The 72,089-nt window shown below is 41.9% G+C and overlaps 1 long non-coding RNA gene across 2 annotated transcripts; it reads right to left on the bottom strand.

Moving 5' to 3' along the window:
- Positions 1-21,268: 21,268 nt before the first annotated feature.
- LOC140197317 (uncharacterized) lies at positions 21,269-67,001 on the bottom strand. 2 transcript variants are annotated; one of them, XR_011885909.1, is made up of 5 exons: positions 66,464-67,001; positions 65,643-65,773; positions 25,779-25,884; positions 24,660-24,940; positions 21,269-21,926 (listed from the first exon to the last, which is right to left on the bottom strand). It is a non-coding gene; the product is annotated as an uncharacterized lncRNA (long non-coding RNA). The 2 variants fall into 2 exon arrangements; XR_011885908.1 differs by having other exon boundaries at positions 65,643-67,001.
- Positions 67,002-72,089: the final 5,088 nt, after the last annotated feature.

Genomic DNA, 72,089 nt, shown 5'->3' with positions numbered 1-72,089 from the left:
ATTAATATATATTGTAAACAACTGGGGTCCCAGCACTGAGCCTTGCGGTACCCCACTAGTCACTGCCCGCCATTCTGAAAAGGTCCCGTTTATTCCCACTCTTTGCTTCCTGTCTGCTAAACAATTCTCCATCCACATCAATACCTTACCCCCAATACCATGTGCTTTAAGTTTGCACACTAATCTCCTGTGTGGAACCTTGTCAAAAGCCTTTTGAAAATCCAAATATACCACATCCACTGGTTCTCCCCTATCCACTCTACTAGTTACATCCTCAAAAAATTCAATGAGATTCGTCAGACATGATTTTCCCTTCACAAATCCATGCTGACTTTGTCCGATGATTTCGCCGCTTTCCAAATGTGCTGTTATCACATCTTTGATAACTGACTCCAGCAGTTTCCCCACCACCAACGTTGGGCTAACCGGTCTATAATTCCCCGGTTTCTCTCTCCCTCCTTTTTTAGAAAGTGGGGTTACATCAGCCATCCTCCAATCCTCAGGAACTAGTCCAGAATCTAACGAGTTTTGAAAAATTATCACTAATGCATCCACTATTTCTTGGGCTACTTCCTTAAGCACTCTGGGATGCAGACCATCTGGCCCTGGGGATTTATCTGCCTTCAATCCCTTCAATTTACCTAACACCACTTCCCTACTAACAAGTATTTCGCTCAGTTCCTCCATCTCACTGGACTCTCTGTCCCCTACTATTTCTGGAAGATTATTTATGTCCTCCTTAGTGAAGACAGAACCAAAGTAATTATTCAATTGGTCTGCCATGTCCTTGCTCCCCATAATCAATTCACCTGTTTCTGTCTGTAGGGGACCTACATTTGTCTTTACCAGTCTTTTCCTTTTTACATACCTATAAAAGCTTTTACAGTCAGTTTTTATGTTCCCTGCCAGTTTTCTCTCATAATCTTTTCTCCCCTTCCTAATTAAGCCCTTTGTCCTCCTCTGCTGAACTCTGAATTTCTCCCAGTCCTCAGGTGAGCCACTTTCTCTGGCTAATTTGTATGCTGCTTCTTTGGAATTGATACTATCCCTAATTTCTCTTGTCAGCCACGGGTGCACTACCTTCCTTGATTTATTCTTTTGCCAAACTGGGATGAACAATTGTTGTAGTTCATCCATGCAACCTTTAAATGCTTGCCATTGCATATCCACCGTCAATCCTTTAAGTGTCATTTGCCAGTCTATCTTAGCTAATTCACGTCTCATACCTTCAAAGTTACCCCTCTTACCCCTCATCTACTAGGGGAAGGGAAAGAAGAAGAAACAAAGAATGTGGGCCAACATGTTCATCCCTTCTTATACCCCAGATAAACATGTATTCCATTTAAATCTGAATGTAAGAGTTAACCAATCAGATAGCCCCTATTCAAATGATGCAATACCAACAAGATTTCAGAAAGAGACAGAACTGCAATCACTAGGGGACACACTGAACAATTGCATATACATACTGTGACCACTAGGAATCATACTAAACAGTTATATGTACATAGGTAGTTACTTAAAATACTAGCAGGTATAAATTATTGACTTGCAAAGAAAATAACAAGTTATATAGTCTAATCCAACAGAGAAGAGACTAGGTTTATTTTCTTTTTTCTAGTTTTACTTGAAGCAGAGTAGTCTAATGGGTGGTCCTGACAGAGATTTTTTAAAAATATATATAATATGAAATGTTCTGGTCTGTTCACTAAGTATGGTCTCATATGACATGGCCCATTATTGTGTTTCCATGACCATGATTGTTCTTGGCAAATTTTTCTACAGAAGTGGTTTGCCATTGCTGCCTTCTGGGCAGTGTCTTTACAAGACGGGTGACCCCAGCCATTATCATTACTCTTCAGGGATTGTATGCCTGGTGTCAGTAGTCACAAAAACCAGGACTTATGATCTGCACTGGCTGCTCAGACGACCATCCACCACCTGCTCCCATGGCTTCACATGACCCTGATCAGGGGGCTAAGCAGGTGATACATCTTGCCCAAGGGTGACCTGCAGGCTAGCAGAGAGAAGTAGTGCTTTTCAGCTCCTTTGGTAGAGACAAATTTCCACCCTACCACCCAATGTTATTGTACACATATTTAATTTAATATTGAAGAGGTTAATAAGTTATATACATTCTGCATTTGCAACATCACTTTAAATTTTAGATTAAAATACATTTGAAATAGTTAATAAAAATGTTTCGTCTCTCTACAGTTTGCTTATTAACCTTTATTCCACTACCCCCCTCTCCGATTCAGTTTTTAACCTGCACCCCTTGAATTATATTTATCTGGATGTCTGAATCAAGAAGGATAGAATGGTCTTATTCAAATTATGGGCAGAAGATTCTCTAATATCCTTCAGTACTTCTCTATAGCATGCAATTTATTATATATTCCAAAATCTGACTATCATATCAAAACCCAGTAATCTTACAAAAGTACTTCAGTTCTGACCTGTTTGAGGTCAGTTTTAAATAGCTTTCAGTTGCTCTTGACTCTAAATCACTGCGAGTGTGATTACAGGGCAATATCTGGAAATCATTCAGTCAAGGTCATGAGACTTCACTGCTGATCTAATGTAGAAAGCATCAGACAACACACTTCTGCTTAACTCCATGGATAGATCTCATTGTCAGGATTCTACTGCTTGATTCTCAATGACAAATGCATATTCCACCATTAAAGCAGATTTACAAACCTCCAGCTTATTCTTATTATCAAGAATGTCACAGTCCTGGAATTTTTATGTCAACCTTTTAGCCTATTTGAGTCAAAGATTTTTAGAAGTTCATTTCAGATCACTCAAAGTGGTATATTTGATTTTTAAATTGTATAAGAATTGAGGAGCAAAATTGCCGTACAGATACTACTATTTAGCCAAGTCTTCCAACATTACTGTAATCCCAGTTTTATTTTATTTACCTATTTAATTTATCTGGATGAGATCATAATGTTCATGTTCTAAGAGCAATGATTCCAATTAATTCCATTCAAGGCGAATATTGTGGTAAAATTAATTGGAAGAAAAGGATTTTATTTGAATTATAGAAATATACTTGTTTCATAAGTGTTTGTGTTTTCTTATCCGTACATTTTTTTTTAAATCTGTATCTTTCCCTTTTATTGCTAAAGCTGGCAGCTTATTTTGTTCTGATAGGATCTGTTTCTATTAAGTTATTTTCTTTGCGTAAGCAAACCATAAACAAAGCAAGTTCATCATTTATTCAGGGGTGGAGCGGCCGCAGGGAAGAGACAACTTCAAAGATTATACCATTCCTCTTGGCTGATATAGAACCATTTATGTCCACAAATTGGAAGAAGAGTGAATCATAACCAGAAGTTATCAGGTAAATTATTACTTTTCACTACAATAATATAAAGGCAAATAAAGGACAGTCAAGATAATGCTTAATTAACTCATTTTTAAAAAGAAAATTGTCTGATAATATGATTCAACCATTTGCAATTGAAACCAGCATTCATTATTCTCTTTTCACCATTTCCTTGCAAGAGGCAATAAGATTAAATATACAGTATTTTTCATAACAGTTGGCATATGAAATATCTCATATGTACTTCAACCTAAAAAATGAGTGAATGCAAAATGCAAATAACTTATTCAGTTCTTTACTTCAATATTAAATTAAATGTGAATATGCTATAGTATTATGCTAACCAATATGAAGATGGAATGTCATTTACTAGAAAAATATTAGTAATCAGGAGCTAATCATTAAAGCTAGGCTAATAACAATTTTAAACTCATAAAGCAATTTTAAAAAGCTCATTTTCATCTGTTTGGTAGCTAACAGCTTTTAAAAAACAATAGATCACCTGCACAATTGCTTCTGTCAAGTCAAGAAGTTGCAAGGAAGAAAAGCTTCTTCTAAAAGATTTGCAAGCAAGTCTGGTAAATCACTATAGATTTAATGAAGTGCTCTTCTACAGACGTGGCAAACCTTTTGGAGGGTGTGTGCCCAAATTGGAGATAATCTTCTAAAAAGTTCTCTCAAATGCCATGGTAATTTTGAGAGGAGATTCACATTGATTAATGAATTAGTAACAATAATTATGGCCTTTTATTTTGAGGAGTAGGGATGCATCCTATTTATGTGTATTCATTATTTTACTATTAATGAAAACATATCTGAGACAGATAGAAATAAATTAATCCTTTTAGAGAACCTGTTCAAGACTTATTAACATTTATCTTTTTAAAGGACAATTGAAAAATAACATATTTTCTCGATAGTATTGTAATTGTACCTCCTACAGTACATAACTTAAGAAATATGAATATGAAATTATCAGTTTTTGTACGTATTCATATAAGATCAAGGAAAGAAAATAAGCACACTTTAGTTTCAGTGAGATTTTTGTTGCTGCATGAACAATGACAAATATTTAATATCTGGCTTGTATTTGGTTGTTTTGAGAGTTATGCAAAATACATTAGTTTCACCTGGTCCAGTTTAACCTCACCTGGTCCCTCAACACCAGCTCCAGAGCCAAAAAATCCCAGCAGTGTCTCTACTGGCTGCGAAAGCTGAGAAAAGTCCATCTCCCGTCCCCGCCCCCCCCCCCCCCCCATCCTCACCACGTTCTACAGAGGATGTATTGAGAGCATCCTGAGCAGCTGCATCACTGCCTGGTTCGGAAATTGCACAATCTCAGATCGCAAGACCCTGCAGCGGATAGTGAGGTCAGCTGAGAAGATCATCGGGGTCTCTCTTCCCGCTATTGTAGACATTTACACCACACACTGCACCTGCAAAGCTAACAGTATTGTGAAGGACCCCATGCACCCCTCATACAAACTCTTCTCCCTCCTGCCATCTGGCAAAAGGTACCGAAGCATTCGGGTTGTCATGACCAGACTGTACAACAGTTTCTTCCCCCAAGCCATCAGACTCCTCAATACTCAGGGTCTAGACTGGCATCTACATCATTTATTATTATATTGTAATTTGTCCTCTACTGTGCCTATTGTCGTGTTTATTAATTATCGTACTTCCCTGCACTGTTTTGTGCACTTTATATAGTCCTGTGCAATCTGTAGTCTAGTGCAGTTTTTATGTTGTTTTACATAGTCTAGCATAGCCTTGTGTTGTTTCAACATAGTCTAGTGTAGTTTTGTGATGTTTCATGTAGCACCATGGTCCTGGAGGAAGGTTGTTTCGTTTTTACTCTGTACTGTGCCAGCAGTTTATGGTCGAAATGACAATAAACTTGACTTGACTTGACTTGATCAGTAAATCTGTTCTTATAATTAAAGTTGACCAAATTCATCACTGAAAACACTGACTCACACGAATATTCATAGAGATGATAAACTGCGGTATTTACTGTTATTGTCACTGAATGTCCAGCGTTCAGTCATAAATGACAAAAGGAAAAATATGAGCAGATCAAAGCCAATGCCAATTGGCCAAAGTTTTTACTATCCAAATACTGGTGTATACACCGAGTCTGAGAGGATTTCAAGATGTATCATCCAACAGCACGGGTTCCCATGACCATCTAGCTGGTACGAAGCTTGGGTAAGGGTTGTTTCCTGTGAAAATATCTCACTGCTTGCAAGTTTTACAGAAATCATTCCTTGCTTCACTTAGCAATAAAGATCATCATTATGCATTGTTTTTGTATGGGTGGGGTTTTCACTAATTTTTTAGGTTGAAGTACATTGAGATATTTCATATGCCAACTGTTATGAAAAATATTGTATATTTAATCTTATTACCTTTTATTACAAAATGGCACATGCGCCATAGATTTACCATCCCTGATGTATCCATTAATACCAGGTCTTCCTTCCCCTTTTTTTCTAAACTAAAATTATACGTGTACTAATTGCTTATTTCAAATGTTACCTCAAAATGTTTAAGATTTCATGTTTCAGTTTGTTTTGAGAACACTTGGTCTGTCAGTTCACATGCTTGAAAGATCACTAGTTAGCACTTGCAACTAGGGGGTATAAAAAGATTTTGTAACATTGTAGGCGAATTCACACACCTTTAATTTATCACCAGCAATGAAATAAAAACTGATGGGGGAAAAAACCATACATATAATTAAGTCCAACATCCAATAAACAGCATTTTGAGTGCCTTACAAAAATAAAATTTACTAAACTCCACAGGCAGAAGTCAATTCAGTGAATTCCACTTAATATAATTAAGAACTGATGAAACATAGCCTACTAAATCTCAGTGACAGTCAACACCAGATTCCAGCTACGAAACTTTCCTGAAATATGTTCAGGGAAGTTTCTGTAATCAATATATAGAGGGCCCAACCTAGAGAGAATGAGATACCAGATCTCCTATTATGTAATGAGACAGGGCAGATGACAGAAATCTGAGTCGGGGAACACTTTGCATCTAGTGATCATAATGCCATTAGTTTCAAGGTAGTTATGGAAAAGGATAGGTCTGGTCCTCGAGTTGAGATTCAAATTGGAGAAAGGCCAACTTTGATGGTATCAGAAAGGATTTGGCAAGTATGGATTAGGGCAGGTTGTTTTCTGACAAAGGTGTACTTGGTAAGTGGAAAGCCTTCAAAAATGAAATTTTGAGATCTAGTGTTTGTATGTTCCTGTCAGAATAAAGTGTGCAGATAACAGGTTTAGAGAACCTTTGTTTTCAAAAAATATTGAAGCCTGTTTAAGAAAAAAGAGGTGCTTGGCTGGTGCAGGCAGGCAGGAACAAATAAAGTGCTTGAGGAGTATAAGAAATGCAAGAGAACACTTAACAAGGAAATCAAGAGGGCTAAAAGAAGACACAAGTTTGCTCTAGCAGACAAGGTGAAGGGGAATCCTCAGGGCTTCTATAGATATATGAAAAGCAAAAGGACAACAAGGGACAAAATTGGTCATATGGAGGTTCATCTGGTGATCTATGTGAGCAGCCAAAAGAGATGGGGAAGATCTGAAATGGATTTTTTGCATCTGCATTTACTCAGAAGAGAATCTATAAAAATGAGGCAGAGCAGCACTGGGGTGATGGATCCCATACCAATTACAGATGAGGAGGAGATTGCTGCCTTCAGGCAAATTAGGGTGGATAAATCCCCAGGGCCTGACAAGGTATTCTCTTGGACTCTGTGGGAGGCTAGCGCAGAAATTGCAAAGGCCCTGTAAGAGATATGTAAAACATCCTTAGCTATGAGTGACATCCTGGAGGATTGGAAGATAGCTAATGTTGTCCATTGTTTAAGAAAGGCTCTAAGAATAAGCGATGAAATTATAGGCTGGTAAGCCTGAAATCAGTAGTGGGTAAGTTACTGGAAGGTATTCTAAAGGACTGGATATATATAGGCATTGGGATAGACAGGAATTGGTTAGTGATAGTCAACATGGCTTTGTGCATGGTAAATTGTGTCCAACCAACCTTATGGAGTTTTTCAAGGAAGTTACCAGGAAAGTGGATGAAGGCAAGACAGTGGATGTTGCCTACATGGACTTTAGCAAGGCCTATGACAAGGTCTCAGATGGAGGTTAGTCAAGACTCTCGGCACTCAAGATGAGGTAGTAAATTGGATTAAGCATTTGTGGAAGAAGCCAGGGAGTGGTAGTAGATGGTTGCCTCTCTGACTGGAGGTCTGTGACTAGTGGTGTGCTGCGGAGATTGGTGAAGGGTGCTTTGTTATTTGTCATCTATATCAACAATCTGGATGATAACGTGGTTGAATGGGTCAGCAAATTTGTGAAAGACACCAAGATTGGGGGTGTGTTGTATAGTGAGGAAGGCGATCAAAGCCAGCAGTTGGATCTGGAGCAGCTGGAAAAATGGGCTGACAATGGCAGGTGGAATTCAATGCAGACAGGTGGGAGGTTCCACACTTTGGGAGGATGAACCTGGGAAGATCTTACGTGGTGATGGGTAGGGGAGTGCAGTAGAACAGAGGGGTCTGGGTATACAGATTCATAATTCCTTCATGGGTAGATAGGGTCATAAAGAAATCTCTAACACATTGGCCTTCAATGTACTGAATACAGAAGTTGGGATGTTATGTTCAAACTGTATAAGGCATTGATGAGGTCTAATCTTGAGTATTGTGTGCAGTTTTGGTCACTTTCCTACAGGAAAGAGAGATAAGTAGATAGATAACGCAACCACGAGGAAATCTGCAGATGCTGGAAATTCAAGCAACACACACAAAATGCTGGTGGAACACAGCAGGCCAGGCAGCATCTATAGGAAGAGGTACAGTCGACGTTTCGGACCTAGACGTAGGGTCTCAGCCCGAAACGTTGACTGTACCTCTTCCTATAGACGCTGCCTGGCCTGCTGTATTCCACCAGCAATTTGTGTGTGCTGCTTAAATGGATAGATACTTTATTGATCCCAAAGGAAATTACAGTCCACAGATATACAAATATACAAATATTAGAAGAGAGGTAAGAAAGAATAAAAAATACGTTACCTCAAACAGTCTAACAGGAGGGGTTCATCACTTCCCCGGCTACAGGTTGACTCACTATAGAGCCTAATGGCCGAGGGTAAGAACGGCCTCATATCGCGCTCTTTGGAGCAGCGCAGTTGTCTTAGTCTATTACCAAAAGTGCTCCTCTGTTCAGCCAAGGTGGCATGAACATTGTCCAGAATTGCTAGGATTTTCTGTAGGGTCCTTTATTCTTTGTTCATTTGTAAATATGATTGAGAGAATGCAGAGAAAATTTACAAGGATGTTGCTGGTAATTAAGGACCTGAGTCATAGGGAAAGGTTAAACAGGTTAGGACTTGATTCCCTAGAATGAAGAAGACGGAGGGGAGATTTGATAGTGGTATAAAAAAATGATGAGGTGTGTAAATAGGGCAAATGCAAGCAAGCTTTTTCCACTGAGGCTGGGTGAGCTTACAACTAGAGGTCATGGGTTAAGGATGAAAGGAGAAATGTTTAAAGGGAACATGAGGGAGAACTGCTTCACTCAGAGGGTGGTGAGAGTGTGGAATGAGCTGTCAGTGCAAGTAATGGATGTGGGGTCAATTTCAACAGATGAGAGAAATTTAGATCGGCACGTGGAGAAGAGGGGCATAGAGGGCTATGGTCCAGGTGCAGGTTAATGGAACAAGGCAGATTAATGGTTTGGCACAGTCTGGATGGGTAAACGGGACTGCTTCTGTGTTGTAGTGTTCTATAACATTTTCTTGAACACTATAAATTCTACATGGGATTTTCTTCCTTGGATAAACTGATAAGATTAAAATTATCCTATTTTTCATTGTAAAAAATTTCTGGCAACAAATTTCAAACTGATGATCTCTCTTTGTACCTCACCCCAGGGTCAGATTGTGCTTCAAGTTGATGGGAATATGGAGATAAAAGTTTATAAGAAAACTTATTTGTTTGTGGTGAGATTTCTCTGTCAGCTGACATTGAGTCAATATGTCAAATGGTATCTATCTTTCCATGCTGTAAGAAGATTTGTTTCTTTCTACTTAAGTGGTGGCCCTCATGAGGGCTTTCGGAAAATGGCTGTGGCACTTTCCAATATCTCAGCATATTGGTCGGTATATAGCAGCCAAAGCATTCCCCTGCTTCCCAATTCCCCTCTAAAGAAATGCAAGATGATTTTGAATAGTTCCCTTATTCAACCAATAAACTGACTAATTCAGTGAGGTTCTAATGAGCCTTTTCACCATTGTCAAACAACTCAAACCATCTGTGATAAAGGCAGCTCACTAGATTGGTATCCTATCTATCAGCCTACGTGTCCATTCTCCTCATGACCAGTGCCTAATGGCTGCAGTGTACCAATTTAACAAATACTAGTTACTCATGCTCATGAATAATCTCACATTTTCAGATTAGATTAGGAAAAGGTACGCCTTTTCAGCAAATCAACAAACCTTTCATCTTGCTTAAGAAATCTCTGTTTATCAAGAAAGCAACATTTTCTGCACTTCTTGAGGTCCCTAATTTTGTCCCACTGAATATAATGTGAGTTTCATTCTAAAGTATCCTCCTTAACAATGCCCTTCTCTTCATCAATGCCAACTTCTCAAGAAAAGTGCAACTAATGTGAGGCAAGTTGCACTTTTCAACATCATACATTTTGGATGTTTGTTTCTTTTCCAATTTCCTCTCTACTACGCTAAATTAACTGTTCTTACACTGCAAGGTTGTAAATAGAAATTGGTGTAGGTGATATATAAAAACTTGCGCGTTTCAATTTACTTCTTTATTTCCTAAAATGTTCCTCTTTTCCACGAACATTTGTAACATTTCAATACAGACATTTACAGTGTGTATTTAAATATAAGGAATAAAACTTATAAAAGCATGACAGATTAAACATATCACCAAACATTATTTGCTTAAATAGTTAAAGGAGAATTGGTTCAATGAATTTGAAAGGAATTGTTGACTTGAGACTGTTCAAGTTGTCTAGCACTAAATATATATGAGTTTAAATCTGATAGTTAAGTTCACTGGATAAAGTTCAAAGTGACTTTATCGTCAAAGTATATGTCACCATATACAACCCTAAAATGGTTTGAGTTTCCTAAGTGATTTTGGAGCTGCATTCATCTAGACCAGTGGAATGTACTTCATCAGATTTCAAACTGGTGCCTTGACGACGGTGAAAAGGCACATAGGTTTTGGAATTTTTCTTTTGATTTGACATGATGCACAATGTTTTGTAGATTAGTTCAAGAAATCCGACTTAAATATATTTTAAATTTAGAAAATGAAGAGTAAAATGTGAAAATATTTGTGAGGGCTGAACAGGTTTTCAAGGCACTGTAGTCTAAGAAAGTCAGTTCAGATATGTAATTCTGCAATGGAGAGAATATTCAATGAACAGGGATTACATATTGTGAATCCTTACAATTCAGCCACTGGTAATTGAATATTGTTCTCTTTATAGCCGAGAAAGTAACCTTGCCATAACAAAATTCAGGTTATGAGCTGAAGATAAATAAGTTGCAAACTCAACTGCTGAAGATGTAAATTATTCACGCAGGATATGAGGAATTTTTTTTCTCCCTGCTGCAATGAAATGATATATGAGCATTGTGAGAATAAACCGGGCTCTTTATAAGATTTGTACGGCAGTTAGTGAACTGGAATGCCACAATAACTTGCTGATAAATAGATTGCCACAGAGGTCACTAATACTATGTACCACAAGCTAATGTAAAAATCACAGAGTTTGGTGACTAATTTATCTCCTGTATTATAGAACAAACAAGTCCAAGACTTTCATGCTCCAATCTTTATTTATCATTAAACTGGTCCATGACAATTTGGGAAGATGGAGGCTGCTAAACATATGACTTTGACATCAGTTTCAAGCTGCTTACTGTCATACACAGAAATTTATCCAAAGCACAAGCTTTGAACTACCTGACATTTTATTAATATTTTGACTGTTTTAAAACCAAATGTACAATAATTTTCTTCACTAATTCCCAGTATGTCAGCATATATAATCCTAACTCTTTGAAATGGTTGAAGTATAGAATTCAACTATCAAAAAAATTGTCATTATATTGAAAGCCAAATTTAAGAATATGCAACATTTTATTGCTGGATGAACAGAGAGAGAACATGCACTTGCAGAAAGCATTAGAAAAGACACTAAGCAATAGACCAGGTAGCAAACTGATACGGTGCGACTAGCTACATGGGTATGTAACTGGCTTTAGGACAGAAAACAGGAGGACAATGCCTTTTTTTCACAGAAGAATTCACATCTTTGGTACTATTGCTCATTTAAATATATATTAATTATCTAGAGGTGGATATTCTGTAAAACCTATAATCAGATGACAGAAAGCTTAGGAACGGCATCAGCAACGAAGAAGCCAGTAGCATACCTCAAACAGACAGAGGCTGAGCAAAGGGAAGTCATATGCTGAATGTAAACTAACTAAGGGTAATGGTGAAAGATTAATTTCGCTTGGAGGAATGTAACATTGTTTTAATGAGGCTGCAGAGAAGTAGTATGACTTAGGATGTACGTATGCATGCCTTTGAAGATAGCATAATCATTTGAGAAGAAGGCTGGGAAAAGAAGTGGATCCATTATATAAATAGACCCATCAATTATAACAAGACAGTCAGGCTAAACCTTCACAGATTGCACTTGTTAAACCCCAATCTGGGCACCATAATTTAGAAAGGTTCGCAAGAATGTATGAAGACTGCAGAGGCTTGCTAAAATAAGACCAGTGATGGAGCGCTTCAATTATGTGGAAAAATCAAAGTTATTCATCGTAGGGCAGAGGAAGTTCAGGAAAGGTTTGATAGAGGGTTAACATCTTGAAATATTTTACAATGCACTTTATTACCTAAGCCACTCGCCCCTATTGGGACTTAGGCCACCAATAGCAGCTCACCAGACTCCTCCATCCCATGCCTGTGTTTCAAGTTGTCCCCAGCTGTGCTCATCTTCGAAGATCCTTCCTCTACCCCCAGCAATGAGATCTTTTGAGCTTCCGTTGGCGGTTTTATAGCTCTGGGTTTTTACAGGATGGGATTTCTGGCCCCATGCCGAGCCCCCTCCTTTCAAAGCTGGGCTTGGAATTGTCCATGGTAGAGTTTTACAATGTAAGCAAGAAGAAATTGTTTCCACCACCAGAATAACTGCAGGACCTGAAGAATGATCAAAAAAGATCATGAGAAAGAACAAAACAAAATAAAATTTACATAGTAACTTGTTCAGATCTGTAATGCACTGGCTGAAACAATGATGGAACCTGATTTAGAAACAATTCTCAAAGTGGAATTACAGGAGTATTTGGAATGAAAAATATTGTAGAGCTTTTGTAGATATGGCCCTTTGAGAAAGAACAGCAATTTGCAAGTAACTGGATGATTCATAAAAATTATACAGAAACATGGTAGATTAAATGACTCCCAGTTTATGTGTCTATGAAATTGCCTTTCAGTTTTTAAAACATACAGATATAATATTTCAGGTATTTATGGAAAATTGCCATAAATAATGTTTGATAAAATATTTAAATCTGCAAAAAAATACTTCATTCTCAGTAATTGTGGGATTCTTGAATCTTTTCATTTGTCACAATAAACTTTGTGAACAAGTATTGCAGGAGGTACATGTGCAAAAGTAAGGAGCATTCTTCAATTGTGTGAGATTGTTAAGTGATCTAACTTAAGTCTGACAGGTGAAACATTGCACAGTCATTTCAGTATTCCTGTATCACAAGTGAATTGTAAATTGACCATAGTGTGTAGATGAGTGATAGCAGTGTAGAGAAGCGTATGGTCACACACTTTGGTAAAAGGAATTAAGGTGTAGACTATTTTCTAAATGGGTAGAAAATTCAGAAATCATATGTGCAAAGGGACTTGGGAGTCCTTGTGCAGGATTCCCGAAAAGCTAAACTTGCAGGTTGAGTCAATGGTAAGGAAGGCAAATGCAATGTTAGCATTCCTTTCGAGAGAACTAGAATATAAGAGCAAGGATGTAATGCTGAAGCTTCATAATGCATTGGTTGGACTGCACTCAGAGAATTGTGAGCAGGTGGAGGGGCCAAATCAATGGCTATATTTAAAATGGATGTTGATAGTTAATAAGAACATCAAAATTTATGTAGAGGAGAATTGCATTGAGAAGGGTAATAAGTCAGCCATGACACCGCTCGATGGTCAAAGGTCCTAATTCTGATCCTATGTCTTGTGGTCTTAGAATCCAAAGGGGGAGGGTGGATTTAATAGGAATGTGAGAGAAATAGTTTTGGATTAGTGTAAATGGGTACCTGATGCTGACTCGGTGCACAAAGACCTATTTCCACGCTTTTGTCTCTTTGATTCCATGACTCCAACAATTCATACTTATCCAGCACCCATGTTAATAGGCTAATGTTACTTAAGGATGGGAGGCTCAGGATTAGCAGAGCTAGAGGTTTCTGAAGGGATCCATAGTGATGTTGGACGTTCAATGCGTAAGATTACAATTGGCTTTCTGGATTGCGTTTCTCAGGCTACACATTTTAAACTGCATATTTTCATGGTGCCCCTGGTTTGTTTGCCATCTAACAACGTCTTATGATTGTCACTTCTTTTCCTATTGGAAATCCTTCAGGTTTTTGCTGAACTATGACACCGCCTCATCATTTACTGCGTACTGAGCATCTCACCACCTGCAAATTTTGAAGTTATGTTGGAGGCAAAATGTTTATAGTCAGTCCTCCTTGCTTGTTAATAAAGTTTTCATGTTAAGAGAGCTCACTTCAACCTCTACTTCCTCAGCAGGCTAAAGAAGTCTGGCATGTCCCCGTTAACACTTGCCAATTTTTAGGGATACTCCATAGAAAGCATCCTTTCCAGATGCATCATGGCTTGGTATGGCAAATGCTCTGCCCACAGCTGTAAGAAACTGCAGAGAGTTGTGCACAAAAGCTCAGCACATCACTGAAAGCAACCTCCCCTTCAGAGTCTCTGTCTATACTTCTCGTTGCCTCAGTGAAGTAGCTGGCATAATCCAAGACCCCACCCACCCTGAGCATTCTATTTTCTCCTTTCTCCCATCAGGCAGAAGATACCAAAGCCTGAAGACATATACCACCAGGTTCAAGGGCAGCTTCTTCCCCACTGTTATATATTATTGAATAGTTCCCTGGTGCGATAAGGACTCTTGTCCTCACAATCTACTTTGTGATGACCTTTAACTTTATTCTCCATCTGAACTGCACTTTCTTTGTAGCTATTACACTTCATTCTGTTATTGTTTTACTTCGTACTACCTCAATGTCCTGTGTTATCTGTTAACAGTATGCAAGATGTTTTTCACTGCATCTCGGGACATGTCACAATTATAAGACAATTCCAACACCATTTCCAATGGAAATAAAATTTGAGATCAAACTAAAATGTGAAGTCAAGTAATAGTTATTTCTTCAGAAAAGAGTTCAAAGTGAAAGTAGATAACAAGTTGAATGGCATGCAGCTTTAGAAATAAAGCTTTGGCTTTTAATGCTAATTGTGAATGACCTTCCTTCTTTAGGCCAGTTTGCAAACTCTCAGAGACATCACCGAATACAGTCCTATAAAGCTGAAAGTGGAGAAGTAAGTAGTGTGGCCCCCTCCCATACCTCCTGGTGAATCCTACAATGGGATTAACTACGCCTCAGTGATAGAGCAATAATATCAGTACTGGAACCAGAAAATTGTGTCACTGCTTTGAACACCAATTGTGCATCCATTTACAATACATTGAAGAAAATTGTCTGTATCTATACAATGACTTTCATGGCCTAAGGATATTCCATAGTCCTTTACTGCCAATAAGATTGATTTGAAGCATAACCACTGATACTGTATTTTCTCACGGGAGTCTGATAAATAACCAGAGAATCTCCTTTTGGTGATGCTGGTTATGACACTTTGTTTGTTCATCTTCATGTTGTGACGAAGTACGATTTAATGCTGCTATGTTCACAGTTGTTTACAATATATATTAATGACTTGGATGAGGGAATTAAATGCAGCATCTCCAAGTTTGTGGATGACACGAAGCTGGGCGGCAGTGTTAGCTGTGAGGAGGATGCTAAGAGGATGCAGGGTGACTTGGATAGGTTGGGTGAGTGGGCAAATTCATGGCAGATGCAATTTAATGTGGATAAATGTGAAGTTATCCACTTTGGTGGCAAAAATAGGAAAACAGATTATTATCTGAATGGTGGCCGATTAGGAAAAGGGGAGGTGCAACGAGACCTGGGTGTCATTATACACCAGTCATTGAAAGTGAGCATGCAGGTACAGCAGGCGGTGAAAAAGGCGAATGGTATGCTGGCATTTATAGCGAGAGGATTCGAGTACAGGAGCAGGGAGGTACTACTGCAGTTGTACAAGGCCTTGGTGAGACCACACCTGGAGTATTGTGTGCAGTTTTGGTCCCCTAATCTGAGGAAAGACATCCTTGCCATAGAGGGAATACAAAGAAGGTTCACCAGATTGATTCCTGGGATGGCAGGACTTTCATATGAAGAAAGACTGGATGAACTGGGCTTGTACTCGTTGGAATTTAGAAGATTGAGGGGGGATCTGATTGAAACATATAAGATCCTAAAGGGATTGGACAGGCTAGATGCAGGAAGATTGTTCCCGATATTGGGGAAGTCCAGAACGAGGGGCCACAGTTTGAGGATAAAGGAGAAGCCTTTTAGGACCGAGATTAGGAAAAACTTCTTCACACAGAGAGTGGTGAATCTGCGGAATTCTCTGCCACAGGAAACAGTTGAGGCCAGTTCATTGGTTATATTTAAGAGGGAGTTAGATATGGCCCTTGTGGCTACGGGGGTCAGGGGGTATGGAGGGAAGGCTGGGGCGGGGTTCTGAGTTGGATGATCAGCCATGATCATAATAAATGGTGGTGCAGGCTCGAAGGGCCGAATGGCCTACTCCTGCACCTATTTTCTATGTTTCTATGTTTCTATATCTCATATTAACATTACCTCCAAAGCTTTTACTTTGCTTGTTCTTCAAACTCTATTGACTATCAGAAGTTAAAAGTAATGGACGTTATGCTGCCTGTAGTTTATGGATCTTGTGTGCTACTGTCATAAATTTTCTTTGGCAAACTAAATGTGATTACGTAGACCACAGTCCAAATGCCCTATATAAGAAAGGAATGGGATATTATAGTACCTTATACTGAATAATATTTAGGAGAAATACCACAAAAAAGGTATTACAGTACCCTCTTTATGACTTACGAAGATTATCTACAAGGCAATCAATCATTCATATCTGGGAATCAATTCCAATAATAGACTTCTTCTATTTATATAGAGCTATCAATGTGGTGAAAATATATCCCATGATGCCAGGATACAATGCCTCATGGTCCTAGTTTGCTGTTATACAAGAAGGAATAAATCACAAGAAGGTATACGAGAATATAAGGCTAAGAATTTATTAAAAACATTAGATTGCAAGGAACACCTTCAGAGAGTAAAATAGTGGGGTGCTTAAGGGACAGAATTGTAAACATAAGACTTTGCCCTCTGAAGGTACAGCCACTGATAGCGGAGCAACTGAAATCAATGGCTGCTCAAGAGACCAACTGGAGGAAACATAGGTACCTCAGAAATTCAGGGCTGAGAGAAAGCAGAAGAACACAGAGGGGAAAGGTCATGCAGCAATTGGTAAACAAGTGTAGGAATTTTTATATCAAAGAACTGGCTTAAACAGAAGCCAGTATTGGGTCAGTCTAGACATGGGTGATCTTCAAATACCATAAGGTCAAAGTAGGAAAACAGGAGTACTTTCGGTGATTTTGGGGGTAGAAATATGGAGGCTACAAAGGAGCGTGTTGAATTGCAAACTCCCCAGTTGGCGATAAGATGGCTGTCCTGAGCTAGATTGCTGCATTTATCTTAGTTATTGTCAACTAAGGAAGGATAAAATAAACTCCTAACATACCCATTCTAAATAATTGCTATTTGGAGATGTCCATTAATAGCACACTGCTATGGATTCTGGATGAGCTCAGGTTTGGCATTAACTGGAGGAGGAGGAGAAGATGGCAGCCCGATGCAGCACGCGCAGCCACTCTGGTAAATGATATCTGTAATCTGTAAAGTAGTGTACCGTGCACAATTCTGATTTGATGGAGACAGATGTGAGAGTACAGAGGAACGTCTGGAGAAACTTCTGAAATGCCCACTTTGCTGCCGCTGCTACTCTGTGGTCCAGAATCTCTGGAGGAGAAGGCCCCGAGTCCTCGGCTTTGCTTGTTTTGGCAGCCGGGGTGAGGTCGGAGGCGCTCTGCAGAGGATGGCGCTCAGGGGGCTGTATCAGAGGGGCTGGTCGGAGGCTCGAAGTTTTCGGACCGACTCAGAGTCGGCTGTGGTCAGGTGCTTCCAATGCATCGGCAGTTGTCGGTGCCTGGAGGTTTATGGCAGGAGGTTTCTCCCTTTTGCCGCCTGCTATCGGGGACTCGGGAGCAAATCGGGACTTTGAGACTATTTTTACAGTGCCCATGGTCTGTTCTTTATCAAATTATGGTATTGCTTTGCACTGCTGTAACTATATGTTATAATTATGTGGTTCTGTCAGTGCCAGTCTTTGGTTTGTCCTGTTTTTCTGTGATATCACTCTGTGTATCATTTCTTAATGCATGCATGCATTTCTAAATGACAATAAATGAGGACTGAGTGTTCTCATAATCTAAACTGCCTTAAAGAGTTGATACAAGCAGCTATAATTCATGACAAGGTTCACAGATAAATAATGAAGGACAGTTGGCAATGTGAAGTCATGCTCATCCAATGCAATGAGATAATGTTTGTCATCAGGGAGGACGGGAGAATGGTAAAGAATCAATATTAAAACATTGGTGACGTAACTCATATCGTGCTAAGAGCAATTGTAAATGTTATATTCCTACATCACTACTTCCATTCAAATTCCCACCAAATCATCTAAGTTTCAAATAGTCATTGAAGAGAGTTAATTCAGGATTTAAATTTAAAACAGCATTATTTTATGCTATTACATTGGAACAGCAGTACTTTAGTGTAAAATGATGACTTTGAAATTAAATTAAATCAGAATCAGGCTTCATCACTGAACCAGGCGGTGGAATGTGTTGTTCGCGGCAGCTGTACAGTGCCATACATAAACATTACTATAGGTTACAATACAAAATGTAACAGTAAATAAAGAAATTGTGCAAAAAGAGAGCAAAATGGAGAGGTGGTGTTCATGGGTTTGTGGATCGTTCAGAAACATGACAGTTAAACAGTCATACTTGAGGTGCGCCTGTGTTGATTGTCGAGAAAAAAACAGTTTATTTGCGATTCGTGCTGACTGTGGTTTCCCAGTGAGGACATTAAAAGTACCTTAAACTCGATAAATCTGGATGATAATATTTGTAGGGTGAACCAGGTTCCTGTTGCATGAGTGGAGAAATGCAGATTAAACCTGTCATCGGTATTTAGGAAACGTGATTACAGCTCAAACGGACCATGCAGTGACACACCTTCATGGTGGTGACCCAGTGTTTTTCAGCATAAAGAATAATTTATCATAAGACCATAAGACATAGAATTCGGCCATTCATAGGCTGCCCTGTTGGTCATCTGCAGAAGTAGGTAAGCTGTACAATTCCTCCACATTTCATATGTGCATAAGTAGAAGGCATTACCTCAGGGTGAGGAGTCAGGCGCTTTGAAAGTGGATGTGAATAAGGTGTGACCCTTTAGCATTCTCTGACCAGAAGAATATGGATGTTCAATTGTGGAGCATATTCAAGTCTTCAACTTTTGCCATTAAAAGGAATCAGGGGATGTGGCTTAAGGGTAGGTGAGGCCACCCTCAGGGTGGAGGAACAACACCTTATATTCTGTCTGGGTAGCCTCCTACCTGATGGCATGAATATCAATTTCTCCTTCTGATAGAAAAAAAATTCTCCACACCCAATCCCCTCTTTCTCTATTCCCCACTCTGACCTTTTACCTCTTCTCACCTGCCTATCACTACTCCCTGGGTCCCCTCCTCCTTCCCTTTCTCCAATGGTCCACTCTCCTCTCCTATCAGATTCCTTGGCTTTGGCCTTTCCCACCCGCCTGGCTTCACCTATCACCTTCCAGTTAGCATCCTTCTCCCTCCCCCTGTCCTTTTCCTCTAGCAATCTCCCCCTCCCTGCTCAGTCCTGAAGATGGGTCTCAGCCCAAAATGTCGACTGTTTATTAATTTCCATAGATGCTGCCTGACCTGCTGAGTTCCTCCAGCATTGTGTGTGTGTGTGTTGCTTTGGATTTCCAGCATCTGTTTAAGTAACTATTATGAGAGAACAGACAAATTGGAGTAGGTCAGTTGGTCACAGGGGAATGAATATGACTTGTTTCCATTTCATTAGTTCTGATGTATTTCTTCTGTTAAACATTTTCTGAAGAAGCCTATTGTGAATGTCATAAAGAGTTTCAGTCATTGCTATAGAGCCAAGCAGAATCCAGTCTTCTGATGACATTAATTCACTTCCATTCACAGACAAGCAATTGTTTACTTTCCAGTAAGAGTTGCAGTTCTCAATTTATAATCCCAAAATCTGTGAGATCAGTTATTGCAAGTTCTCTCACAGCACAGGCTAAAATTAGGCAACAGCAGGACTTGTAATAGAAAATCTCAATGCAAACTGAACAGTCGATTAAGCACATGAGGGAGTGGTGCAGCTGATTTACCTCAGCTTCAGTTGTTATGTCATAAAAATACAAAAGTTATCTGAGAATGGAGATAATTACCACTGGCATGTTTTATAGTAAGACAACAGGCACTATTTTACAAATCTAGCTTGGAGATTGAAAGCAAATCATTGCCCACACAGGATATGCCCTCTTCTCATTGTTACCATCAGGAAGGAGGTACAGAAGCCTGAAGGCACACACTCAGCAATTCAGGAACAGCTTCTTCCCCTCTGCCATCTGATTCCTAAATGGATATTGAATCCATGAACGCAACCTCATTACTTTTTTAATTTCTGCTTATTTTAATCTAACTATTTAACATACATATATATACTTAATGTAGTTCAGTTGTTTTCTATATTCATCACGTATTGCATTGAACTGCTGCTGCAAAGTTAACAAATTTCACGACATCACGACATATGCCGGTGATATTAAACCTGATTCTGATTCTCCTGCTCTGTATTATGTGAGTTCTCTGTTGATTTAAAATGATTTCATTGCAAATAGAAGGAAAACTTTGGGAATTAAACTGAAAATGAGAGCAGTTGGTAATTGCCAATACAGCTGTACACCAGGAGGCTGTCAAATACATAACTCACAGCAGAAATCTCTCCATTTACTGGCCTCCTGCTGCTGATATCGTCTGGTCTATACCAGCTCTATGTCATTAAATATTTTCATATATATTCCATGTCAGATGCACTACTCTTCGTTCTGTTGTTAGAATGCTGATGTGGTTGGGCTCTTTACCAATCACATCATATATACGGTACATATAATGGGCTACATGCCACAACCTTAAGATAATCTTCACTACATTTCAGAAACAACATCATTCACAGCTAAAAGGACAATGGTGTAGTAGGAGGCTATTCTACAATGCTCAGAAACTATGCTGTAATTAATGCAATAATTAAGCATTCTCTCCTGTTTGATCAATTATCTCATTATCTTCCTTTGTGAATTTATTTCATAATGATTACATTGTAACAGATTAAATATTAATTTATACACATCCAACAAAGTTATGGACTATTAATTTTGCCAATGTTATCAGCAATTTACAGAAGAAATTTACTATATTGATTTGCAAGTTTAATAATTTGCTGTTACTATTTGTACTTACTGATGCAATGACCTTGGGATTTATTTAACGTGCAATACAAAATTCAACATTCAAAACTGTTTGATTTCATTTCCAGTACACAGGAGAATGAAATAATTGTTACTCTGGGTCTGATGCAGCACAAGAAAAATAACATGGTAAGATTTTAAAAATCACAATAAAGATAAATACATAAGATAGCTTACATTGAGAGATTAATTGTACGTCCATAATGTGACGCTAAGCGCAGGAGTGTCTGTACATAAGGTGACGCTGACAGAAAATGATGAAATACTAGTGATGGGGGCTGTGGAGGGGGCGGATGTGTTGACCAGTCTTACTGCTTGAAGAATGTAAGTTTTTCAGTCTAGTGGTCCTGGCATGGATGTTACATAGCTTCCTCCCCGATTGGAGTAGGATAAACTGTCCATAATCAGGGTGGGTAGGATACTTAACGGTGTGGCTGGCCTTTATTCGGTACTTCTCTGCACGTGTCCTTGATGCCGGTAATACGTTGGCCAGTCCATTCGAAGGACTGAGTTACAAATTTCAGACTGAAGTTCATTCAGCTTTGGTCTCCACAAGTTGCCTGACAGCAGATTTCTTGATTGAATGCAAAGTAAGGATTGGAAGTCTGGGTGACATGAGCTGTCCAATGAAAGATAACCAACAAAGACTTATACGTGGCTTCAAGATGGCTTTTCATGTCTTGAAAATATGAAAGTAGAGTCCTAACAAGTGGAAATTATGACATTATTTATGGCGTCCTGTGAATACACATTCACAAACCATTGTTTTCACTTGCACAAGCTCACTTCATACACCTCTTGTAGCTTCTTTACAACTGGGTTCCTTAAGGTTGTTATAGCCGTGGGTGGTAATGGGGAAAAGCTCCCACTACCCATTAAATGCTCCCAATGGCATGCGCCTCAAGCAACCTCTAACAACCAGGTCCAGCTCCGGCCTTCACGTGTGTCTCAGCTACTAAGCCTGGTGGAAACGTTTCTACTGACAGGAGAAGGGCCAAGGCGAGTTACTGGAGCCTTAAAACCAGTGACTTCAGGGAGATGGGGCACATCAGCCATGGCTGGCAACTCATCTAGAAGGAAAAATCTGATCTCAAATCCCCAATGTGTTGCGGCTAAATCCACTAAATCCCAAGGGGAAAGTCCGGGCTGGAGTCCCTGGGGCAGTCCTACGTTGAATTCAAAGCTGACTGGCAACTCCTGCCATACTGCTGGTACCAACCGTATCGGTCTCTGCCGTTCCTTTGGGTTCATCAGCTACGTGAAGAGGGGGAGCTTGCTACATGGGCAACAGCTTACTCTCCATGTTGTGCGGCCCGGGTTTGCGTATCTAGTCAGCTAGAATACAACACGCATTGTCGACCCTGACAGACGGAGCTTCATTCACTCACAATTTGTCCAAATGTTTTGAGGGGATGTTCTGGGGGTCAATCATCATCATTATGAGCCGTATCATATGACGTAGGCAATCATGGTCTTGACCATGATTGTCCTTGGCTAATTTTACCACAGAAGTGGTTTGCCATTGCTTTCTCCGGGCAATATCCTTAGAAATCCTGCAACTCCAGCTATTATCAATACTCTTCAGAAATTTACTGCCAGGCAAAAGTGATCACATAACCAGGACTTGTGATCTGCACCAGCTGCTCATACGAGCATCCACCACCTGCTCCCATGGCTTCACGTGACCTTGATCGGGCTCTAAGCAGGTGCTATACCTTGCCCAAGGGTGACCTGCAGGCTAGTAGAGTGTAGGAGCGTCTCATACCTCCTTTGGTAGAAGCGTATCTCCACCCTGTTAGTAGGGTCAATAGATCTCCTCTAAAGCAAAATCTCAAGATTGTTGGACCTGAAGATAATATTGTCCTGAAGGTTCATCAGAAGTTGCAACTCTTACAATTGCAGCCACTTTATGAGATGCCCAAAACAATAGAATGCAGCTGCAGGTAACTAACTCTAATTATAACCAAGCAATGCACAAAAAATGCTGGAGGAACTCGGCAGGCCAGGCAGCATCTAAGGAAAAGAGTAAACAATCAACATTTCAGACCAATGGGTCATGCTGAAAGGCCTCGACCCGAAACGTGGAGTGTACTTTTTTCTGTAGATACTGCCTGACCTGCTGAGTTCCTCCAACATCTTGTGAATGTTGCTCGGATTTCCAGCATCTGCAGATTTTCTCGTTTCTAATTGTAACCAGCTCACACTGCTGTAAGTATGGAGGAAAGAAAAGAACAAAGAATTTGCCTTTACATTGATATCTAGTTCCAGCTGGGTAGATAAGGGAATTCTCTGATAAGAACAGCCCAAGAGACAAGGACAGCTCTGATTTATGCTGCCCTGAGCTCAGGCTTACAGACCAAGAAACTACAAGCATACAAAACCAGCTACACTACAAATTACTGCACATTCACTGAATACTTACAAACAAGCAGATTATACTAAAATATAAGCAAAAATTAAGAAAGTTAAACTACAAGAAAAATGGCAATTTAAACCCTAATCCAACTGGATGAATAACAATACTTTGTTCCCTCGGAGTTTCTATTCTCCCCTCGCCAGTCCAACATGAATATGGCATGATCATGTTTTCCCATTATGTTTCCCCTGAGCTCATTATACACATTTCTGCTCACTGAGTGCCACAATCTCTGAACTGGCGCACCTTCCTTTCCTCCTCAGTCCTTGCCTAAGGCTGGATCACACTGTTCACAAACTACAGTTACTGTCCTTTTCCGGTGCTCCCGATGTGGCCTTCTATATATTGGCGAGACCCAACGCAGACTGGGAGATCATTTTGCTGAACACCTACGCTCTGTCCGCCAGAGAAAGCAGGATCTCCCAGTGGCCACACATTTTAATTCCACATCCCATTCCCATTCTGATATGTCTATCCACAGCCTCCTCTACTGTAAAGATGAAGCCACACTCAGGTTGGAGGAACAACAGCTTATATTCTGTCTGGGTAGCCTCCAACCTGATGGCATGAACATTGGCTTCTCTAACTTCCGCTAATGCCCCACCTCCCCCTCGTACCCCATCTGTTATTTATTTATATACACACATTCTTTTTCGCTCTCTCCTTTTTCTCCCTCTGTCCCTCTGACTATACCCCTTGACCATCCTCTGGGTTTTTCCCCCCCTCCCCACTTTCCTTCTCCCTGGGCCTCCTGTCCCATGATCCTCTCATATCCCTTTTGCCAATCACCTGCCCAGCTCTTGGCTCCATCCCTCCCCCTCCTGTCTTCTCCTATCATTTTGGATCTCCCCCTCCCCCTCCCACTTTCAAATCTCTTACTAGCTCTTCCTTCAGTTAGTCCTGACAAAGGGTCTCGGCCCGAAACGTCGACTGTACCTCTTCCTAGAGATGCTGCCTGGCCTGCTGCATTCACCAGCAACTTTGATGTGAGTTACCATCCTTTTACCAGCAGGCTGCTGAACTGACGTGGGTAACTTCAATCTCCAATACTCTGAACCGAGTCTGCAACCAACACACTCATTTTCAAGGACTCTTTGCACCTCATGTTCTCAGCATTATTTTTTATTCGCACAGTTTGACTTCTTTGGCACATTGGTAGCTTGTCAATTTTTGTCTGTTTTGTAAATGTTATTGTATTTCTTCTTTCCTTTGAATACCTGCAAGACAATGAATCTCAAGATAGTATATGGTCCTTAAAGAGTTTGGAGAATTTTTTTAAAGGAAGATGCTATGAAGAGGAAGAAGAATGATAGACATTTATTATATTTGGCATCAAAGGAATTTGTCTCTATCGCATTTGGGATTAAACGAGGTTTAGCTTGACTCAAGATTCAAGATTCAAAATTGTTTAGTGTCACTTCCTGTATTTAAGTGTAAAGGAGAATGAAATAATTGTTACTTCAGATCTGATGCAACACAAAAAAAACGGAAAAGGTAAAGAACACAATAATAATAACATAAAAAACAATAAATATAAATTGGTAAGATGTCTTATGTACATAAATTAACTGTATGTCCATAAAGTGACACTAGGCTGGACGTAAGGTGACAGATGGAACAGACCACAATGAGGTGATTTCATAGGTTTAATGTTTTAGTGTTCTCTTTGTAAGATTAAGGGACTCCATCTCATTGGATACAAAATTGACCAGGAAGAAGGCAGAGAGTGGTAATTGTAGGAGTTGTGTATCTATTTATTGTCTGTATTATATTTGTGTTGCACATCCTCACTCTGGGTGAAGGTAATTTGTCGCGTGAGTTTGGGTGGCAATTAGCGGATGGCGCACAGCATTGGGCGGTGGTTAAAATAAATGATTATAGTCACCTGTTCACCTGCTTGGCAGCACAGAGACAGAGTGAGGTGGGAGCATGTATATTTCATTGACCACTCGACTTTGATTGCTGATTGTTTGAATTTGATCCAATTATGTTCACCTTTGTTTTACATGAATCACGGAAGAGTTGAATGATTTTGTAATAAAGGATTAACCATACCTTTTCGACTAGGAACTCTGTTGGTTGGAAATGTGGCATCTAGAGCATTATTCCCTCACTCAGCCTCTCAATGACTTTTAACTTGTTTTCAAGTAGTCGCTTCATTCTGTCAATGAAATATTTTTATATCAAACAAGCACTAGTTTATGGCAAAGCCATCAGCACAGATTATTTCAGACGCTTCACTTTCTGGACAAAGAGGATTTTCAGACCTGTTGACAGAAGAAAAATTCCAATACGAAGGAATGCAAAGAAAGGCCAGCCAGTTGACTGAGATAATGACCATGGCAACACGGAGAAACAGGGCAACATGAGAAGCTGAAGCAGTAGGCCGACCTGTGGCTTTTGTGTTGACGCATGCTGTGTATTTGTGGATTGAACAGAGTGCTGCCTGTCCACTGGGAATGTTGCTCGGTCATGTAGTGTTTGTCTGATGGTTCGTTGTGCTGTGCTCCAAGCCCTGGTTTGTTGTGTCGTTTGCGAAGTTCGTTAGTGCTGAAATATTGTGACACTTGAATTAAATGCTGTTTGTTGGTTTGGTTGATGTGCTGTGGATGCCTGAATAGTTTGTGTGTTGCTTGAGTTAATTTGAATGGAATACCAGAGGCATGCTTCACCTTCCGATGGACGATGCTTCTCAAGTTCCAATGCATGGTATGACTCCAGATATAACAGATGACCTACAAGATAATGTAAAACCAAGTGAGTGTGTGTCAGATGTTGAAAGCAGAAAGACTAGCTTACAGAGCTCTGCTGCAGAAAGAAAATCTTTTGTATCAACTACCTCCTCTGCATGTGTGAAAACAAAGGCTGATTTAACTGCACTAATGACACATCAACGATTACTGAAGGACAAACATGTGCTAGAAGAGTTACAGAAAAGGAAGGAGCAGCTTAAGTTGGAGGAAGAAATTGCCACACTGAATGGCCAAAGTCAGTGTGCTCAGTGCTACAACAGGACAGTCCAATGGCATGAATTACTAGACTGAAATGGCACAAAGCAAAGCGCAAACAGATTATGTCAGTGCTGATTAATTTGTCCTCAAGTGTCTGTGAAACATGAACAAAGCCCCAAGAGGTAGCTCAGGGCGTTTACTCTCAGCCTGCACTATTGAGGCACTCTGAGTGGATGTCACATCCAACAGCTCAAAGTGCTCACTTACAGCACAGAAACATTCCTGTGAGATCAAAACAATATTTTAGACATTATGCGGAACCATGAGGAAATAACAACCTTATTGGCACAACAATGACACGTTTCATCTTTGCCTAAAAGGGAGAGTCAAATCTTCAACAGTGATCCATTGCAGGATCATGCAATCATGAAGGCATTTGTAAACAATGTTGAAAACAAGACTGACAGCCGTAGTGACCGCCTCTGTTTCCTTGAACAGTACACTAGAGGCTGCCTGACAGAACCTGGTAGAAGTTGCCAGCATGTTGACCCTAGGAGAAGATATGTTAAGACTAAGGCTTTACTACAGGAACATTATGGTAATGAACAGAAAATTACATCCACAAAGCTCTTTCCGGGTATCCATTCAAATCTGAAGATGTGACAGCTCTTCAAGGTTATGGAATTTTTCTTAAGAGGCTGTTGCAATGCCATGGAAAGAGTGCGGTACATGCAAGAGCCAGACATTCCTGCCGATCATTATAAAGAAACTGCCCTTTAAGCTTAAGGATAGATGGAGAACAGTGGCCAGTGAACTGCAACAGAGGCATGACCACAGGGCTACTTTCATTGACATTGTTAATGTCATTGAAAGGCAAGTAAAGATTGCAACAAACCCAGTATTTGGGAATATGCAGGATGCTCCATCACCGGCAATAGGCAAAGGTGTGAACAAAACTAAGTCACAACTTCATTCCCAGGCTAAAGGAAGCAGCTTTAACACTACTGTGGCCACCCTGAGAAGTAAAGTTAAAACTGAACCTAGAACTAAAGGAAAGGAAATGGTTTCATCAGCCAAAAGAGTTTGTCTGTTCTGTGGGAGTGAACACATATTTTGATTTGTACCCTCAGCTGGAGACACAGGCTCACAGTGAGAAGATCACCTTCTTAAAAGAAAACGGTGTCTGCTTTCACTGTTTGTGTATGGAACACATCAGCAATGATTGAAGGGGGCATCTTTCATGCAAAGTACGCAGTTTTAAACATTCCAGCATACTTGATATTCACTCATAGGAAAGGGGGGCAGAGTCAGAACCAGCCGTGCGAGAATCAGACACAGAAGTGGGCCATGTTCTGCTATGTAGTGGCCTTACATGGACTAGTGATCATGACTGTAAACTTCCCACAGATCCAGTACAAGTGAATTCTAAGAAGCAGAACAAGACAGCGGTTACTTGTGCTTCTTTAGGTCAAGGGCGTACAGCTGTGTTCTGCACAGACAGCCTCATGAACAAGCTCAGCCTCACAGGGAAAAGGACATGCATTCTCTTACACACCATGGGTCAAGAGAAGGTCGTGAGTAGCTACGTTGTCTAAGGATGGGAAATGGCTGGCTTAGATGGTGAAGATTATTGCGAACTACTTTACAACTACGTATATATACACAGGAGGGTTTTCCTGTCCACGGAGGGAACATTCCACACCAGAGGTATCCCCAGGGATGGTCTCACCTGAAATATATTCATTTGCCAGAGACTGATTCAGTAATTGAGCTGCTGATAGAGACAAATGTGCCTAAATCATTGGAAACATTGCAAGTGATTCACAGTGTTAATAATGATGGACCCTATGCAATCAGAACCATGTTTGATTGGACTGTTAATGGGCCACTGAAAGAGACCATAGTGATGGGAGAAATTGTGCTCAGCCAGCACTGACAGATAACAGAATCTCAGTTTTGAACTTGGATGAACTTTAGCAGCGACAGTTTAGGCAGACTCCCTGAATGCAGTCAGGAGGAACAACCTAGTTTGTCAAGAGAAGTCCACAGGTTCACGGAGCAGGTTGCAAATTCTGCAAACCTGGTGGATGGCCTCTACCAGATTAGCTTACCTTTGAGAAAGAAGGAGATTAACGTGCCAGATAACAGGAAGATTGCCCAAAAGCATGCTCTGGATCTAAGAAAGTTATTTAAGAAGGATTTGTCTTTTCACACTGACTACACAGTTTCATGAAGAATGTCATCTCCAAAGGTTATGCCAAGAGAGTTCCAGCAGAGGATCTGGAATGCAGAGACGGGAAAAGCTGGTATATTCCACCACATGGTGTTTACCACCTCAGAGAAGGGAAACTCCATGTTGTGTTTGACTGTGGAGCAACTTTTCAGGGAGCACTCTTACAGAGGTCAGATCTTATTAACTCACTGATTGGAGTCATAAACAGATTCAGAAAAGAACCAGTGGTGATCCTGGCAGATATTGAATCAATGTTTCATCAGGTTAAAGTACCAGTGGAGGATGCAGATCTGCAGAGGTTGCTCTGGTGGCCTGATAGTGATTTCAGCCAAGATATGGTAGGACATCTCTTTGGAGCAACTTCATCACTGATCTGTGCCAAATTTGCCTGAGGAAATGCGCAGAAGACATTGAAGAAAAGTTCAGCTTCAATATGGTGTATAAGGTTTTGCATTGGTTCTACTGTATGTTGATGATTGCTTTGTGTCAGTGTCCTCTGAGGAAGAAACAGCACCCCCTATCATGACCTTGTATCCATTTGTGCTAAAGGTAACTTGCAACTCACAAAGTAGACAAGCAACAGTCATAGTGTGCTAGCTGTGATACCAGAGGAGCAAAGACAAAAAGACATGAAGAATTTGGATCTCAATCAAGATATTCCTTCCGTGGAAAGTGTACTGGGTGTGCAATGGTACTCAAAAGTCTGATACTTTTGAGTTTAAGACCGCTCTGTACTGAGCTAAGCGCTAGTAACCTCCAGCCTAGATGACTGCTACATGACTTGGTTTAAAGAAGAATGGAGATATTTGTATGAATGTTAAAATGTGTTAATAATACATGAATGTTTATCCTTGAAGATTTCATGTCTCCTATTTTGTAATATATAGTTGTAATTATTATAGTGTTACAATACTTAGGGATGTAGGAGTTGTGGATCGATTTATTGTCCAACTGTATTGCATTTGTAGTGTGGTGCATATCTTCATTCTGGGTTAAGGTAATTTGTTGCATGGGTTTGGGCACCAGTTAACAGGAAACGTGCGACATTGGGCTATGGTTAAAATAAATGACCTGTTCACCTGTTTGGCAGTATAGAGCCGGGGTGGTTGGGAGCACATATTTTTCATTGACCGCTCGCCTTTGATTGCTAACCTTGTTTGAATTTGATCCAATTATGTTCATCTCTGTTTTACAGGTTTCCCTCACCATCCGAAGGTAGAGTGTTCCTATGAAACGGTTCATAAGCCGGAATGTCGTAAAGTGAAGAAGCAATTACCATTTATTTACATGGGAAAATTTTGTGAGCATTCGCAGACCCAAAAATAACCTACCAAATCATGCCAAATAACACATAAAACCTAAAATAACAGTAACATATAGTAAAAGCAGGAATGATATGATAAATGCACAGCCTATATAAAGTAGAAATACTTTTCCACAATCATTGCCGGCACTGTTCTCCATAGCGAAAATCTCACGCAAGCGCTGTTGGCAAAAACACTCTCTCCAGTAACCTTTAAGCTATGAAGCTGCCAAATCATACCAAATAACACGTAAAAATACACAGCCTATATAAAGTAGAAATAATGTATGTACAGTGTAGTATCACTTACCGGAATTGGGAAGACAGCTTGCTGAGCACACTGATGATGGTGTGTTAGGCTGAGTTGTCGCAGATTGGGGTGGTGCAGTGGCCCCCACCCTCCGGGCCACCGACTGATACCGATTCGCGGAGCATGCAGGGGTGCAATGGTAGCCGGGACGCATCCAGCACATCTTTAAGAAAAAAGCCGAAATAAACATGCTAATTAATTAGGTGCCGCCCAGCACGTAAATGTTGGCCCAGATCAGAGGCAACGCAATCGTCAATCACCTCTGATCTGGGCCAACATTTACGTGCTGGGCGGCACCTAATTAATTAGCATGTTTATTTCGGCATTTTTCTTAAAGATGTGCTGGGTGCCTCCCGGCTACTGCTGCATTCTCCACGAATCGGTATCTGTCCGCGGCCTGGGGGTTGGGGTGGTGGGACACTGGGGTGTCATCTCATCGTCGTCTGTTTCCATTAGGGCAGGCAGCTCATCTTCTCCTATGACTGCCCGCCTCGATGTTGAAGGTCGAGGTTCGTCGTCTGCTGTGGCTGATGTGGAAGGCTTGCTTGACTGCTGAGCCTCGCACATTTTTCTATCATACAGTTCTTTGTAATGACTCAAACCATCTTGCAAATATGCCTTAAACCTATGTACCCTTTCAAAATTACAGTTGTACTTTATCATTACAGCGAAAATCTCACATAGTTGCTTCAGTTCCTGGATGACTTCACTTTCGCGACTGAATTCGGTTTCGATGCTTATCCTTTCCTCTTCCAACTGCATCAGCTCTTCATCTATCAGTTCTTGGTCATGGGATGCCAAATCTCTTCAACATCATCTTTGTCAGCTTCCACAAGCCAAACTCACTTTGTCCTTACTTCATTCACCACGATCGAAACACTTAATTATGTCTAGTTTTACACTAAGTGTAACATCCTTACAAGCTCTTTTAGGCTTTTCCAATACTGTAGAATTCATCTTGCAAACAGCTGCTCACAGGCACATGTTTAAGCAATGCCGGTGAGAATGCCGTTCCAAATCCAGGGGAGAGCGGCTGCTTGGGGCGCCCACTGATTTTTTCTCGCAAGCTGATTTTTTTCGCGCACTGATTTTTCCGCGCGCTGCCTTTCTTCGTAGCAGTGAAAGCACCTTCTGAAAGCAAAAACGGGTACTAATGTAGGTCTTTCGTAAAAGTGAGGTTTCCTAAAGCAAACGTTCAAAAAGCGGGCAACACCTGTACATGAATCATGGAAGAGTCGAATGATTTTATTGTTGGTTTGTATTAAAGGATTAAACGTACCTTTTTGACTAGGAACTCTGTTAGTTGGAAGTGGCATCCAATGTCATACTCCCTGACTTAGCTTTCAGCCACTTTTAGATTGTTTTCAAGTAGTTGCTACAGTAATAAAGTGTTGTTATTTAAAATGGAGGCCTGTGATCTGCAGTGTGTTGTAGGGGTTGTTGCTGAACCCACTGTTTCCTGTCACTTATATTAAGAATTTGGATGAAAACCTTAGTGGTATGGTTAGTAAGTTTGACACCAAAATTGGTGGTATAGTGGACAGTGAGATTACAACAGGATCATGATGAACTGAGTGAGTGGGAAAGGCAGACAGAATTTAACTCAGATGTGAGAGGGTGTTGCATTTTGGTAAGCTAATCTGGAGCAGTAAACAGTGGTGCTCTGGAGAGAGATGTAGAACAGAGAGATCTCATGGCACGGTTACGTCATTCCCTGAAGTTGGCAGCACAGGTATACAGGCTGGTGAAGAACTCATGCTTCATTGGTGAGGGCACCGAGTACAGACGTTGGGACCTCATTTTGCAACTGTAGAAGTCAATGATGAGACCACACTCGGAGTATTGTGCACACCACTGCAGGATTTTGGATATCAAGGGAATCAAGTGATTTGGGAAAACTGCTAAACTGCAAAGTTTAGTTAAAGGTTCAGCCATGATTTTACAGACAAACAAATGGGTTCAAAGAGCTAAATGAATTACTCATATTGCTAAGTTTTAACTCTTTAAGGGATTTTTTTTCAGCTCTGGCTTCAGCTGTATCTGAGCTCACTGGACACAAAGAACTTAAACAAGAACTTATTGGCCAGCTTGTGTAGGATCACCTGCCTATACACTATCCCCTCCCCTTCATCCACACCAGCAACAATGGTCCTGAAAGAGTTAAACCGTGAGAGTGAGTATAAAGGAAATTTGTGTTAATTTGCATAAATCCTTCTCTACCGCTTCCTCCATGCAAATTTAAAAAGTAAGAATACCCGGTGGTAAATAGTTGATAAAACGTGAAGTAGCAGTGAGTGCTCTGCAGCTTTGAAACTGCCGTGGCAGACCAAAGGATAAAGCATTGTGCAGTTCACTGTAATGGAGCCAACTGTCCTCATTACGTACAAAATAGGAGCAGGAGTGGGCCACTCAGGTCCAAGAAACCTGTGCTCCATTTAATAAATCAATGCTAATCTGAGTAAAACAGCATGATCTCCCAGTGGCCACTCATTTTGATTCCACTTCCCATTCCGACATTGACATGTCTATCCATGGCCTCCTCTACTGCTACAGTGAGGCCAAACACAGGTTGGAGGAGAAACACCTCATATTCCATCTGGGTAGCCTCCAACCTGACGGCACGAACATCGATTTCTTCAACTTCTAGTAACCAATCCCCGCTGACCCGCCCTCCCTTGTTTTCCCTCATTCTGCCTTCCCCCTCCTACCCTGCCCTCATGACCTGTCCATCACCTCACTCTGAACCTCTCCCTCCTTCCCTTTATTCCACGGTCGACTGTCAGCTCCTACTAGATTTCTTCTTAATCAACCCCTTACCACTTCCACCTATCAAGTCCCAGCTTCACACATCATTTCCTTCTGTCTTCCCCCTCACCTGATCTCACCTATTATGCTCCAGTCTCTACTCCTTGCCCTCTCCCCTCCTTTTTATTCTGGCTTCTGCCCCGCCCACTCAGTCCCGATGAAAGGGCTTGGCCCAAAATGTCAACTGTTTGCTTCCTTCCAGAGAGGCTGCCTGACCTGTCGAGTCCTGCAGCATTTTGTGTGTGTTGCTCAAGATTTCCGGCATCTACAGAACTTCTTGTATCCCTGATTATAACCTCAGCTCCATATTTCTGCCTACCCTTTATTTGACCTGTATCTGTTTTACTATCAGTTGTGAGAAGTGATGGGGCCAGCAAGATCGCCATTGGCCTGTAATCATTAAGAATGTCGAGGATGCATGCCCGTGTTTAAAGTGTTTCAAATCAATGCATAGACAAGGTCCGTATATACTCTCTGCATTTTTCTGTGCCTATCTGAGAGCCTGGTACACATCTCTATCAGATTTGCCTTCTCCACCACCACCCCTGGCAGTGTATTCCCAGCACCCACCATTCCCTTCGTAAAAAAAACCTGACCTGAACCCTTCCTTTGAACTTAACGCTTCCCATCTCAACTGCTTTCTCTTTACTATGTGTCAGTTTTACCCTGGGAACAAGATGCCAGCTGTCCACGTATGTCTCTCATAATTTCATAAACTTCAGTCAGGTCTCCACTTAGCTTCTGCCACTCCAGAGAAAACAACCCGAGTCTGACCTCTCCTCTATGCCCTTACCCTTTCAGCCAAGCAGCATCCTGGTAGACTTTAAACACCAAGACTGATGCTGGTCCTGGAAACACAGAATGCTGGAGGAACTCAACAAGGCAGGCAGCGTCTATGAAGGGGAATAGTTGCCATTTTGGGCCAAGAGTCTTCACCAGAACTGGAAGGGAAAGGAGCAGAAGCCAGAATAAGAAGTTGGTGGGAGGAGAGGGTGTAAAAACTGGCAGGTAATAGATGAGACCAGGTGAGGGTAAACCTCTTCTGCACTTTCTCCAAAGCCTCCAGATCCTCTCATCCAGAACTGAATAAATTACACTAGGTGAGGGGCTCCCAAACTTTGTTATGCCATGGAGCCCCAGCAATAACCAAGAGGTCTGTGGACACAAGGTTTGGAACCACAGCTCTGGTTGTAACCGAAGCAGATTTTTATAAAACTGCAACATAACATCCTCACTGTTGAACCATTATTGAAATGGGAATTCCAATAAAACGTACAGTCAGTGCCCACTTTCTGAGCTTGCTAAAATAAATATCTGATCAGCCAATCATGCGGCAGCAAGCCAATGTATAAAAGCATGTAGGCATGGTCAAGAGGTTCAATTGTTATTCAGACCAAATATTAGAATGGGGAAAAAATGCGTCCAAGTGACTTTGACCGTGGGATGATTGTTGGTGCCAGATGGGATGGTTTGAGTATCTCAGAAACTGCTGATCTCCTGGAATTTCCACGCACAACAATCTATAGAGTTTACAGAGAATGGTGCAAAAAGCAAAAAAGAGTCCAGTGAGCAGCAGTTCTGTGGGCAATAACAATAACACCTTGTTAATGAGAGAAGTCAGAGGAGAATGGACAGACGGCAATAACTCAAATAACCACACATTGCAACACTGCTGTGCAGAGGAGCATTCTAGAATGTCCAACACATCGAATCTTGAGGTGGATGTTCTATAGCAGCAGAAGACCATGAACAAAAACTCAGTGACCAGTGTATTAGGTGCTTCCACTTTATTAGGCAAAGCCTTTGAGAAGAATATGCGTGGGAGGTTGGTCAAGAAGGTTCAGTTGCTTGGCATTCAAGGTGAGGAAGTAAATTGGATTAGACATTGGCTTTGAGGGAGAAGCCAGAGAGTGGAAGTACATACCTGTCATATATCACTTATATAAGATATAGGAGGGAGATTGAAACAGAACAATAACCTCTTACTGAATGTCAGCAAGATCAAGGAGCTGATTATTCACTTAGAAGGAGGAAACCGGAGGTCCATGAGCCAGTCCTCATCAAGGGATCAGAGGTGGAGAGGGTCAGAAACTTTAAATTCCTCAGAGTTGTCATTTCAGAAGTCCTGGTCTGGGCCCAGCATGCAAGAGAAACATAAAGAAAGTTCTGCAGCACCTCTGCTTCCTTAGGAACTTGCTAAGATTTGGCATGACATCTAATACTTTGACAAACTTCTATAGATGTGTGGTAGAGAGTATATTGACTGGCTGCATCAGAGCCTGGTGTGGAAACACCAATGCCCTTGAATGGAAAATCCTACAAAAAGTTGAGGATATGGCCCAGTCAATCGCGGGTAAAAGCCCTCTCCACTATTAACCACATTTATACAGAGCTTTTTCGCAAAACGGCCTCATTCATCATCAGGGACCTCCACCACCCAGGACGTGCTCTCTTCTCACTGCTGCCATCAGGAAGAAGGTACGGGAGCCTCAGGTCTCAAACCACCAGGTTCAGGAACATTTATTACCCCTCAAACATCAGGCTCTTAAACCAGACAATAGACAATAGATAATAGGTGCAGGAGTAGGCCATTCAGCCCTTTGAGCCAGCACCACCATTCGCTGTGATCATGGCTGATCATTCACCATCAGTACCCTTTTCCTGCCTTCTCCCCATATCCCTTCACTCCACTATCTTTAAGAGCTCTATCTAACTCTTTTTTGAAAGAATCCAGAGAATTGGCCTCCACTGCCTTCTGAGGCAGAGTATTCCCCAGAACCACAACCCTCTGTGTGAAAAAGCTTTTCCTCAACTCCGTTCTAAATTGTCTACCCCTTATCTTAAACTATGGCCTCTGGTTCTGGACTCCCCCAACATCGGGAATATGTTTCCTGCCTCGAGCAAGTCCACTCCCTTAATAATCTTACATGTTTCAATCAGATCCCCTCTCATCTTTCTAAATTTCAGTGTATACAACCCCTGTCGCTCCAGTCTTTCAACATATGACAGTCCCGCCATCCCGGGAATTAACCTCGTGAACCTACGATGCACTCCCTCAATAGCAAGAATGTCCTTCCTCAAATTTGGAGACCAAAACTGCACACAATACTCCAGATGTGGTCTCACCAGGGCCCTGTACAACTGCAGAAGGACCTCTTTGCTCCTATACTCAATTCCCCTTGTTATGAAGGCCAACATGCCATTAGCTTTCTTCACCGCCTGCTGTACCTGCATGCTTACTTTCAGTGACTGATGAACAAGGACACCTAGATCTCGTTGTACTTCCCCTTTTCTTAACTTGACACCATTCAGATAGTAATCTGCCTTCCTGTTCTTGCCACCAAAGTGGATAACCTCACATTTATCCACATTGAACTGCATCTGCCATGCATCTGCCCACTCACCCAACCTGGCCAAGTCACCCTGCATTCTCATAACATCCTCCTCACATTTCACACTGCCACCCAGCTTTGTGTCATCTGCAAATTTGCTAATGTTACTTTTAATCCCTTCATCTAAATCATTAATGTATATTGTAAATAGCTGCGGTCCCAGCACCGAGTCTTGCGGTACCCAACTAGTCACTGCCTGCCATTCTGAAAAGGACACATTAATCCCTACTCTCTGTTTCCTGTCTGCCAACCAATTTTCTATCCATGTCCGTGCACTACCCCCAATACCATTTGCTCTAATTTTGCACACTAACCTCCTATGTGGGACCTTATCAAAGGCTTTCTGAAAGTCCAGGTACACTACATCCACTGGCTTTCCCATGTCCATTTTCATAGTTACATCCTCAAAAAATTCCAGAAGATTAGTCAAGCATGATTTCCCCTTCGTAAATCCATGCTGACTCGGACCTATCCTGCCGCAGCCATCCAAATATATAGAGAGGATCTTTTACTCAACTTCACTTGTCCCATCACTGAATTGTTCCCACAACCTATGGACTCCCTTTCAAGGATTCTTCAACTCATGTTCTCAATATTTATTGCTAAATTTTTGTCTATTTATTTATTTTGTACTGCGCAGTTTGTTGTCTTTTGCACACTGGTTGTCCATACTGTTGGGTGCAGTCTTTCACTGATTCTATTATGGTTATTGGATTTACTGAGTATGCCTGCAAGAAAACAAATCCCAATTGTATACAGTGACATATATGTACTTCGATAATAAATTTACTTTGAACTTCAAGATGGTTGCTTCTCTGACTGGAGGCCTGTGACAAAGTAATGTGCCTCGTGAATCAGTACTGGGTCCATTGTTGTTTGTCATCTATATCAACAATTTGGATGATAATGTGGCAAACTGGATCAGCAAATTTACAGATGACACCAAGATTGGGAATGTGGTGGACAGTGAGGAAGACTATCAAAGTTTCCAGCAGGACCTGGACCAGCTGGAAAAATGGGCTGAGAAAAGGGCAGAGAGCATTTAATGTAGAAAAGTGTGAGGTGTTGCACTTTGGGAGGAGCAGCTAGGGTAGCTCTTTCAGAGTGATTGGTAGAGCACTGAGGAGTATGGCAGAACAGAGGTCAGTGTATACAAATCCATAATTCCTTGGAAGTGGCATCACAGGTAGATAAGGTCACGAAGAAAGCCTTTGGCATGTTGGTGCTGTCATACATAGCTCCATCGACGTATTGAGTACAGGAGATGGGATGTTATGTTGAAATTATCTAAGACATTGGTGAGGCCCAATTTGGAGTAGTGTGTGCAGTTTTGGTCACCTGCCTACAGGAAGAATGTAAATAAAATTGAAAGAGTGCAGAGAAAACTTACAAGGATGCTGCCAGGAGTTGAGCACTTGAGTTATAGGGAGAGGTTGAATAGGTTGGGATTTTGTTCCCTGGAACATAGAAGATTGAGAGGAGATTTGATAGAGGTATACAAACTTATGAGGGGTATAGATAGGGTAAATGCAAGCAGGCTTTTTCCACTGAGGTTGGGTGAGACTACAACTAGAGGTCATGGGTTAAGTGTGACAGGTAAAATGTTTAAGGGGAACATGAGGGAGAATGTCTTCACTCAGAGGGTCATCAGAGTGTGGAATGAGCTGCCAGTGCAACTGATAGATGCGGGTTCAGTTTCAACACTTAAGAGAAGTCTGCATAGGTACATGGATGGGAGGGGTGGAGAGGTCTGTGGTCTGGCAGGTCAATGGGACTAGGCAGGATAATGGTTCGGCATGGACTAGATGGACTGAAGGGCCTGTTTCTGTTCTGTAGTGTTCTATGACTCTATTTATCCATATTGAGCAATGTTTTCAGTTCAGAGACTGCAAGATAATGCCTTAAACAAATGTACATTAACAGTTTCAACCTCACCAGGCCATGCAATTGCGAGGGGATGATTGAGCATGCCCCAACACAGCTCAGTGTGAAATAATCAGTTCACAGCAACAAAGGAGATAAGGATGCCTATGAGAGAGCAACATCAGGTTCCTTTGATGTCTGCAGTATGACCTTTAGCACAATCTTCTCATCACTATTGTGACTTTCCATGAACTCATTTGTAGCAAGCACCTCCAAACACAAACAAGGGAAAATCTGCAGATGCTAGAACTCCAACAGCAAGCTGCTAAAAGCAAAGGAAGTTAAGAAATAAAAACAGGAGTAAGCTACATGGGTCTTTGAGCCTGTCCACCATTCAGTATGGTTATGGCTGAATCCTATAGGCCTCTGGACCGGATAACGCAATGACACAGCTTCCACAACCCTTTAGAGAAGATAACTCCAAAGTGAAGAAATTTCTCCTGGTCTCATTTCCATACTGCCCAACACTAATTCCCAAGTGGTTGTCCCAGGCCCAGCGCATCGCTGTCAGAAAAACATCTTCCTTGCCTCTAATCTGACAAACATCTTAAGGATTTAATGCAATCTCCTCTCTGTTTTCAATAGAGTCCCAATCTGTTAAAACTCTCCTCATGTGGCAAAACTGCTATTCCTGGAATCAAATTAGTCATAAACACAAGAAATTCGGCAGATGCTCAAAGTCCAAAGCAACACACACAAAATGCCGGAGGAACTCAGCAGGTCAGGCAGCATCTATGGAGAGGAAGATAGTTAACGTTTCAGGCCAAGACCCTCCTTCAGGACAATTTAGCTCATCTTTGCTGCCTCCCTTCTACTGCAAGTCCATCCTTTTTCAGTTGAGGAGATCAAAATTATGCACAACATCAGAATCAGAATCAGGTTTAATATCGCTACATATGTCATGAAATATGTTGTTTTGCAACAGTAGTACAGTGCAATACATTTAAAAATCTATAAATTACAATAAGAAATATATATTAAAGCATTAAATTAAATAAGTAGTTCAAAAAAGGAGCAAAAAAAGTGAGGTAGTGTATTTTGGGTGGTTCATTGTACATTCAGTAGTCTCATGGGAAGAATCTGCTCTTAAATGTTGAGTGTGTCTTCAGGCTCCTGTACCTCCTCCCTGATGGTAGCAATGAGAAGAGGGCATGTCGTGGCCGATGGGGGGGGGTGGTCCTTAATGATGGATGCACCCTTTTTGAGGCTTCCGGGTGTAATTGAAAAAAGACACTGCATAATCCACAATAAGACTTACTTGTTCCTGCATCCAAATCCCCGCACAATAAAGACCAACATACTATTTGACCTCTTAACGACCTGATACATGCGAACGTTGATCCTTAGTGACCTGAGTACCATCACACCTAGGACCCTGTGAATGTCAACACTCCTCAACCTTTCATCACTTAACAAACACTCCTCCTTTCTATTATGTACGTAAAGTGGGTAACATTTTTCCATATTAATCATCTTGTTGCCAACTCACTCAACTTGCCAGTACCATCTCAAAGCCTCTTCCTCCTTCTTCACACTTAACATCCTACCTAGTTTAGTATTATCTTCAACTTTGAAAATGTGACTAATTCAGTCATAATATAGATAGTAAAAACCTGAGGCTTAAACACTCATCCTTGAAGTGCTATATTAGTCACCATTGTCCTCAGGAGAGTGATCCATTTATTCCAATTTTGCTTTCTGTCCAATAACCACCTGTCAATCCATGTCAGGATTGACCTATGTGGAACTATATTTATTTGTCCATGTATGTAAGTAAAATAAAAATGCAAAGTAAAATGTTGCGTTCTTAACTTGAACATAAAATTGGTAAGTTGGAATCAAGTACAAAGGTAGAATCTAGGAACTGTCTTTCAAACAACAGTAACAAGTGCCACCTAGTGGATAATGATAAAAGTGTAAGGCAAAGCTGTAACTTTCTTCCTCTTCATATCGCGTCAGTTAGCCCAGTACTTTTCACCGTAAACTTATTAAATAGGATAAATCATGCAGAGTTATATCAAAATTACTGAAATTCATCATAGTAAAACTAATTTCAATATAGCTGAATTGGTGATGCACTGCACTCATTAATTTAATTTGGATTCTATCAGGCACCCACCACACTCTAAAAAATAACTTGTCTCTCTCCTCTTCTTTGAAATTACCCAATTGCACCTTAAATGGATGCCCTCTGGTATTAGACATTTCAACGCTTGGAACAAGATACTGTCTGCCTACTCTATCTCTCTCTCAATCTTATAAACCTCAATTTGATTTCCCCTCAGCCTCCAGAGAAGAAAAAATAACTCTGGCCAGCATCTTGTCATAACACCTGCCCTCTTCTCCGAGCAGCATCTAGCAAATCTCTCTGCATCCTCACCAAAGCCTCAATATCGCTCCTCTAATGGGATGACTAGACTATACGCAGTACTCCAGGTGTGGCCTAATTAGTTTTTTTAAAGCTGTAATATAAATTCCTGACTTTTGATCTCAATGCCTCGTCTAATAAAGGCAACCATGCCATATGCCTTCTTAACCACCTTGTCACCCTGTGTAGCCACCTTCACTACTGCTCTGCCTGACTTTACCTTTCCCTGATGAGCCTCGGAGTCGGCCGCAGTGCCACTGGCCTGGCTGCTGCTGCTTTGCCTGATAGCTCATCCTCCCCAGCAGTACCCAAAGGGTTACACTTGTTGCTGGCTGGAACAGTCACAGGGGAACCCTGCACTGACTGCTTTCTCCCCTTACTTCTCCTGGTAGTCACCCATTTACTATCTAAAGCCTGCACTCTGGATGTGACCTCCTCAGTAGAAGCCTCATCAATGAGGTTTCTACACTCCATGATGGTCCATTTCCAGTTCTTTGACCTTGTCAGTCAGGAGCTGAAGTTGCATGCTCTTCCTGCAAGTGCCGTCATTAGGGGTACCATTAGCTAATCTATAATCTCACATCACACAGGAAGAGCATAGTCATAGTCATGGTCATACTTTATTAATCCTGGGGGAAATTGGTTTTCGTTACAGTTGCAGTTGATGCATTCCACTACCTTAACCACCATTCTGCCTACACTTGTTATACCTTTAGTTCTAGCTTCTTAAGCTTAAGCTCTACTAGCAACTAAATGATTCCAAATGACTTAGCACCCTTGACTCTGCCTGTTCTCACTGAAGCCTGTTGAGCCAAAGCCTCCCACTCCAAACCCAGCCCACTCTGTCAATAATCACTCCCACAATGGCCACTCCACTTACACATCATTTCTTTTTCATCGGCCCTTGCTAAGTTACTAAAAACCCAAGCAATCTTCCACTCTGCAGATAAGTCTTAACAGGTTCCAGTCACTTTTTAAATCAGGTATGTAGAGTTCACAAGGAACTGTCTCCAGCTCCACGATCTCCCACTCTGCAGGCAAACAAATCAATGTTCAAAAACACACCAATTCCATTTTCCCAAGGATGCATTATAGTGCAATCAAGAGTCAAAAAATGATATTTAATCCAAAAAAGTTCATGAGGCTTGGTGAAAACTGATCTCTGCAATCATGAAATCATAGATATAGCAAAAAAAAAGACCAAGAAAGACCAAGAAATCCTAGTACTGAAGCTTCCTACTTAAGGGAAGGGTTGTGTATCAAGAAAAGCTCCTCCAGCATGATATTTCTGGAAAATTAAAAAAAAATTTATTCTTTTGCATTTTGTGTTTATTCAGATTATTCTAGAAAAGCAAACTGTTATTCTTTATCTCAGATCTTTGGTAGTCATTTGTGGGTTCCATCAGGGTGAATTCCGTAATCTGACTGATGTAGTTGAGGGGGAAGTGGTGTACACAGTGTTCAGTTCTCTGTCTGCAGCCTTTTTGTTTACAGAACATTGAGTGCTCATGTATGGATATTTTAAATTTGATAAATATTTTTATTTCCACCAGCTTTTGAGAAGTGAATGAAAATCAAATCACAAACAAGAGAAAATCTGCAGATGCTGGAAATCCCAGCAACACACACAGTAACTCAGCAGGCCAGGCAGCACTATGGTAAAAAGTACAGTCAATGTTTCTGGCTGAAACCCTTTGGCAGGTCTGGAGGAAAAAAAGCCGAGGAGTAGATTTGAAAGGTGGGGGAGGGGAGAGAGAAACACCAGGCAATAGGTGAAGCTTGGAGGGCGAGGGATGAAGCAAAGAGCTAGGAAGTTGATTGGTGAAAGAGACAGAAGGGGGGTGGGGGGAGAGGAGCTCCAGAGGGAGGTGATGGGCGGGCAAGGAGATAACCTGAGAGAGGGGAAAGGGGAGAGGAAATGGTGAGGGGAAAGGGGAGAGGAAAGGGTGAGGGGAAAGGGGATAGGAAATGGTGAGGGGAAAGGGGAGAGGAAATGGTGAGGGGAAAGGGGAGAGGAAATGGTGAGGGGAAAGGGGAGAGGAAAGGGTGAGGGGAAAGGGGATAGGAAATGGTGAGGGGAAAGGGGAGAGGAAATGGTGAGGGGAAAGGGGAGAGGAAAGGGTGAGGGGAAAGGGGAGAGGAAAGGGTGAGGGGAAAGGGGATAGGAAATGGTGAGGGGAAAGGGATAGGAAATGGAGAGGGGAAAGGGGATAGGAAATGGTGAGGGGAAAAGGGAGAGGAAATGGAGAGGGGAAAGGGGATAGGAAATGGTGAGGGGAAAAGGGAGAGGAAAGGGTGAGGGGAAAGGGGATAGGAAATGGTGAGGGGAAAGGGGATAGGAAATGGAGAGGGGAAAGGGGAGAGGAAAGGGTGAGGGGAAAGGGGAGAGAAAATGGTGAGGGGAAAAGGGAAGGCATTACTGGAAGTTTGAGAAGTTAGTGGGAAGTCCCTCCCACTGATCTCCCTTCTGGCATTGATCCTTGCAAGTGGAACAAGTGCTACACCTGCCCCTTCACCTCCTCCCTCACTACCATTCAGGGCTCCAAACAGTCCTTCCAGGTGAGGCAACCTTCACCTGTGAGTCTGCTGGGGTCTCCTACTCTATCTGATGCTCCCAGTGTGGCCTCTTTTATATCGGTGAGACCTGATGTCAACTGGGAGACTGCTTCGCCAAGCATCTACGCTCTGTCCACCAGAACAAGCAGGATCTCCCAGTGGCCACTCATTTTAATTCCACTTCCCATTCCAATATGTCCATCCATGGCCTCCTCTACTGTCCGGATGAGGCCACACTTAGGTTAGAGAACATATAGAACATAAAACGTAGAATAGTACAGCACAGTACAGGCCCTTCAGCCCACAATGTTGGGCCGACCCTCAAACCCTGCCTCCCATATAAGCCCCACCTTAGATTCCTCCATATACCTATCTAGTAGTCTCTTAAACTTCACTAGTGTATCTGCCTCCACCACTGACTCAGGCAGTGCATTCCACGCACCAACCACTCTCTGAGTAAAAAACCTTCCTCTAATATCCCCCTTGAACTTCCCAACCCTTACCTTAAAACCATGTCCTCTTGTATTGAGCAGTGGTGCCCTGGGGAAGAGGCGCTGGCTATCCACTCTATCTATTCCTCTTATTATCTTGTACACCTCTATCATGTCTCCTCTCATCCTCCTTCTCTCCAAACAGTAAAGCCCTAGCTCCCTTAATCTCTGATCATAATGCATACTTTCTAAACCAGGCAGCATCCTGGTAAATCTCCTCCGTACCCTTTCCAATGTTTCCACATCCTTCCTATAGTGAGGTGACCAGAACTGGACACAGTACTCCAAGTGTGGCCTAACCAGTTTTATAGAGCTGCATCATTACATCACGACTCTTAAACTCTATCTCTCAACTTATGAAAGCTAACACCCCATAAGCTTTCTTAACTACCCTATCCACCTGTGAGGCAACTTTCAGGGATCTGTGGACATGTACCTCAAGATCCCTCTGCTCCTCCACACTACCAAGTATCCTGCCATTTACTTTGTACTCTACCTTGGAGTTTGTCCTTCCAAAGTGTACCACCTCACACTTCTCCAGGTTGAACTCCATCTGCCACTTCTCTGCCCACTTCTGCATCCTATCAATGTCTCTCTGCAATCTTTGACAATCCTCTACACTATCTACAACACCACCAACCTTTGTGTCATCTGCAAACTTGCCAACCCACCCTTCTACCCCCACATCCAGGTCATTAATAAAAATCACAAAAAGTAGAGGTCCCAGAACAGATCCTTGTGGGACACCACTAGTCACAATCCTCCAATCTGAATATACTCCCTCCACCACCACCCTCTGCCTTCTGCAGGCAAGCCAATTCTGAATCCACCTGGCCAAACTTCCCTGGATCCCATGCCTTCTAACTTTCTGAATAAGCCTACCGTGTGGAACCTGTCAAAAGCCTTACTAAAATCCATATAGATCACATCCACTGCACTACCCTCATCTATATGCCTGGTCACCTCCTCAAAGAACTCTATCAGGCTTGTTAGACACGATCTGCCTTTCACAAAGCCATGCTGACTGTCCCTGATCAGACCATGATTCTCTAAATGCCTATAGATCTTATCTCTAAGAATCTTTTCCAACAGCTTTCCCACCACAGACGTAAGGCTCACTGGTCTATAATTACCCGGACTATCTCTACTACCTTTTTTGAACAAGGGAACAACATTCGCCTCCCTCCAATCCTCCGGTACCATTCCCGTGGACAACGAGGACATAAAGATCCTAGCCAGAGGCTCAGCAATCTCTTCCCTCGCCTCGTGGAGCAGCCTGGGGAATATTCCGTCAGGCCCCGGGGACTTATCTGTCCTAATGTATTTTAACAACTCCAACACCTCCTCTCAACATGCTCTCAATATCAACATCCTCCAGAACATCAACCTCACTCATATTGTCCTCACCATCATCAAGTTCCCTCTCATTGGTGAATACCGAAGAGAAGTATTCATTGAGGACCTCACTCACTTCCACAGCCTCCAGGCACATCTTCCCACCTTTATCTCTAATCGGTCCTACCTTCACTCCTGTCATCCTTTTTTTCTTCACATAATTGAAGAATGCTTTGGGGTTTTCCTTAACCCTACTCGCCAAGGCCTTCTCATGTCCCCTTGTTGCTCTTCTCAGCCCCTTCCTAACCGCCTTTCTTGCTTCCCTATATTCCTCAATAGATCCATCTGATCCTTGCTTCCTAAACCTCATGTATGCTGCCTTCTTCCACCTGACTAGATTTTCCACCTCACTTGTCACCCATGGTTCCTTCATCCTACCATTCTTTATCTTCCTCACTGGGACAAATTTATCCCTTACATCCCGCAAGAGATCTCTAAACATTGACCACATGTCCATAGTACATTTCCCTGCAAAAACATCATCCCAATTCACACCCGCAAGTTCTAGCCTTATAGCCTCATAATTTGCCTTTCCCCAATTAAAAATTTTCCTGTCCTCTTTGATTCTATCCTTTTCCATGATAATTATAAAGGCCAGGGAGCGGTGGTCACTGTCCCCCAGATGCTCACCCACTGAGAGATCTGTGACCTGACCCGGTTCATTACCTAGTACTAGATCTAGTGATCTAGTATGGCATTCCCCCTGGTCGGCCTGTCCACATACTGTGACAGGAATCCATCCTTGACACACTTAACAAATTCTGCCCCATCTAAACCCTTGGAACTAATCAGGTGCCAATCAATATTAGGGAAGTTAAAGTCACCCATGATAACAACCCTGTTATTTTTGCACCTTTCCAAAATCTGCCTCCCAATCTGCTCCTCTGTATCTCTGCTGCTACCAGGGGGCCTATAGAATACACCCAGTAGAGTAACTGCTCCCTTCCTGTTCGTGACTTCCACCCATATTGACTCAAAAGAGGATCCTGCTACATTACCCACCTTTCCTGTAGCTGTAATAGTATCCCTGACCAGTAATGCCACCCCTCCTCCCCTTTTTCCGCCCTCTCTATCCCTTTTAAAGCACTGAAATCCAGGAATATTGAGAATCCATTCCTGCCCTGGTGCCAGCCAAGTCTCTGTAATGGCCACTACATCATAATTCCATGTATGTATCCAAGCTCTCAGTTCATCACCTTTGCTCCTGATGCTTCTTGCATTGAGGTACACACATTTCAGCCCTTCTACCTTACTGTCTTTACACCGTTTATTCTGCTTCTCTTTCCTCAAAGCCTCTCTGTATGTTAGATCTGGCTTTACTCCATGCACTTCTTTCACTGATCTATCGCTCTGGGTCCCATCCCCCTTGCAAATTAGTTTAAACCCTCCCGAACCATGCTAGCAAACCTACCTGCAAGGATATTGCTCCCCCTCGAGTTCAGGTGCAACCCATCCAATCTGTACAGGTCCCACCTTCCCCAGAAGAGATCCCAATGATCTAAAAATCTAAAACCCTGCTCTCTGCACCAAATCCTCAGCCACGCATTCAACTGCCATCTCCTCCAATTCTTACCATCACTGTCACGTAGCACTGGCAGCAATCCTGAGAATATCACCCTTGAGGTCCTGTTCTTCAGCCTCCTGCCTAATTCTCAAAACTCACACTTCAGGACCTCATCCCTCTTCCTGGCAATGTCGTTGGTCCCAACATGTATCACGACTTCTGGTTGCTTTCTCTCTCGTACCAGGATGTCATGCACCCGGTCAGAGACATCCCGGACCCTGGCACCCGGGAGGCAACAAACCATGAGGGTGTCCTTCTCACATCCACAAAATCTCCTGTTTGCTCCCCTGACTATAGAGTCTCCAATGACGACAGCTCTCCTCTTCTCCGTCCCACCCTTCTGCACCACAGGGTCAGACTCAGTGCTGGAGGCCCTGCCACCGTGGCTCACACCTGGTCCATCGTCCCCGCCAACAGTATCCAGGACGACAATATATTCCATTAGGGTAGCCCCCAACCTGGTAGGTGCTGGCATGTGGCCAAGTGGTTAAGGCAATCGTCTAATGATCTGAAGGTCGCTAGTTCGAGCCTTGGCTGAGGCAGCGTGTGTATCCTTGAGCAAGGCACTTAACCACACATTGCTCTGCGACAACACCGGTGCCAAGCTGTATGGGTCCTAATGCCCTTCCCTTGGACAACATCGGTGTCGTAGAGAGGGGAGACTTGCAGCATGGGAAACTGCTGGTCTTCCATACAACCTTGCTCAGGCCTGCACCCTGGAAACCTTCCAAGGCGCAAATCCATGGTCTCATGAGACTAACGGATGCCTATGGTGAACCTGGTGGCATGAACGTCAATTTCTCAAACTTCCAGTAATGCTTCCTTACTCCCCTCACCCACCATATCCCATCCCCTTGTCCGCTTGTCCCCCTCTCATGTTATTTCCTAGCTCTTTGCTTCATCCCTCCTCCTCTAAGTTTCCCCTATCACTCAGTATTTCTCTCTCCCCTCCCCTCCCCCAACTTTCAAATCTACTCCTTGGCTTTTTTTCTCCAGTCCTACTGAAGGGTTTCGGCCCAAAACGTTGACTGTACCTTTTTCCATAGATCCTGCCTGGCATGTTGAGTTCCTCCAGCATTTTGTGTGTGTTGCAATGAAAATTCAATGTCTGCTACGGGAAACAGACACTTCCTATCTATTTTATGCAGTTATGTACAATGCAATTAAACCTCCCTTCTATTCCCCTGTTTTCAGGGTGAATAAAACAGGTTGCCCATTATTTTTTCACAGCTAAAATCCTCCAGCACCTGTGAGTATCATTGTAAATCTCCCTGCACACTCTGGTGAGCTGACATCCTCCCTGTTGCCTAATTGTTTTGTAGATTTTGGATGTGCATTTCCTGTTCTCCTCACAATTCCTTGACCAATAAAATAAAATAACTCATGGGCCTTCTTAATGACATGTATTTGCACGACTACACTTTAAGGTCTTGGACATGCACTCTAGTTTTGTGTGATTCTTTATGCTTCCTACTTTTACCCCACTTGTGTGCTCCCCTGTTTTCAAAGGTTCAAAGGTTCATTTACTATCAAAGTACACATCTCTGAAATTCTTCTTCTCCAGCTAGCCACGAAACCAAGAAAGAAAAGAGCAGCAGCACGATCATCAACACCACCCCCTGCCCCTCCTAATCCCTCCTCTCCGCACAAAAACCAAAAATGGAACAGGCACATCGACCCCCAAATCCCCCTCCCCCACGTACAAAAAAATGAAAACGATCAAGCGAAAAGCATAGAATACAAAAAAACTATGAGACTGAAAGGAAGTCTATAGTCCAAGTCCAAAGCGCTGAAAACTTGGGTAACATTCTCTGGGCACAGCGGCAGCTTCTCCCTTCTCCAATCGCAGAGCAAACCCCAGCGTTCAAATGGCAGTCTCCTCTCCGATAACAGAGCCATCCCCCAGTGATCAAAAGGCTGTTTCCCCTCTCCATAGTAGAGCAATCTCACCAGCGATCAAAAGGCAGTCTCCCCTCTCCAACAGCAGAGCGATCCCCCAGCAATCAAAAGGCAGGCAGCTGGTGCTCACCTTCCTAATTTACCTCGATGTTTCAATCCCCTTCATCATTTTAATTGGCGAAACAGAGTGGCTCACGGCTCACAGCCGTCCTGCAGCCTGCTCACCACAAGGTTCACCAAAGTTGCCTCTGCCTCCCAGTATCCTCTTGGAGACTGCAGAGCATTGAAACACCAAAATGATCTCCAAACTGCAAACCACAGGCTCCAACAGTTCCAGACTCACATTCAAGATGAAAAACAAATGTAAAAGACATAAAAGAAGTGAAATATGTGGGTTCATGACCTGTCCAGAAGATGTTGACCGAAGGAGCACTGTACGCAGGTGCCCTCTTGACTGGAAGTACTTGTTTGCTCACCCCACTGCAGTATATTTAATATTTCAATAATATTTGAATAATATATTGTTTAATTAAGCATTTTTGGTTTACATAATTCATATGTAAAAGTATGTGAATGGCGTACGTCATTATTCGACCTCATCATATTTGTGAACCTCACTGAAGAAAACTGAGCATATGAGTTAGATTTAGATTAGATTATGAGGACAGTCAGTCCTCGTTTATTGTCGTTTAGAAATGCATGCATTAAAAAAGGTACAATGTTCCTCCAAAATGATATCACAAGAAACATTAGACAAACTAAGACTAAACTGACCAAACCACATAATTAGAACATATAGTTACAACAGTGCAAAGCAATACCGTAATTTGATAAAGAGCAGACCATGGGCACAGTAAAAAAAAGTCTCAAAGTTCAGAAAGCCTCATCATCTCACGCAGACGGCAGAAGGGAGAAACTCTCTCTGCCATGAACCTCCAAGCGCCGCAAACTCGCCGATGCAGCACTACTGGAAGCACCCAACCGCAGCGCACTCTGACTCCGTCCGAAAACTTCGAGCCTCTGACCAGCCCTCCGACACCGAGCACCATCCTCTGCCGAGAGCTTCAACTCTGCCCCAGCCACTGAGCAACAGGTAAAGCCAAGGACTCGGGGCCTTCCCCTCCAGTAATTCTGGATCACACAATAGCAGCGGCAATGAAGCAGGCATTTCAGAAGTTTCACCAGATGTTCCTCCATACTCTCACGTCTGTCTCCATCAAATCAGGATCATGCAGGACACCCTACTTGACAGATAACATTCATCACCACCGGAGTGGCCGCTGCAAGCTACGTTGCGCCGCCATCTTCTCCTCCCGCCGCAGTCTCCCGTGTTATCCCAGGCTCCCATGTTTTTCTTCCCATTAATTTCTGGAGTTACAAAATATAACAACTGTTGTGTATTTAATATCAGTAGTATTTGAGTAATATTGTAAATATATTGTTCGATTAAGCATTCTTGTTCATTTAGATAATTCATTAGGGGTAATATGTAAAAATAAGTGAATTGCATGCGTCATGACACTCCCACATGACACATATGTGCCTTGCATAAAGTAAAGAACAAATTAAGACTTACAAAATAACTGCTATGTTTTGTAGCTTCAAAACATGAAACTAATTCCGAGAAAGAAAAGAGAGCCAAGAGTTTCAAGACTTTGTTTTATATTACATACACAACACTCCCCCCTATTTAGCTATAAATTCCAACTCAATAGAGAATGCATCTCTACAATATATACAGTATATTATAGAATACAACTACAGTCATCCACAGCATAATCAATTTTAAATTGTCCTATTCAGGCTGAAAGATTTAATTCCTATGGAGGATTTCTTATTCCTGTAGGAATAGATCTTTCCTGACAAGAACAGCAGGTGAGACTTGTGGCTGTGAAACAATCTCAGGTTCTGGGCCCTGCTCCATGGTGATTGTAGGAGTTGACTCTGAGACTGCAGGAAGTGGTTCTCAGTGGCAGGCTCCCTTCTTCTCTAGCAACTGACTCTGCTCTCCTCAACCAACCGATGTGTCTTTCTTTGTTGCAGTCTCTGCAAGTATCACCATTAAACCTGCATTGGTCTGGTGTATGTGAGCCCCTGCCACAACGGTAACACAATTTGTTCGGCCAAGGTGGTTTCTGTTTAGATGTTGCAATTTTGCTCACACTCACTTTCATTCCTGACTATAACATATTGTGCCCCTGTCTGCTCTTTCCAATGATTTCAGCTTCTCTTTTAAATGTAAATTGTGCTTCAGTTAGGAGCCGCTTTTGAATGCTTTCTTGTAGGACTCCACAAACTAAATGATCTCTCAGTGCATCATCAATCACATCCTTGTCACCACTGTTAAGTTTTGTGGCTTCAAAACATTAATCTAATTCAAAGGTAAACAAGAGAGCGGAGAGATGGGAGTGTTAATTTGTTATTTACTTTAAGTGAGACATACACATACACATATCACATGGTAGCGTCATGATGTAAGCAAATCATGCATTTTTACCTATAACCCATAATGAATTATTTAAATGAACAAAAAATGCTTAATCAAACAATACATTTACAATATTACTCAAATACTACTGATATTAAATGCACAACCACACCCACATGCATTCCTCTATAGATGCTCTTCACTGAACTCCATTCCAACTTGACCAATCCATTAAGATTTTTTCACAGTCATCAACTTCCATCCTCACTTTCAGCTACACAAAGTGACTGCAGATTTTTTTATCATGGTCTTCATGTTGAAGTCAAGCTCATGTAATATATCTTTTGTCCATCCTAAAATTAAATTAATAAACTCAAGCTGGTCCTAAATTCATAGCATTTAAACATCGCTCGTAGGTCAATGACATATAAAACTGACATTGACTTCTGTTTGGTGTCACTTTCAAAACTGGTTTATTTTTGGACCACACTTGAATATTTTTCTCTACTTAACCATTTGACTGTCATGACAGAATCAAGCATATCGAAAGCATATAAAAGTTTTATTTGTGTGTGTTTCTGCAACTACTTCCCAGAGAGTAGTCATTTTGTGAAAATGAATCAAAACTATGTATGTCCTTCTGCAAAGCCCCTCTCAATTTTGAGGAAGAAATATAGATCTTACTCAGAGGTATTACAAATTATGCTACCAAAATACATTCATCTTTATGGGTATCAATAAGCCATCAGCAAAGAATCATAATTCTTTAAGCAGCATGGAACACTGGTTTTCAAACATATGCATTAATTTGAAGACAGGGTTAAATGCAGAGCTGCTGAAAGGTCTTTCCAAGGACAGCAGATGAATTCTACTAACTTCTGAGATACTTTGTGCTTTAACTATTTGATTTGATTAGATTCCCCAAAATGCAGAATATCTGATGCTGTGTAAAAAGCCTAGCAGATCTCATTTTCATTACTGTTTTCTTTCTGTGAACAGCAATGGATCATGTTCATAGGAAAACAAATTTTGCAGATTAATTGCAGTTACTTAGCAGATCTGCGGAAGAAGAAGAAGAAAACCCTTAACTCCGAGTGGAGTCATCGGGACACCGTCATGACAGCGTTTTTTAAGCAGACTTTCTTATTTTTACGAGGCCGAGTTGCTAGCTCAGTGCTCAACCCAGCACTGATGGAAAGCGTGCAAGGGAGCCGGCTGGATTCGAACTCAGAAGCCTTCGCTCCGAAGTCCAGCACTGATGCCACTACACCACCAGCCAGCCTAGCAGATCTGTAATTATTCCATAATATTTAGCTTGTGTTCCCCACTTTTTCATGATGCAGGAAGTCCAGAGGGGAACATGTTCTATTGCTACCGTTGCTGAAATGGTTTACACCTGAACAATTTCTGGGGAGTGTAAGATAGACAAATAGTCAGGTCCTAGATTAATTAGAAATTAATGTTGTAAAGGACCAATCTCACCATGAATTGGGCAGGAAAATTCAGCCAATTGTGTCTAATAGCAAAAGAAATTCAGCCAATAGTATCTAATAGCAAAAGAAATTCAGCCAAAAGTGTTTAAGAGTAAAAGTTGACCCTGATCATGATGTAGAAGAGTAATTAAATTGTTTCCATTGCCTATTTATCCATCCGATCTTTTGTCTCAACGGGCTCACAAATTTGGGTCAAATCACTTCACTACACTCCTTTGAAGTGCCTGCTCATTGGCCAGCCTTCTATATGAAGAGAAAACAAATAAATACTGATGCTGTAGTACTGGTCAAAGGGACACCCAATACAAAGAATTCAAGTAAATATGTCGAACAGATTTTCCCTTCCATAAAACCATGATGAATGTGCTTGATAATATTCAGCTTTCCTAAATGAATAGTTATTTCCTCTTTGATAGTGACTCCAGCATTTTGCCAATAATAGATGTTAAACTAATTGCCCTTTCATTCCCCACCATCTGTACTTCTCCATCTTTGAAGAAGGGTGTCAGGTTGACTGAAGTTCTGAGAATATTCTACCAATAGATCGGCTATCTCTGAACCCACTGCTTTAAAACTCCTTACAGGCAGACCATTAGGTCCAGGCAATTTGTCTGCAGTTAGACCTTTAAGTTGCTCTAATACTTCATCCCTTTGAATTGGGGTTTATACTGCTTTCTGCATGTTAATTGAAATTAGCCCATCTATTGTCTTAGAAATACTTGCAGAGTCCATCACAATGAAGGCTGATGCAAAAAATTGGTTTATTACATCTGTTATTTCTTTTTTTCTCTCTTCTTAAATTCATCAGACTCAATCTCTGAAGGTCGCACATCAACTTTAAAACCTCCTTCCTATTTAGAGACCTATGAAGTCTCTTACAGTTTCTTTTGGGAAAAGTCTCTCACTGTTTCTTTGGAAAACACCAAGTTTTTTTCCCAAATTAATTTCCTCCTTTTTGGGTTTTTAAATTATTTGCTATTGGATCCTTAAAGATTTACAATTTTACCAATTTGTACACTCTACTTTTCAACGTAACCTACCTTTGACCCCTTTGTTGGCCATAGATAGACATTCTTTGTCATGAAATCTCTGCTTTTCATGGAATCCCTCTTTTACATCGGGATAAATTCCTGCTGAGTGTCACAGGCAAGTTGTTTCCACTGGTTCATACGCCAATATTTTTTGCTCATTTTCTCAACCCATCCAAAAACAAATCCACCATCACACCATTATAATTAGAAAGGAGGTTGATAGCCAGTGGTGGTGTGCCATAGGGTTTGGTGTTGGGACAGTCTTTTCCCTGGGTAGATAAGGTAGATGGTAACAGTCTTTTCCCCAGGGTAGATAAGGTGAGAGTCACAGTGGGGGTGTTGGGAACGGACCCAAATGCAAAACACAGACACTGAAGTACAAGGAACAGCACTGGACCAGAGTAGGAACATGACAGGATACAGACAAGGAGCAGGGACAAGAACGCAGACTTGGGCTAGGACATAGACTAGACACAGGGAACCCGGACGAGGAACTATGAACTAGGAGCCTGGGCTTGGACTCCGAGCCAGAGACTGGACAAGGACCCAGGACCTGGGACTTGCTTCGGGCTCAGACCTCAGAACTAGGCAAGTACATGACATGGCTACCAGACAGGACGTGGCTGGGGTCTTGGCTCTCTAACTCAGCTGCAGGCTGGGGTCTTGGCTCTCAAACTTGGCTGCAGGCTGGGGTCTTGGCTCTCTAACGAGGCTGCAGGCTGGGGTCTTGGCTCTCTAACGAGGCTGCAGTCTGGGATCTTGACTCTCTAACGAGGCTGCAGGCTGGGGTCTTGGTTCTCTAACGAGGCTGCAGGCTGGGGTCTTGGCTCTCTAACGAGGCTGCAGGCTGGGGTCTTGGTTCTCTAACGAGGCTGCAGGCTGGGGTCTTGGTTCTCTAGCGAGGCTGCAGGCTGGGGTCTTGGTTCTCTAACGAGGCTGCAGGCTGGGGTCTTGGGGCTTGAGCTTGGAGACAGACTGGGGTCTTGAGGCTGGAGTCTTGAGTCTTGGCATGTGGATGCTGATAACTCGGCTGCTGGAGCTCAGAAACAGACTGGGAACTGTACATCAACATAGAGCTGGGACTTAGCCTTCGAAAAACCAGGACTCATCTTTAACACAACACCAGCATGAGACAGGACAGTACATAGACATAGAGCCGGGACTTATACTTAGACAAGGCGCGACTCAACTTCTTCTCCACACCAAGGTGGGTCAGGACCATCCATCGGGTAATGACAGAACGGCCGGACTTACCCAACAGAGGCAAAGACAAGACAAGTCCCCCCGCAAGGCAACAGCAGAATGGCCTGACTTACCCCACAGAGGCGAGGACAAGAAGAGACAAACACCAAAGAACAACAGACAGTTCCATCTCTGCATCAGGGTTGCTCCAAGTAGCAGTTACGGCCAACAACCTCGGCTAGCTACGGAAACAGCCAGATCCCCACGTAGCTCGGAGTGGCTGACGGCATACCACAAAGACAGCTCCGACTACTGACAGCAAGGCTCCATGAGGGAATGGTTCCCAAATGCAGCCTAAAGGTGGCAAGTGGCCGCTCTAGCCTTCCACTGGCAGGTTGCTCCCAAAGGATCTTGACAAGACAAACCAGCGGCCCACACTCAATCCCAAGGCTACTTATATTCCAAGCCCCAAGATGGGAATCAGGTGCCTATGAGGGACAGCTGGAAGGCCTGGAGTCCTGAGTCCACAGACTGGACTGTGAACCGCAATGCGGACTTCACGGACCAGACCATGACAACCAGGTAGATAAGGTGAGGGGTAACTGTCTGTTCTCCAGGGTAGATAAGGTGAGTGGTAGTAGCCTTTTCCTCAGGGTAGATAAGGTGAGGGGTAACAGTTTCTTCCCGAGTGTAGTTATGGTGATTGGTAACAGTCTTTTCCCCGGGGTAGATCAAGAGGATGTTGGACCCAGAATAGGTCATAAGACCATGAAACCATAAGATATAGGAGCAGAGGTAAGCCATTCAGCCCATCAAGTCTGCTTGCCTTTCAATCATGGGTTGATCCAATTCTTCCAGTCATCCCACTCCTCTGCCTTCTCCCCATACCTTCTGATGCCCTGGTTAATCAAAAACCTATCTACTTCTGGCTTAAATCACCTACTGACTTGGCCTCCACAGCCTCCCGTCGCAACAAATTCCACAGATTTACCACCCTCTGACTGAAGTAATCTCTCCACATCTCTGTTCTAAATGGACATCCTTTAATCCTGAAGTCATGCCTCTTGTCCTAGACTCCCCTATCATGGGAAATAACTTTGCCATATCTAATCTGTTCAGGCCTTTTAACATTTGGAATGTTTCTGTGAAATCCCCCCTCATTCTCCTGAACTCCAGGGAATACAGCCCAAGAGCTGCCAGTAACTATTCATGCAGTAACTACTTTATTCCTGAAATCATTCTCATTAATCTTTCTGAACCCTCTCCAATGTCAGTCTTTCCTTTCAAAAATAAAGGGCCCAATACTGCACACAATACTCTAAGTGTGGTCCCACAAGTGCCTGAAATAACCTCAATATCACATCCCTGCTCTTATACTCTATACTTCGAGAAATGAATGCCAACATTGTATTCATTTTCTCACCACTGACTCAACCTGGCTGTTAACATTTAGGGTATCCTGCACAAGGACTCCCAAGTCTCTTTATATCTCTGCATTTTGAATTCTCTCCCCATCTAAATAATAGTCTGCCTGTTTATTTCTTCCACCAAAGTGTATGACCATACACTTTCCAACATTGTATTTCATTTGCCACTTCTTTGCCCATTCCCCTAAACTATCTAAGTCTCTCTGCAGGCTCTCTGTTTCCTCAACACTACCCGCTCCTCCACCTATCTTTGTATCATCGGCAAATTTAGCCACAAATACATTAATTCCATAGTCCAAACTCTGACATACATTGTAAAAATCAGCGGTCCCAACACTGACCCCTGTGGAAATCCACTGGTACCTGGCAGCCAGCCAGAATAGGATCCCTTTATTCCCACTCTCTGTTTTCTGTCAATCAGCCAATGCTCCACCCATGCTAGTAACTTCCCTGTAATTCCATGGGCTCTTATCTTGCATAACAGCCTCATGCGTGGCACCTTCTCAAAGGGCTTCTGAAAATCCAAGTACACCACATCTACTGCATCTCATTTATCTACCCCGCTTATGATTTCCTCAAAAAATTGCAGTAGGTTAATCAGGCAGGATCTTCCTCTCAGGAAACCATGCTGGCTTTGGCTTATCTTGTCATGTACCTCCAGGTACTCTTTAATCTCATCCCTAACAATCAACTCCAACAACTTCCCAACTACTGATGTCAGGCTAACAGGTCTATAGTTTCCTTTCTGCTGCCTCCCACCCTTCTTAGATAGCGGAGTAATGTTTGCAATTTCCCAGTCATCCGGTACAATGCCAGAATCTATCAATTCTTGAAAGATCATTGTGAATGCCTCCGCAATCTCTCCAGCTACTTCTTTCAGAACCCAAGGGTGCATTCCATCAGGTCCAGGAGATTAATCCACCCTCAATCCATTAAGCTTCCTGAGCACCTTCTCAGTCATAATTTTCACTGCACATACTTCACTTTCCTGACACTCTCAAATGTCCGGTATACTGCAGATGTTTTCCACTGTGAAAACTGAGCAAAATATGCATTCAGTTCCTCTGCCATCTCTGTGTCTCTCATTATGATATCTCCAGCATCATTTTCTATTGGGCCTATATCTACCCTTGACTCCCCTTCACCCTTTATATACTTAAAAAAGCTTTTAGTATCGTCTTTGATATTAGTCACCAGCTTCCTTTCATAATTCATCTTTTCCTTCCTCACGACCTTCTTAGTTTCCTTCTGCAGTTTTTATAAGCTTCCCAATTCTTTACCTTCCCACTAGTTTTGGCTTCCGTGTATGCCCTCTCTTTTTCTTTCACTTTGGGTCTGACTTCACTTGTCAGCCACAGTAGTGTCCTTCTTCCATTCGAAAATTTCTTCTTATTTGGAATATATCTTTCTTGCACTTCCCTTATTTTTCACAGAAACTCCAGCCTTTGCTGTTCTGCTGTCCTTCCTGCTAGTGTCCCTTTCCAGTCAACTTTGGCCAGTTCCCCCCTCATGCCATTGTAATTTCCTTCATTCCACTGAAATACCAATATATTGGAATTTATTTTTTTTTCCTCTCAAATTTCAAAGTGAATTCAATCATATTCTGTCTCTTGAGGTCCAGTATTAACCTGGTTTTCCCAATCCACTTTCATGTTAAATCCCCAATGATTATCATGACATTGCCCTTCTGACATGCCTTTTCTATCTCCTGCTGCAACTTGTAATCCACATCCCAGTGTCATGGTCCGGTCCATTAACTACTCATTTCAGTTAATTTCCTTTTACCCGTGTTCCACTGGGCTCCTTAATCAGGGCACCTGATCTTCATCTGAACTGGCAGGATAAAATCCCCGGCTTACAGCTACCCGGGGCTGGTCCATGACCGTAGCCAGGGCGGCGATGAATTTTCTGAACTGTCAAGAGTAAGGGACCGTCTTCTGAACCGCCAAGAATAAGGGACCGTCTTCATGAGCTTTTCCGTGTCAAGATTCCTATTGTCTGTTGTTGTTTGTTTTTGTCATCTCGTGTCCAGCTGAGTGTAGCCGGCTGTTTTGCTGCTGCTCCGTGCCAGGATGCAAGTGGTCTGTCATTGTTTGTTTTTGTCATCTCGTGTCCAGCTGAATGTTGGCAGCCGTTTTGCTGCTGCTCCGTGCAGGGATGCGAGTGATCTGTCGTTGTTTTGTTTTAAAGGCTTCGAGTCCCAGTCCAAGTCAAGGCTCTGAGGGTCACAATGGGGGTCATTGGGAGCAAGGGTGGACCTGAATGCAAGACACATCTTGTGAGGTTAACTTAATTGAGTTCATTGCTCGATGCAAGGAGAGCAAAGCAGAAGCAGGAATAGCGAACTGGACAAGGACTCAGGCCTTGGACTAGGCTGAGACTAAGGGTCTGGGCAAGGACTCGGAATCACGGAACTCCGGAGCCGGGACTTGGTACTTGGAGCCTCCGGAGCCAGGAACTCTTCTTATTCACGGGACAGACACAGACACAGGACATAGAACATAGAGCAGAGAATCCTCCTTAGACACAGGATGGAGTCGGGACTCTTCTTGACACAGGGTCAGGACTCTTCCAGGGTACAGGGCCGGGACCCCTTTTAGATGCACGACATGGATACGGAGACCACACAATGATGGACAGTACTGTAACTGGGCACAAGTACGCTCCAAGCCGCGGCGAGCTCTTGAATCACCACAGCGGCTTAGCTTAGACTGACCCGTACTGACAAGGGAAGGCGGATAGCTGGCACTTGCTCCAGGAGGACACTGGGCTTGCTCCGGCCAGATGACATTGGCTCGCAGTACCTTTGGTGACTTTGCAAATGCTCTCACGCCGAACAGCTGAAAGCCAGAACCTATAAACTGCCGGTTCAGCCGAGAGTAAATTGCCTCCAATCACCAAGCCCAAGGGACACAGGAAAACAGGGAACCAAAGGGAAACAGAGAGTCAACGGTCTGGATCATAACATAAACAAAGTAAATCTAAAGGGACCCCGATCCGGACCATGACACACGCTCCATGTCAATTTCATTTTCTACACAATATGTCCTAATCATAGTTTTTAGTGTAGAATGAAACATCGCCAAGGTTCCTTGTGATTCTGGATGATAGGCAGAGGAAATAATCTGCTTTGCTCCCAGTTTATAAACTATCTGCTGAAACAACCCAGACATAAAATTACTACCTTGATCTGATTGTATTTCCTTAGGCAGCCCAAAATAATGAAGAATTTTAAAAGAGCCTTTGTCACAGTTTTGGCTGTTATGTTCCTAAGAGGTACTGCCTCTGGAAACCTAGATGCTGTGCACATAATAGTTAATAAATATTGATGTCCAGTTTTAGTTTTTGGCAAAGGACCTACACAGTCTACAATAATTTTTGAAAACGGCTCACCAAATACAGGAATTGGTTGCAGTGGGGCCACTGGAGTAACCTGATTAGATTTACCAACAATTTGACATGTATGACACATTCTACAAAATGTCGCCACATCCTGTCTTAAACTAGGCCAATAAAAATGTTTAGAGACTTTGTTCATAGTTTTCTTTACCCCTAAATGACCACCCAAAGGAATACAATGAGCCATAGTCAATATCTCATTTCGGTAAATTTTAGGAACAACAACCTGATGATTAAATTCCCATTCCTCACTAGCAGGAATGGTAAGCGACCTCCACTTTCTCATTAATACCTCCTTTTCAAAATAATATCCAACTGGTACTTTTCCAATTTCACTATCTGGAAGAGCTTGTTCTTTTAATTTAACTAGCTCAGGATCCTTACCCTGCTCTGCTATCATCTCCTTCCGAGATAGAGACAAATCTTCCTGATCAGACTTACCATCAAAATCCAGATCAAATAAGGTAGGTAAGAAAGTTTCTGATACATCCTCAAAATTCGAATCTTGATTTGAACTGTCATGGGTAACAACCACATCCTTTACATCAGTCTTTTTAGCCATAGCTCTTGTTACAACACAGGAAGAATCTGTGTTAGAATCCCTCTGTGGTTCCTCAGAATTTGAATTTATTGTCAAATGCACTTCAGGGAAAACCTTGTCCACCTGCTAAATCATTCCCTAACAAAAGAGAAACATCATTCACAGGTAAACTGGATTGTATTCCTACTTTAACACCCCCTGTAACTAATCCTGACCTTAAATTTACTCTAGGTAAATGTACTGGCAAAAGGGCACTCCCTACGCCTCTTATATAATTTACCTCACCAATGTCAGACTCATCACTAAACCTTAGCGCACTGTCTAATATTAGTGATTGTGAAGCTCCAGTATCTCTAAGTTTTCTTATTGGTACTGAATTGGATCCTTCTTTCAAGGATACAGATCCTTCTGTTATAAAAAGCCTCATATTCCTTCTTAACTTGGTCAGACTCTGACACATCTTCATTAATATTTTCTAAACCCTGTGGTTTTACAGGGTTTCCAATATGCTGCACACAAGCATCTGGGGCCACTTCTTTCTCTTTCCATTTCAATCAGAAGCAATTAGCCACTATATGTCCAGGTTTCTTACAATAATTACAAATAATACCAAAATGTCTTTCCTTCACATGTCTCCCTTCATCCTTATTTTTCTCACTAACTTTTTAATGTCTGATTTACCTTGACTCTCTGTGCTAGTTTTCCTTTTAAAAATTTTACCTGGAGTAAGTTTATTCTTGTGAATTAAAACATACCATCAGCCAATTTAGCAATTTCCTGCAATGTAGCAGTGTCCGTTCATTTAAGTATGTTCTCACTTCAACAGGAATGCTTCTTTTAAATTCCTCCTGCAAAATCAACTCTATCAATTTATTATGCTCCCCATTCACATTTTTAGAGGAAACCCATTTCTCAAAACACACAGATTTCTCATAGGCAAATTCCACATAAGTTTTTTCAACCGATTTCTTCAAACTTCTAAATCTTTCTCTATACGCTTCCGGAACCATCTCATATGCCTTTAATATATGCTGTTTAACAATATCATAATCCAGTGCTTGTTCAGCATTTAAAGCTGTATAAACTTGTTGTGCCTTGCCTTTAATTACACTTTGTAACATCACTGGCCATTGGTCCTGCGGCCACTTTAAACTCAGAGCAACTGTTTCGAAATGTTGGAAATATGCATCCACATCAGCTTCATTAAATGGAGGAGACAAAACAACCTCACGACTGGCAATAAACTGTTTCGAAGAACCAGAAGACTGGCTCCTGAACTTTAATTTCTGCATCTCTAGCTTGAATTTCCTCTGGTTTTCAGCTTCTCTTTCTGCAAACTCCCTTTTTCTAAGGGCTTCTCTTTCTTCAAATTCCCTTTTTTTAAGGGCTTCTCTTTCCTCGAATTCCCTTTTTTTATTAGCCTCTCTTCCGGCCATTTCCACTTTAAATGTTTCAAACTTTAACTGTTCAAGATGCAACTGCATTTCCAGATTACTCAGTGGAAACTTATCTAACACCTCCTGATCAAACAATTCCAAATTAATATAATGTTCAGCAATTTTTCTTTGTATGAAAGCCTTCGTAGAATTTCTCATAATCCCTTTAATATCGAAACTCTTAGCAATCTCCAATACCACAGGTTTTCTTGCAGTCTCTAGAAATCCTGAGTCAGGTGCCTTCAAAACACCATCAATATCCATTGTTGCCGAATGCAACACACACACCAATCAAACCAAAAAAAATCGGTTATTCCCCCTTTTCCAAATCAAAATGGCAATTACCAGCACATAAACTCAAAATCGGAACATCTCCTGGCCGAGCCCCCACAAATTATGTTACGTAACCGGCAACAATGAATATTAATCGAGACAGGTTATATAAAAACAACCAAACATTTATTAAACACGTATAAACGATAAGGAAAAAAAAACAAAGGAAAACTTTAACCGGAGGTCAACAGGTACGCTGTTCACCAACTCGCCACTCGGCTCTGGTTCTTAAAACGTTAAATGCGAAAACAGTTCTTAAAGCGATACAGTCAGATATAGTTCTTAAAGCGATAATTCGGAAGTCCAACAGATTTACGTGTTCAATTGGGAGAGACTTCTGTGGAGAAGGATTTCTTCACAGACGCACCTTTACTGCTAGTTCTGTCCACAGGATTCCCGATGCCGAAAATAAATAGTTTAAATCAACTGACCTTAAATTCCTTTAGAGAGAGAGAGCACCTTTTTGCATGAACTCATTGCCCTTTTGCAAGAGTTATCTCGAAGCAGGTTCTCTCCAACGAAGACTCAATCAGGTCGATTCTTTATTAAACTGCCAAACGATGCCGACTTCTCTCGATCCTTCACTTCGATGAATTCTTCACTCTCCCTTCAAAACTGTCCGAATTGAGTAAATTGGCACTTCCAGCCACAAATTTCCAGTTCAAATACAATATCTTGTAAGAGAACGCACCTTCCGTTTTGAAAATGAAACTGCGTCACAAAAACAAACACGCAACAGAAACGGAGGCACAACACGTTCTACCTGGAAATCTACAAACTCAAAAACTAACTGCGTCACCTGGGTCGACCCTTATATAGTCATGGGGCACATGTCATCACGTGACCTCACATCAGCGGGAAAATCACATCAGGTGACCTCCAAAAGACCATTACATCATTCACACAAAAAAAAACAGATCTCCTTGAGCATGTAACAGTATAAAGTATAAAGATACATATTGTCTATTATTATTTGGTTTAGTCATCTCGTTTCCAGCTGGGTAGGTCCGGCCATTTGCCGCTACTTCGAGTTGGGAATTCTGTCTCTTCGTGTCCCACTCCAGGTACAGGTGTCCCTTGCTTTTCAAATGTTCACTTTACGAAACCTCACTGTTAAGAAAGACCTACATTAGTTCCCTGTTTTCGCTAACAGAAGGTGTTTTCACTGTTACGGAAAAAGGCAGCACGCGAAAAAAAAAGCAGCGCACGCCCTGAACAGCCGCTCCTCCCCCAGATTCGGAACTGCATTCTCACTGGCATTGCTTAAACACGTGCCTGTGAGCAGCCGTTTGCAAGATGAGTTCTAACGTATCGGAAAAGCCTGGAAGAGCTCGTAAGGGTGTTACACTTAGCATAAAACTAGATACAATTAAGCGTTTCGATTGTGGTGAACGAAGCAAGGACAAAGTGAGCTTGGCTTGTGGAAGTTGACAAAGATGATGTTGAAGAGGTTTTGGCATCCCATGACCAAGAACTGATAGATGAAGAGCTGATACAATTGGAAGAGGAAAAGATAACCATCTAAACCGAATGCAGCAGCGAATGGACCGAAAGTGAAGTCGTCCAGGAACTGAACGTGAAGCAACTGCGTGAGATTTTTGCTGCAATGATAAGTACGACTTTAATTTTGAAAGGGTACATCAGCTTAGGGCATATTTGCAGGATGGTTTGAGTGCTTACAAAGAACTGTATGATCTAAAAATGCGCGAGGCTAAGCAGTCAAGCATACTGTCATTTTTCAAGCCTTCCACATCAGCCACGGCAGACGATGAACCTCGACCTTCGACATCGAGGCAGGCAGACATAGAAGAAGATGACCTGCCTGTCCTGCTCGATGAGATGACACCCCCGTGTTCCACCACCCCAACCCCCGAGCCGCGGACAGATACCGATCCGCGGAGAATGCAGCAGTAGCCGGGAGGCACCCAGCACATCTTTAGGAAAAAAGCCAAAATAAACAAACTAATTAATTAGGTGCCGCCCGGCACGTAAATGTCGGCCCAGATCAGAGGCGATTGCCAATCGGCGCTGTCTCAATTCCGGTAAGTGATACTACACTGTACATACATTATTTCTACTTTATATTGGCTGTGTATTTTTACGTGTTATTTGGTATGATTTGGCAGCTTCATAGCTTAAAAGTTACTGGAGAGCGCTTGTGCCGTGTTTCTGCGGAGACCGCTTGCGTGAGATTTTCGCTACGGAGAACAGTGCAGCAATGATTGTGGAAAAGTATTTCTACTTTATATAGGCTGTGTATTCATCATATCATTCCTGCTTTTACTATATGTTACTGTTATTTTAGGTTTTATGTGTTATTTGGCATGATTTGGTAGGTTATTTTTGGGTCTGCAAACAATCACAAATTTTTCCCATATAAATTAACGGTAATTGCTTCTTCGCTTTACAACATTCCAGCTTACGAACCATTTCATAGGAACACTCTACCTTCGGTTGGTGGGGGAAATCTGTACAGGCTCTGTGTTCCATTCAAGTCCAAGTCCATCTCCATGTCAAGTCTCCGTGCCTGTGTCCTGCACTTGGGTCGGCTTCCTCCAGCCGCCCATTGCAACACCCAGCTGTGGTTTGGAGGCCTGTATACAACTGCCATTAGGGTCCTTTTACCCTTGTTATTTCTTAACTCAACCCATAGAGACTCTACACCTTCCGATCCTATGTCATCCCTTTCTAATGATTTAATATTATTTCTTATACACAGGACCACACCACCCCCTCTGCTGACTAACCTATCTTTCCGATGCACCATATATCTTCAGAGATGTTGGTACCTTTCCACTGCTGATCCTTCGATGAGGACCGGTGTGGGTTCCCTCAACTTCCCCTTCCTGAAGTCCACAATCTACTTCAGTGGCATTGAGTTCAAGGTTGCTGTTGCAACACCACTCAGTCTGGTGAACTGGTCTGTGCGTGACTCGGGTAAAGCCCATCCCGGAGAAACAGCTCTGTCCTTCCTTGGCACTGTGGTCAATGTCCCAAGATTGGAGCCTATTTCTCCAACATCACACTTTGAGACGTTCATTGACCTCTCTGGACCTATTTATCCTTTGCCAATTTGCATGTGACTCAGCCCTGATCTCCTCATAATCCATCAGAAGAACTTCCACCCAAATCCAACCAATGTCATTAGTGCCTATGAGAACCATGACAATTTGATCTCTAGCCACCTTCCCCAACCCTCCACACTGCAAGTTCTCCTCCAACCCAGAATAGAAGTCCTTAATCTTAGCTCTAGCAGGAAACACATACTTTGGGATAAACTGTCTTTTCTGCATGGAAACGTACCTGTTCCTCTGACTGTGCTATCCCCTATGATATTATGTTTCTGCTTTCTACCAGCCCTCCATTCTGATAACTCTTTGTTTCATGTTGGTGTGATTAGTTTACACATCCTCCATGCAGTCTCCACAGTTGTCCATACAAGGAACAAAATCCTCTTACCTTTTAGCCAAGGGTAAAGTCTGAGGCTCCTCTGCAACTATCTTTGGATACCTCCACTGCCTCTTCTGCAGTGACGCTGTCCTGGCCCTTACCATTTGCCGATTTGTTAGGATAAGGTGTACGACCACTTCCTGAAATACAGTATCCAGGTAATTCTTCGTCCCCTTGAGGTGTTGCAGAGTTTGGAGTCTGGGCTGCAGCTCATGGACCCTCAGCCAAGTTTGCTTAAGGAGCAATTAGTTGCTGCAGATATGGGCAATGTTTACCACAATGGGATCTACCAATTCCCACTACTTCAACATATCATCTGCCCAGCCATCTGTTCCAATTAATTTGCTTTATTTTTAACTGTAATTATTTTTTACTGTGTTTCACCACTTTAAAAGTTGAATAATAGAATCACTTTACTATCACAGTACCACAGAGACTCAGGGATGTACTCCATATTAAAAAATAAATGAGATGGCTGTCTAGGTCTCTTTCTAAGATGCTGGAGGACATTTAAACTAAGAAAAGTGCTGGAAGGAAACATGTCAGGACTGCATTTTTTTATTGCGGCCTTCTTATAGTGTCAGGTTGCATTTGACAAATTCCACTGAATAAAAGGTCACACACCTAGAGCAGTCAGGCATGTGAAATAATCCTTAAACCTTAAAACAACAGAAATATTTTTGTGCTGGGTACTTCAAGGTCTGTTCCATGGATAACAAAATACAGCTTTCTAGTAATATAAATAAGATTATTCAGATATGCAAACATTTACCATATGCCAACTATAGACTTAACATGATGAAAGTCAACAGTATAAAGAGTCAAATTACTCAGTCATGCCTCTGGAATTTCAGCAGAAATCCTGTCTGCATGTGAGAATCTTGGCTTAAGCTGAGAAGAGCAGGTATGAAGCTGGAATTAGACTCCAAACACCTACCTTCAGGGAAAACTTTGATCTAAAAAAAGTATAAACATTGCCAATTATGACTCAGCTTTGCTGATGGCTTGAGGGTGTATCTAGTTATTCAATCTGATTCAGTTTCAGATAAGAATGTTGTGATCAACAATATAAGGTTGTTTTATCATACTGAAAAGATTACAAAAGGTGAAAATAACCAATATTTTTACTCAAAACATTTTAAATCATTGATAATAAGCAAAACAGTTACAGTTAGTGGTAAACATAAACTGAATTTCTGTTATTATACCATATGGGGGGAACAGATTTTATTCCTTTAAATAGCTTCTAAAATTGCTGCAAGACATTGATTTCCTCTGCAACAGAGCAAGGCTTCTGCAAGAATTTAGCACTAACATGACCAGCTTTCTGAGCTTAACGGTATCTAAGTAATTCTGGTTAGCTGCTCAGCCTCTTCAATAAGACACATGCAAAGGGAAGGAAGTAGAAATTCAGTTTGATAAGCCTCAGTAGCATCCCATTGTAAAGCACAGACAGAGCTTTTGCTGCATGTTGCTGGTTGCAAAACAGAAAAATATTTGCATTAAAGAAATCCCTACCATTGTATCAACTATTCCGCAATTGACGTCATCTACTATTTGTCTCACTTATGTCTTTCAACTATAGACTGATAAATACAACAGTTGACAGGGAGATTTGAAAGCTCTTCAAACAGGTATTGCTATTTTTCACTAATACAGATTATATCTAGATGTGTTTATCCATAATTTGCATATAGTAACAGGCATATTTTATATCGCCGTCACTTCTGAAAAGAAACCACTAATAAATAAAGACCGATGAGGCACAAGAACAATAGATCCCATCAAACTGCCTACCTTTGCCTGACAGAATTCTACACATTATCTTCAAAGAATGTTTAGATAGTGAAAGATTTGTCTTCAGTTTCTCCCTGACTTACATTCCCTTTCAACAATCTAACTTTTCTTGATATGGGGGCTAAAGTGAAATCCCTAATTTTATTCCTTTTCAAGATCTGGCTTTTGCTAACAGGATCAGCATTTAATACCCATCAAAAATGCCCTCAAGAAACAGGTGGTGAGCCACCTTCTTTAAGCTGCTGCAATGCTTCCAGAGTGCATTGGGAAAATACTTCCAGAATTTAGTCCCAGTGATAGTGGCACCCCTGTGATTAGTTTAACAATAGACAATAGACAATAGGTGCAGGAGTAGGCCGTTCGGCCCTTTGAGCCAGCACCGCCATTCACTGTGATCATGGCTGATTATCCACAATCAGTACCCCTTTCCTGCCTTCTCCCCATATCCTTTGACTCCACTATCTTTAAGAGCTCTACCTAACTCTTTCCTGAAAGCATCCAGAGAATTGGCCTCCACTACTCTCTGAGGCAGAGCATTCCACAGATTCACAACTCTCTGGGTGAAAAAGTTTTTCCTCAACTCCATTCTAAATGGCCACCCCTTATTCTCAAATTATGGCCTCTGGTTCTGGACTCCCCCAACATCGGGAACATGTTTCCTGCCTCTAGCATGTCCAATCCCTTAATAATCTTATATGTTTCAATCAGATCCTCTCCCATCCTTCTAAATTCCAGTGTATACAAGCCCAGTCGCTCCAATCTTTCAACATATGACAGTCCCGCCATCCCAGGAATTAACCTAGTGAACCTATGCTGCACTCCCTCAATAGCAAGAATGTCCTTCCTCAAATTTGGAGACCAAAACTGCACACAATACTCCAAGTGTGGTCTCACCAGGGCCCTGTACAACTGCAGAAGGACCTCTTTGCTCCTATACTCAATTCCCCTTGTTATGAAGGCCAGCATGCCATTAGCTTTCTTCACTGCCTGCTGTACCTGCATACTTACTTTCAGTGACTGATGAACAAGGACACCTAGATCTCGTTGTTCTTCCCCTTTTCCTAACTTGACACCATTCAGATAGTAATCTACCTTCCTGTTCTTGCCACCAAAGTGGATAATCTCACATTTATCCACATTAAACTGCATCTGCCATGCATCTGCCCACTTTGGAGGGGACTCTGCAGATGGTAATGTTCCCCTGCATTTGCTGGCCGTATTTATTTGGTTGGTAGAGTTTACAGTTTTGGGAAGAGTGGCCTGGCTGAATAATTCAAAGTTCAAAGTAAATTTATTATCAAAATACATATATGTCACCATATACAACCCTGATTTTCTTGTGGGCATACTCAATTAATTCATAGAATAATAACCTTTATTATTATTAATAATAATAAGCAGAATCAATGAATGACTTCACCAACATGAGTCTTCAAGCAGTGTGTAAAAGACAACAGACTATGCAAATACAAAAAGAAAAATAATAATAATAGTAATAAATAAGCAATAAATATCAAGAACATGAGATGAAGAGCCCTTGAAAGTGAGTCCATATATTGTGGTAACATTTCAATGATGAGGCAAGTGAAGTTGAGTGAAGTTATCCCCTTTGGTTCAAGAGCCTGATGGTTGAGTGTAATAATTGTTTTTTGAACCTGGTGGTGTGAGTCCTGAGGCTCCTGTACCTTCTTCCTGATGGCAGAAGCAAGAAGAGAGCAAGTCCTATGTGGTGGGGGTCCCTGATGATGGATGCTGCTTTCCTGCAACAACGCTTCATGTAGATGTGCTCTATGGTTGAGAAAGCTTTACCCATGATGGTCTGGTCCATAACCACCATTTTTTGGAGGATTTTCCATTTAAGGGCATTGTTGTTTCCACACCAAGCTGTGATGCAGCCAGGCAATACACTCTCCACCACACATCTGTAGAAGTTTATCAAAGTTTTAGATGTCATATTGAATCTTCACAAACTCCTAATAAAGCCTGTTTTCTTCATAGTTGTGCTTGCATGTTAGGCCCAGGACAGGTCCTCCAAAATGATAACACCAAGGAATTTAAAGTTACTGACCCTTTCCACCTCTGATCCTCCAATGAGAAGTGGCGAATGGGCCTCTGGTTTCCTTCTCCTGACATCACTAATCAGCTCCTAGAGCTTGCAGACATTGAGTAAAAGATTGTTGTTGTGGCACCACTCAGCCAGATTTTCAATTTCCCTTCCTATGCTGAGTCATAACCATCTTTGATTCAGCCTACGACAGTGATGTCTTCAGCAAACTTAAATATGGGATTGGAGCTTTGCTTAGCCACACAGTCATATGTGTAAAGTGAGTAGAGCAGGGGGCTAAGCTTTGTGGTGCACCTTTGCTGACGGAGATCATGGAGGAGATGTTGTTACCAATCTGAACTGAATGGGAGAAAATTGAGGGTCCAATTGCACAAGGAGATATTGAGGCCAAGTTCTTGGAGCTTTTTTGATTAGTTTTGAGGAGATGATGGTTTTGAATGCTAAGCTGTAGTCGATAAAGAGCATCCTGATGCTGTCAGGACATCTTTGCTGAACAGATGTTCCAGGGTGGGGTGAAAAGCCAATGAGATGGCATCCGCTGTGGACCTGTTGAGCCGGTTGGCACGCTGGAACAGATCTAAGTCGCTTCTCAGGCAGGAGTTGGTGTGCTTTGTCACCAGTCTCTCATTACACTGGGGATTACTGAGGCAGGTTATCACTCTCTTCTTAGGCATCAGTATACCTGAAGCCTGCTTAAAGTGGTTGGTACCTCAGTCTGCTGAAGGGAGAGGTTAAAGATCTCAGTGAACACGCCAGTTAGTTGATTGGTACAGGATTTTCATACTTGGCTAGATACCCCGTCTGGTCCAGATGTTTTTTATGGGTTCACCCATCCGAAGGATGCTCACACATCAGCCTCAGAGTCTGAAATCACAGGATCATCAGGGGCTGTGAGAGTTTCTGATGGTTCCTTCATGTTTTGATGGTCAAAGTAAGCATAGAAGGCATTGAGCTCATCTGGAAGCGAAGCCCTACTGTCGCCTCTGTCACTTGATTTAACTTTGTAAAAGGTGATAGTATTCAAACACTGCCACAACTATTGAGCATCTTCATTCATTCAAGTTTAGTCCAGAATTGCCACTTCACCCATGAGAAGGCTTTCTACTGATTGAACCTGGACCTCTTATAACTTTCTTGTTTACCAGACTTGAATGCCTCTGTCCTGGCTCTCAGCCGATTGTCAATCTCATGGTTCATCCAGGGCTTCTGTTTGGGGAAGATTCTGAATGATTTTGTGGGACACACTGTCGTACTCATTCAGATTCACAGATGAGTATTTGAATACGCCCCAGCCCACTGACTCGAAGTAATCCCGCAGCCATACCTCTTCCTATAGATGCTGCCTGGCCTGCTGCGTCCATCAGCAGTTTTTTTGTGTGTGTTGCCTGAATTTGCAGCATCTGCAGATTTCCTAGTGTTTGGCATTCCTTCATGTTCTGTGACCACCTCTTTGTTGTCCTAATCTCTGGAGCTTTGCTCTTTAGCCTCTGCCTGTGTGGAGGCAGGAGAAGGACAGACAAGTGATCAGATTTACTGAAATGTGGTCTGGACATTCCTTATCCTAGTATAACAATAAATACAGTGCATTTTATGGATGGTATACATTGCAGCCACTATGTGCCAGTAGTGAAGAGAATGAATGTTTATGGTAATTGACCATACAACAATAACTCCCAATATCACATACGATTATGTTAATTTGGATTGAAAGAACAATCCCGTTTGTGGAAAACATCTGTCAAATAAGAAAGTATTTGTCTGCATAAATCATCATAAACAAATTAAACTTGCAGATATTGGATTCTCATAATTTTGGAAGGCAGCCACCCGCAATGAACAGAATCAGAAAATCAATTAAGCTAAGTCCAGTGTTACAAATATGAGTATTAGATATGCTTGTAAAAACATATATTTTCAAATACATGAAATCTACCTCAGTAATGTGTTAACATTAGGAGCTTAGAGGTTTCAGTTCCCTATGAACTGCAATGTAATGATTAGTAATTGATGATGTTAGCTGCCTGTGGTGAGGCGTGGCACTTTCCTGATCAGATTTAAAATCATGAAAATGGCAGTTTGTTCAGTCATAATTCTACAGTTAGTTGACTCATATTTCAACTGGCTTTGGTCAGTTCTAACTGTCAGAGAAATGAAGCAATGCTTGTTTTGCCTCAGAAGATATTTGTTTCATTTTCAAAGAAAGTTACACTGATTCCTTTTGGGTGTTTAATCAGTTTTTCCACCAAGAAAGAAATTGCCTTTGGTATCTCTAGTTTGTACTCGTCTAGCTCCTTACAGCATCTCAAAATGCTTCACATGAATACAATCAAAAAGTGTTAGCAACAAACCAAAGAAGGAAGCATTTGGTTAGACCATTGAAAGTACAGTTAATGGAATGTATTGTAAAAAGGACCCCAAAGAAGAACGGAAATCTGATGAGACAGAAAGTTTAGGAAATGAAATCCAGAGTTCAGGACGTAGTGAGGAAAAGCAAGTCTATCAATAGTAGGATAAAGAAAATGTGTGGTTGGATTAAATATGTGGTCAGAGGTAGTGGTCTGCAGGGTTATTTGCACTGGAGAGGTGCTTGTACA

This window comes from Mobula birostris, chromosome 5, assembly GCF_030028105.1.
Source record: "Mobula birostris isolate sMobBir1 chromosome 5, sMobBir1.hap1, whole genome shotgun sequence".
Taxonomy (NCBI): Eukaryota; Metazoa; Chordata; class Chondrichthyes; order Myliobatiformes; family Myliobatidae; genus Mobula; species Mobula birostris.
The sequence above is the reverse complement of the archived record's forward strand: the minus strand, read 5'-3'. Positions and strand labels throughout refer to the sequence as shown.